This window comes from Lethenteron reissneri, unplaced genomic scaffold, assembly GCF_015708825.2.
Source record: "Lethenteron reissneri isolate LAM-NWPU_2019-01 unplaced genomic scaffold, ASM1570882v1 scaffold_1696, whole genome shotgun sequence".
In the NCBI taxonomy this organism is placed as follows: domain Eukaryota; kingdom Metazoa; phylum Chordata; class Hyperoartia; order Petromyzontiformes; family Petromyzontidae; genus Lethenteron; species Lethenteron reissneri.
In genome coordinates, this window is record NW_026891439.1 from 1 (window position 1) to 55,386 (window position 55,386).

The following is a 55,386-nucleotide window of genomic DNA, read 5'->3' on the forward strand; positions in this document are numbered from 1 at the left end:
AAGCTAAAAGGGCGACATTCAATACTTAAGCCTTACCTAAGTAATGGCGTTAAGTAAACGTCAACTAAATTTAAGTATTGTACTGTATTCCAAATAAATTATACAATTGAAATAAAGAAGACCGTATACAAAAAGTATTCCAAGACGAAAAATTGTATAGTATAAATCTATGAAGATAAAGCAGACTTTGCGCTTGTGTAGCTTTTTTGTGAACCAAATTGCGCCAACACACCCCAAACTTTCCACGCACACTCACGGGTGAGTTAGTGTGTTTTGGCACAATTTTTTGCTTACCTTCTCACCTTCAACACCTATACCACCTGCACACCCCCCCCCCCCCCACGGCTCCTCACCTCCCCCCCTCGCTTTCTCTTGCCATGTGTTAAAGTCCGGGGCATTCTCAATACTTTCGGTTTGCCACACATGCAAACTCATTTTGACATTTTATCTACTACAATTCCACGCACTCACCATAACATAAGTGTCTCCACTGCACTGCTATATTTGTTCTCACAGATCTCCTTGCATGTCTGACAATACTAGACAGGCCCACCAGCATTGCAACAATGTCATCAACACCAAGATGCAAACCCTGCAAGGTGATGATGGCTACCATTTCCTACTCCGCCAAACTGACCCAGCAACAGGCTTGCCAAAAAAACATAAGATTTCCGCCATGGAGGTCTTTGCCTTCAGGATCATGATATGAAACGGCGGCTTCAATATCTTCTTGAGATGCAAAGAGCTCTTTCACCAATTTGCTGTCGACATGTATGCCAACATTTAAGCTTCATTCAATTAAACCCATCAGATGGGAATACATCCAACAATGTCTATCCTGAAACTCTCCAAGGGCAACGATTTAAAAGCTGCTCTAATTATTAACAAACAAGCCCTGCGATTGTATAACACAACCGAAGAACCGTTACAAAAAACACATTTACCTACTTCATTGTCAGAAATCAATTATTCTAACAAAGCCAGCATGGCAAGACATTACTCATGTTTGATCAATATACTTTCAATGATGTTTGTGCGTGAGTGGGGAGCGGTAGTGCAACGCTTAGCATGCCGAGCTATAATCCCAGTGAGCCGATTTATATTTCCACACAGCCAAGCCACAGCATTTGGTTGTCGCCTGCTGAAGCTGGTTGTAATTACTGGCGAAACGTCGTACTCAGATTGTAAATGTTGTGGCTTGGCTCTCCAACACACAACCGGTGTAGTGCTGCACTAGTGACGAATTGGCCACGTGCTGTTTTGTGACAACCCCTTCCTAATTGGCTGTCGGGTTTACCAACACATTTCTATTTTTACGCGACCTAACCCAAACAAACCTGTATTAAGGACGTATATTTGGAGTTTGCGTGTCTCTCTCTCCCCGTGGTCGCGTGGATTTTCCTCCGGATCCTCAGGGTTTTCCCCTCCACATTTAGAGTCAACATCACCACGCGTTTAGAGTATTTGACCGACAGACATTTCCACACGTTGATAAGCCACTTTGTTGTGGGCTGGTCGCTTCAGAAAACAAGAGCGGTATAGCAGCTGAAGTGGGCTTGGCCTGGTAAGATAAAAAAAACTGTTGAAATATTTAAAAGAAACAAAGTTTCAAAGTAGTGAGCCAGATGAAGACAAATTAAACTTAAGCAGAGAATTATAGCAAATGCAATTAGGCGAGGGCAGGAGGCAAGGCCCCGCATGGCTAGGCCCCGCGTTGTAATGTTCCAACCTGGACATCGATTCCATCCTCGCTGCTACTCAATTGATATCCCTACGAGAGAGAGACGGAGCGAGGCTCTACCTGGGTAAACAACAACAACAACCACCACAACAACAACAACAACCACCACCACGATGTCAACTTCTCACCTCGGATCTCAGTGAGCGCGCGCGCGGTGCAGCAGCTTCCGGATATGTCGTGACGTCACGCAGCAGCAGGAGGTGACATGACGTCACTGGCGGGGTTCATCACACAATCCCTCCCCCAACGAGCAGCGGTGTAATTGAATAAATTATGTTAATAAGCCGGGCCCACGTGGGGTGATTGGGCTTGGCTGCTGAACCCGTCGCAATGAAATAGCGACGGTTTTTTATGAATAAATTATGTTAATGAACCGCCAATAAAACGCGCGGTGGAGGGGGTGGGATTGAATATCTTGGTGACATGACGTCACTAGCGGGGAACAGCTTTCCCTGGCGTCTCACGCCGACGAGTTAATGAGTGGTGACGTCACTGTGTGTGTACACTGTGCTTGTACACTGTGTGTATACACTGTGTGCGTGTACACTGTGTGTGTACACTGTGTGTATACACTGTGTGCGTGTACACTGTGTGTATACACTGTGTGTACAAACTGTGTACAAACTGTGTGTGTGTACTCTGTGCGTGTACACTGTGTGTATACACTGTGTGCGTGTACACTGTGTGTGTGTACACTGTGTGTACAAACTGTGTGTGTACACTGTGTGTACAAACTGTGTGTGTACCCTGTGCGTGTACACTGTGTGTGTGTACACTGTGCGTGTACACTGTGTGTACAAACTGTGTGTGTGTGTGTACACTGTGTTGGCACAGTCGGGGGTACAGATGGTGCATCGGCCAGTCAACTGAGTCAGTCGACCCATGGCACCTAGGTCTACCCCGTGCACATAGCCTGGCACAAGCGCCATGGTGACGTGACCGCCACTTAGTGGCGAATGGCGGTTGTTGTTATTGTTAATGTGTGTCCGGCAAAACAAGAAATGGCACCTCAGCCAGCCATCTCATTGAGTAGCCATTACCAGATCATCAGCAGATGCAACAGGGCTGACCAGCAGGGAAACAGGTCCCTGCGGCGTGGGCTGGTAGGAACGAACAAATGAATGGCTATAATAAAATGAAACGGCGGGGGTACGATACGAAGGGAGAGTTTGAGGCCTAGTTCTAGGCAGGCTTTAGGCCTAGCTGTAGGCTTTAGGCCGCTGTGAGTTAATTTTAAACTATCTCAGGTAATTATAAGGGAATGTTACACTTGTTTAGCCAGGAAAGCCTCACTGAGTCTAAAGGTTTTTGTAGGGTCCTGCCAAGTGTTTGCAGTAGGGGGCGATGTTGCTACACGTAATCGGACGGACGGACGATGTAATCTATTGTAGGCTGGTTCACTTCGTTCCTACCAGTATAATCCCTTAACTATAACCAGTCATCGATAAACATATTATTTTTAACCGCCGAATGCAATTTATTTATACGGCCATTGTGAGCTCCTCAAACTACATAATTATTGAACATGCTATGTAATGTGTAATAAACCCCGTTGAGACGTCGTCAATTGAGAATTCTTTATTCAGTTTCGTTCACAGCTTCCACCACATTCGTTCCTCCAGTTCCCTTGCTCCTTCACGCTGTTGGCTGACAGCGTGAGAGAGAGACTGCGGCGGCCCGCCACGTGGCAGGCTCCGGACCACGGCACCAGCGTGGCTTCTCCGCTCCTTTAAATCCCTGGCCCACGTGATGCCCCGCAGCCAATCCTCAGCCACACCCCTGGAACTTTCCCGAAGCTAATGTACGGCTCCAGGGCCACGCCCCTAACTCGACTCCCCATTGGTTGCAGGCTGAGGCCGGCAGAGCCCATCGTTATTATCCAGGTGTAACCTCACATTACAAATGTAATGCATTGGGCCAGAGTGAATTTCTGCCACAAGCCGAGTTGAACAGGAAATGGTTCCAACTCCTGGTCACGCACCTTTAGATGGGCCTGCCCAAAATCATAAAAATCCTCAACGAATGTGAGCAGAGGCAGAGACATCGAAATCAAGGAACCCAAAGCACCAAGCCTCTTTATGGTACCATAGGCCTTAATAACATCAAGAAAGCAGAGATCTAGTTTCTAGTAAAAATCCGTACTCCCTTGCTGTACTCGATCGACAGAAAATACAGCCGCCCCTTGAATATCGGAGGTTACGTTCTTGGAAAGTGCCACGCGACAGCTAAAAACGCGATATTCAATACTTAAGCCTTACCCAAGTAATGGCGTTAGGTAATCGTCAACTAAAATTTACATCACAATTGAAATAAGTACTGTATTCCAAATCAACTAAAAACTAAACAATTGAAATAAACATTGGGAAACCGTGTCTCATGCTTTTGGTTACAGGTCTACCCAACACTTATGGTCACACATTCTGTCTGCTTCTACTCTCTACATTGTCCGAAAAGTCCTCCAAAACCTCCACATCCACAAATGGCTGTGATTCGTCTCGGGCTCTATTAGCGGCCTGGAAGTCAAACCCTGGAGCCTTCACAGGTCACCTTCACTTATGGTGACGTTCCCAGCTGCCATCTTTATTGGGTCCTTGAATCACAAACGATGGCTTATGGAACTTCAAATTTCACACGTCAATCTCGACCCTGCTCCTTGTAGACCTCCTTACGCGTGTTTCTAGTTCAAGACAATTCAAAATGCCTTCGCAAGTGTACATAAGTGGTTTTTTAATGTGTGTTCCCTGGCAGTTGTGAAGATTTGATTACTGTGTAATGCATTCCAAGACAGTGCAGTCGGTAGATTTCCGTAGAGGCGAGTTCTGCTCTTGGTGACATCACAAGCCAGAGAAAGGGGGGAGGCCCTGGGACGTAACCCACTCGTTAATTTGAGGTGACGTCTTCAGAGGGAGCGTCTACATATTTAAGTAAACATGTGGTAAACAAGGTGGGATTATCAATGCAGACAGATATATCTAAGTTTATTAAATAGAAGTTAAGCTTCAATAAAACCTAGGCTAGAATACAAATCTGTAACGCAAAAATCCACGCTGCACTTCAAATGTGCTCTTTAAAGTACCTCCATTGCGAAAAAACAGATCGGCAGACATCTTTCATTGAACGTTCTCTACACGAAACAAAGGAATGTTTTACACAAACTATAAATACCACGGCCTTTTAGGAAAGCATGTGTAATGGGTTCCGGAGACACTTGTAGAGGTATCTTCTTTATTACATATAGAACACTCCAACAGTCCTGATACTCTGTTACCGCCTAGGTACACAGCCTAGATACACTACTCTGGCTACGCTCTGGGGTCCTCCGGCTGTAATTACCGTAGGGGAGGCTATTGACCCGACCCAGCCAAGGTGCGGGTCTGGGACTCTGGCTTCCTCGGAACTCGCCCTTACAAGGACGTAGAGCCGGGAGTCCCAGAGTCCCCACCACTGGCCCTCACAGTGTCCCGGCCCTTCCACGTGAAGTATTGGAAATGACGGCAGGAACTTCTTGACGGGTAACACACTTTTATTAAATCTTGACGTGTCACAATACAACGTGTGGTCTCTATTCTTCTCACTATACACTCCACTTAACTCGTGTAGACCCTATGCCTCTGGCTACACACACTTCACTTAACTCGTGTAGACCCTATGCCTCTGGCTACACACTGCATTCGACTCGTGTAGACCCTATGCCTATGGCTACACCCAATGCATTCGCCTCTGGGTTACACAGAGTCCCGGTCCCGTTAGGACAGCGGGACTAGGTACCGCAGGGCCCTATCTCTTCATCCCCGTCTTCATCTTCGCTGGTTACATACTGCTTACGCCTGTGTGCATCCCCTTTTATAGCCCCTGCTCACGGGAGACGGAGCTGATGCGGACGTCGACGTGAGCATCGCTCCTTAGTTAACCAATGACGACGCGCTATCTCTACGATCCGTTTTCCCCAGCGCGTGTTAATACTACTCACCAATCACACCGCGCTGCCACCCGATCACTCCCTCTCAGCGCGTCACCGGCACAGCCAATCAGCACCATAACCCACGACCCCGCGCTGACCCCTGATCCTCCACCGTCAGCGCGCGTCACCACATACACAGCCAATCACTACGCGCTGGCACGATCCCTACCCAGCGCGTATCACCACTACATCACCCCCTCCCACATAGCTTGCAGCCGGCCCGGCTGTAACCAACAACACAACCCAACGTCAACGCAATAATAAAAACCCCACCCCCCAGTGTGCCCCGTAACGCAACAACAACAACACAACAGCAACACTTAAATAAGAAGCAATGTACAGCCCGACGAACAACACAATAAAAGCGAACTCCAAAAAACGCGCCAAGTGTCCTGTGACTAAACGCAGTGACGAGGCGCTCCGGCTGCCTCGACTCCTCACGTGGTAGGTCATAAAAGTAGCGCGACCTAGCGCGAGTCCGTCTGGCCGGTCCGTCGTATGGGACGGGACGCTGACGACCATCTGGTGGCTCCGGCAGCTCTAGACGGCGCGGATCGGGCCTGGAAGGACCGGCCCCGCCGCGAAGATCCGGCCGCCGGTGGTCGGCAGCTGTCAGTTCCGAGACACCTGGGAGCGGATCAGGCGGAGACATGTGAGGATCAGGCAAAGACATTTCCCCCTTTGGGTCGTCGGTCACGTCACATGCTCGGCCCTCACGACACAAGGGGAGGCCATATGGAGGCGAGAACGGTTTCAGTCGGGAGGGGTGGACGTACCAACGGCGTTTCCCCATTTTATCTGAACGCACTGGGGGCGTGCAACCCGCACGACCTCCACGGGTCCCCGCCATGGCTTCAACAATTTAGGCGACGTAGCCAAAGGTGCCTGAGGGCAATGCAGCCAGGCCCTGTCACCTGGTTCCCAGTTGTGCACGGACACCTTCCGTGCACGCAACCGCTCGTTTGCAATTTGGCGAGCCCGCGAATTAAGCCGTGCGGCCTCCCTTGCCTCTGTCAGCTTATGAATATTAAATTTAATATGCTCTGCCAATTTCGAATTAGTTCGTGGTGCGGGCAGGCCCAGCTGCGTTTCCATGGGCGGGTCGGCTTCCCGACCGTACATCAGATAGAACGGGGAAAATCCCGTAGCTGCATGGGGGGCCATTCTATACGCGGCGAGGACCCCAGGGACCTGCAGGTCCCAATCAACATGTGCCTCACACACCTGCTGGCACAGCATAGAAGTCAATGTCCTGTGGAGTCTCTCCACCATCCCGTCCGTCTGCGGGTGGTACGGGGAGGTACGCACCTTCTTAGTACCCAACAGGTCGCACACCTCTTGCAGCAATTTACTCGAAAAATTTTTCCCTTGGTCGGTCAGCAAGCGTTCGGGAGCCCCCTTGTCCAGGACGTAGCCCTGGACAAAGGCGTCCGTCACAGCCGCCGCCGACTGGTTGGCGAGTGGCCACGCCATAGGCCACCGGGTAAAATATTCGACCCCCACCAACAGGTACTTATTACCCCTAGGCGTGACTGGAAAAGGCCCCAGAATATCGAGTGCAACGAGCTCGTTAGTGCGCGAGACCTGAATAGATTGCAGCGGTGGATTAGCTGCCACGGGCGGTGGTTTCCGTCTGGCGCACTCAACACAACCCTTCAGAATATTCACCACGTCACTCCCCATCCCGGCCAATAATAGTCACGCTGAAGCAGGGCAAGCGTTTTGTTACTCCCAAATGCAAGAGGCGTTCGTGTGCGGCCAAGACAACTTCCCCCTCACAGCAGAAGGCACCACAATCGCGTGCCGCCGGGACAAACTGTCCCATCTCATTAACAGGCCTTGCTTAAGCACGTAGGAGCCAGTCGTTCATGGTCCCTTCGGAACCCCCGTCCTGCGGCGCAATGCTAGCAGGGAGCTGTCCGCCATTTGGAGACGGCCCCACTCAATCAGCGACAGTGAGAGCAGCGAGTCCTGACCCCCTGGGGTAGCGGGAACATCCCCAATTGGTGTGCCCGCGGTCGCAACCAATGCCCCCTACCTTCCGTAACTGGCGGTTTACAGCGCGCCGATCCCGATAAGCACGCACATTTGTGACAAGGCAACAATCGCGACAGCATCGGCATTTGTGTGTCGCAACCCCTTACGGTATGTAGTCGTGAACTGATAGTCCTGGAGGACTTCCAACCACCGTGACAATTGGCCCGAGGGCTGGGCGACCCGCAATGAATACTGGAGCGCCGCGTGGTCCGTCCGGACCGTAAAGTGACGACCATAGAGATATGGTCTGAATTGTTGTACGAAAAAAACAATGGCAAGCAGCTCGCGACGGGTGACGCAGTAGCGCTGCTCTGCCGGCGACAACACCCTGCTACCATAGGCGACCACCCGTTCGACCCCCCCAATGCCCGTGTTGCTAGCATCCGTGTCTAGCAAGAAGGGACTCGCAAAGTCAGGATAGCGCAAGGGTGGGGCACCCACCAAGGCGTCCCGGAGGGAGCAGAATGCAGCCTCCTCCTCCGGTCCCCATCGGAACTTCACTCCTTTCGCCGTTAGAGCGTGCAAGGGTTTTGCAATGGTGGCGAAGTGCTCAACGAATCGGCGATAATAAGAAGCAAAACCGATGAAACTGCGCACGTCCGAAACTGACGTGGGCGTCGGCCATGAACTGACACAGTCCGTCTTCGCAGGATCGGTAGAAATCCCCGAAGAGTCGACAATGTGACCCAAGTATCTAACGGATTTACGAAAAGGTGGCATTTGGCCGGTTTAAACTTTAATTTAGCCGATCGCATTCGCAAGAACACCCCTCTCAATCGCTGGAGGTGTTCTCAAACGTTTTACTGAAAACAATGACATCGTCAAGGTAAATCAGCACGTATCCCATTGCAAGCCCGACAAAACCAACTCCATAAGGCGCTGAAACGTCGCAGGAGAGGAGTGAAGTCCCATGGGTAACCGGTTAAACTGAAACAGGCCCCCTGGAGTCCGAAATGCTGTCTTAGGTTAGACTCTTCGTCGAGTGGCAACTGCCAGAATCCGGATAATAAATCAAGAGTCGAAAAGTATCGCGCACCGACAATGCATCGAGGGACTCGTCCATCCTGGGGAGCGGATACGCGTCGGCCACAGAGATCTTATTCAGGCGACGGAAATCGACGCAAAATCGCAAGGACCCGTCCTGCTTTTTAACGAGCACAATAGGTGCTCCCCAAGGACTGGAAGAAGGCGAAATAATGTCGGCTTCCAGCATATCGTTAACGGCCGACTGAACATGTTCCTTCTCAGCAGGACTCAGTCGGAAGGGATTTAGCCTGACCGGTGCCGCATCGCCCGTTTCAATGTGGTGGCGTAACAGGTCCGTGCACCCAATGTCATACTTATGTTTACTGAACACATCCGAAAATTCATCAGCAACCCGCGCAGCGCACCCAACTGTACCGCTGACAAATCGTCAGAGTCCGCGCACAGCGAATCGACCCATTCGAGGTCCTCCTTTGATTAACGTTTTGCGTGGGGCTCGGATCAGGCCCGCGCAACCAGCCGCTCTTCTGCAGGGACCCGTGCCGCGTGAGCTAGCACGGTGCCCTGCTGAATGACGGCCGGCCCGCGACCCAGCGTTCAAAACCATCACAAACGGATCCCTGTCAGCCCCAACCAAAGTGTGAGCCACCGACAAATCGAGACCTCCAACAGCCCTATTAGAAGGACCCAAAAGCATGCCTTGATCCGAGGTCTCCCTCACCCATGGTTTTCCGCAACCGGAGGGGAATTAACATTTGTGAACCCGGGGCACGTGCACGGTCTGTGTTGCTAACGCTTGTATCGTAGCGCACGCCGTCCGAATTTCAGTAGGGCTCGTCAAAAATGAAATACGGCGACCCGATGGTAGTTCAATGCAACGCTGATCAATGAGAATTTTGATGGGCATTTTTGCCAAAAAATCAGTGCCCAATAGACAAGGAACCGCCAAGGAGGACGAAACGAAAACGGGTCCCGACAATTTGATATCTCCAATGCAAATGGACGCCCTAATCTGACCGATAATGCCCAACGATCCCCCATTAGCGGCGTAAAATGGCACATCCACTGGAAGCAGCGGGCGACATTGTACAGGGAGAATGTTGTAAATGAGGTCCGATATATAGTCGCCAGATGCCCCCGTGTCCACTAACACCCTGACCTCGACCCCATCAATAGATCCCGTAACGACGGATGAACCCGCTGAGGCAGCCACTATTCTGTGCCCCAACTCCGACCATTTAATGTCTCCCCGTCCCAGGCGAACCCCCCTCGCCGAACTGAATCCCCGAACCCTAACCGGCTCTCCTCCGCCGCAAAACGCGACGGCCCATGCGTGTCGAGTATGCGGGCCGAGCTGTGAGGTGCCGCGACTTGCCGGGTTTGTAGGGATGACTTGGGGCCTGTTCGTCGTCCAGCCGAGGTCCCATGGCGCGCTGACGTGGGGGCGCGGCAACCGGACGCCACGTGGCCCCGGAGGCCGCAGTTATAACACGTGATGAGGGTCGTCGGAGATCTCGGTTGCTCCAGCTTGCGGGCCGATCGCAGAGGCGAATGACCCCCCGACCTCCAGTCCCCGGTCGTCCCGCGGTGAACGCCTCCTCTCGTGGGCTGACGACTTGGGGTTCGGTGACTACCGGGCCCGGAGCTGAGGCCACGGCAGCGTTGCAGACGACCCCCTGTTTACGTTGAAGGACCTCGTGCGCTTGTATACTTGTAGCGACCCGCAAGGAAGAAATATCGATCTCGTCGGCCGTGTTGATGGGGACCCCCAGGTCCTGCGCCAACTTGAGCAGTTGCTCCAAAACCATCGCATCTTTGCCCTCCTCGTCCATACGAGGGAACGCGGCGTCGCCGAGAGCCAGCAACGCCGTGCGATATGCAAGCACGGTCTCCGCGTCCGCCTTCCGCCTTGCATAAAAATGATGGCGACACGCCGAGGGAGGACCGTAGACCTTTGCCATGAGAGCCAGCGCATCCTTGAGCGTGGAGCGGTCCGACCCGCGTGCGGACGTGAAGGCCGCGAGCGCGTTGTCGTCCAGCATGGCAGGCAGTGCCCGCAGCGCCGTAGCGTCGGACCAGGCGGACATCTCCTGATGCGCCAAAAACCTGCGCTGAAATTGGCCCCAGTCCCCGCCTTCCGCCTTGAAGGCTGACAATGTGGGAAGGCGTTGTTGAAAGATGAAGTCGTCCTCCGCCTCGTGGTTCCTCACCGCCCCCCCGTTGGTGTGTAAGATGGCGGCCCCAGTGGCGGGTGTCTGATGGCGGTCCGCAGCGCGCGTTGGTGACGTAAGCGGGCGCGCTTGGAGAACCGCTGCCACGTGGTGATGGCCGTTCCCGCCAAAAGTCGGCGCAGATGAAATGGCGGGAATCGCCAAATAATTTTGGCGGGAATCTGCGGGGCGACCCTGTAGAATGTCCGCCGCCGTCCCCGCTCCTCCCGACGAGCTGATCTCCGCCAGGATGGACGCGGCCGCGAGCAGCAGCTCCGCCAGACGGGAGTGCGCCTCGCGGAGCACGGCATCGGACCCCCGTCGCTCGTCCGGCGCCGTCGGCGGATCCTGCAGCGTGGGCAATTCTTCGTCCTCACCCCCCGATGCCAGCTGGCCCGAGTCGTCAAGGTTGTCCCCGCGGTCAATCCCGTGGGTCCGACGGGTCTTCCTTGTATCCATGCTTGGAAGACCGTTTCACTTCTGACGCCAGTTGAAGTATTGGAAATGACGGCAGGAACTTCTTGACGGGTAACACACTTTTATTAAATCTTGATGTGTCACAATACAACGTGTGGTCTCTATTCTTCTCACTATACACTCCACTTAACTCGTGTAGACTCTATACCTCTGGCTACACACACTTCACTTAACTCGTGTAGACCCTATGCCTCTGGCTACACACACTTCACTTAACTCGTGTAGACCCTATGCCTCTGGCTACACACCATGCATTCGACTCGTGTAGACCCTATGCCTATGGCTACACCCAATGCATTCGCCTCTGGGTTACACAGAGTCCCGGTCCCGTTAGGACAGCGGGACTAGGTACCGCAGGGCCCTATCTCTTCATCCCCGTCTTCAGTCTTCGCTGGTTACATACTGTCTTTACGCCTGTGTGCATCCCCTTTTATAGCCCCTGCTCACGGGAGACGGAGCTGATGCGGACGTCGACGTGAGCATCGCTCTTTAGTTAACCAATGACGACGCGCTATCTCTACGATCCGTTTTCCCCAGCGCGTGTTAATACTACTCAACCAATCACACCGCGCTGCCACCCGATCACTCCCTCTCAGCGCGTCACCGGCACACAGCCAATCAGCACCACGTAACCCACGACCCCGCGCTGACCCCTGATCCTCCACCATCAGCGCGCGTCACCACATACACAGCCAATCACTACGCGCTGGCACACGATCCCTACCCCAGCGCGTATCACCACTACACAAGGACAAGCGGGACGAGGGGGTCCAGGGTCCTAAGCTGGCTGGTCTTGAGCTGCAACTGGCCCCGATCAGCCAGGGAGCTGCCCTTTTATGCATCGTCCCCAACGAGGGGTGGGGTTGTGTGTGCCCCCAGATATCCCACAGAGCACGCACAGCCCCCCCGTTGGTGGCACCAAGGGGCTTAACTGTTTGGGGTGCCTGGGATCCTAGCGCCTGGCGCCGAGGGCTTATCTGCCTAGGATCCTAGAGCCCCCAGCAGCCCCTCCCCTCGTATGGCACTACACATGTGTTCAGTACAAGCCACCTGTGGACTGGTTTTGGTGTACAATGTCTCAACAACAGTCCGGCTTGCTTCAACTGATGTTCATCGGCAAGGTCCATTTCAAGTCTCAGTTCGACAAAATGTATACGTAATACAAAATGATAATTAGTGTGCTTGTGGAAAATGTATCTCCTATACGTAACTTGTAAGTGGCATACCTTAACTGATGAATGATCCGACTATGCTCCCGATTTCAAAGACAATGAGTTGCCCCAGTCAGATGCGTCCTGATTCACAAAAATACCCTTTGACCCGTATCACAAAAATAACAGCTCTCACGTGAGTTTTTGTACAGGTTACCACCAAAACAGATACTTTGTCCTGACATCACATATTCCATGTTTTACATTAATACACAAATGTTGTATGTACGTACAAAATCAGACAGGTATTCTTTCAATTATGATTCAAATAATCAAAGGGCACATTGGCAACATTTTATTACTATACTGAAATGTACTGCGTCACGTTGCAACGTATTTACAAGTTGATCTCTGCCGAGATGAGGCCTATATGTGCAGCACTCTCATAGAGGGAAGCCAAGTAGTAGTACATTCTCTATTTGTTGCAGAAGTTCAAGGTTCAAATCCGACTGGCATATCAATCATCGCCCCCGACTTACAAACTCATATCCACATGCAGGCCAGTGAACGGTCACCTTGTGGCACACAGGGGCAGATGCCCATTATGGACACCCATCGAGTGTCTAAGATGAGATATGATACTAAACACTTGAGTCACTCCTGGTTAGAGATCGCCCCAACCCACAGGTTCACAAATACTGGCCACTCTTACACTGCAGTTTGAACCTAGAAATTGAGTGTTCAACTTCACATTATATTCATTAGAAAGGCCTGTGACAAAGGTGCATCCATTGGAGCTTAATTGTCTGAAGCTTGCACATCTACCTGGTCTCCATTTGACTTTGTATTGTCTAAGAAGTCCACCCACACCTCCACATCCACAAACTCCTGGGAGTTGCCTCGCTCTGCCTCACAGTCAGAATTTAGTTCCTGCTTCACACTGCCTCCATCTATGTGAAGGTCCGATTTTGGAGTTGAATCTTCAATTTAACCTTCACTTCTACGCTCTTCAATGTTACTTCTTCACATTTCACTTTCGCCTTTTCATATTTCACCTTGATACCTTTCAAAGTGTCCAGGCTGGGATTGTCTTCTAGTTCTTGTTTCATAAACAATGGGGTCATTGCAGCACTTTGACTTTCACAAGCTGATTTCAGATTACACTTCTTGTGGATTTTCTGATGCGTGTGTGTTCTCTGGTGTTTTTTAAGATTTGATGACTTTGCAAACACCTTCTCACACACAGTACACTTGAAAGGTTTCTTTCCTGTGTGTGTTCTCTGGTGTTGTTTAAGAGTAGATGAATCTAAAAATGTCTTCCCACACACACTGCACTTGAAGGGTTTATCTCCTGTGTGTGTTCTCTGGTGTCGTCGAAGAGCAGATGAATCTGAAAACGCCTTCTCACACACACTGCACTTGAAGGGTTTATCTCCTGTGTGTATTCTCTGGTGGGTCTGAAGATATGACGACCATGAAAATGCCTTCTCACACACAGTGCACTTGAAGGGTTTCTCTCCTGTGTGTGTTCTCTGGTGTCTTTGAAGATGTGATGACTGTGCAAACGCCTTCTCACACACAGTGCACTTGAAAGGTTTCTTTCCTGTGTGTGTTCTCTGGTGTTGTTTAAGAGAAGATGAATCAAAAAATGCCTTCCCACACACACTGCACTTGAAGGGCTTATATCCTGTGTGTGTTCTCTGGTGGGTTTGAAGATATGATGACTTTGCAAACGCCTTCCCACACAGAGTGCACTTAAAATGTTTCTCTCCTGTGTGTGTTTTCTGGTGGGTCTTAAGATTTGATGACATTGCAAACGCCTTCCCACACAGAGTGCACTTAAAAGGTTTCTCTCCTGTGTGTGTTCTCTGGTGGATCTTAAGATTTGATGACTTTGCCAACGCCTTTCCACACAGAGTGCACTTAAAAGGTGTCTCTCCTGTGTGTGTTCTCTGGTGTGATTTAAGAATGGATGACCGTGCAAACGCCTCCTCACACACAGTGCACTTGAAAGGTTTTTCTCTTGTGTGTGTTCTCTGGTGTCTTTGAAGATTTGGTGACCGTGCAAACGCCTTCTCACACACAGTGCACTTGAAAGGTTTCTTTCCTGTGTGTGTTCTCTGGTGTTGTTTAAGAGTAGATGAATCTGAAAATGCCTTCTCACACACAGTGCACTTAAAAGGTTTCTCTCCTGTGTGTGTTCTCTGGTGTGATTTAAGAATGGATGACCGTGCAAACACCTTTTTACACACACTGCACTTAAAAGGTTTCTCTCCTGTGTGTGTTCTCTGGTGGGTCTGAAGAGTTGATGACTGTGCAAACGCCTTCCCACACACAGTGCACTTGAAGGGTTTCTCTCCTGTGTGTGTTCTCTGGTGCTGTGTCAAGTTTCCAGTACAATCCGTGCTGTTTGCATGCTGGTCGCATTGTTTCCTTCTTGTACCGAGCTGCGCTGAGTGCCTTTGCTCCATCAGACCAACTCTGCAAAGCGAGCATCAGCTGCAGACAGAAAAACATATCCACACCATCTCCGTGAGTATTGAGGCACAGAGGAATGCATATATACAGTCACACATGACTTACACATCTATACATATTCATATTTTCATGAAATAGTGAAAGAGATTCCCCAATTCATCACACAGGCTGTTAAGGCACACAATGCGAGGGCAAATGGTCATAAATATGCCTGGACACCCTAGTGTCTTCAAAATTAATGTTTACCAAAAACTCCAAGCACACAATTTCGGTTGTCTAGCTACGACAGGAATATTTAAAAAAAAATTTGTTAACCTAGCAAAGGCTTTTGAAAAGCATACTATTTGTATTATGCAGAAATGTATAAATTAATGTTCATTTGCAACTTAGAGGTGTGAAGCCAGGCTCAGATTAGCTTGAATGCGAGGATGAACAGATTTAACTTCAGCTGCATATGTGCTGTGTTAATTTCCATTCTTATGAAAATTTCCAAAGCAAAACTAAAATAAACTATATTTATGATTTAACCTCCATGTTCAATCGAGTCAATATACTTGACAGCAAATACAAACTTCACATGTTCATACACTTGCATGGTAAAAAGGTGGTTAAATTTTGACTTAAAACTTTCGTGACTGCAGGAATTAATATTCTTTGGTTATTTCGGTAAAGTCACGTAGATAGAAAATAATAATACAAATAAAGTGAATAGAAGAAAAAAAAACGACTAATGTAGACTGTAGCCTGGTTCTTAACCTCGGTGAGCGCAGAGGCGTAGCTAGGATATTTTGCGCCCAGGGACGAACTATAAAATTGGCGCCCCCCCCCCCCATTTAATCACATTTTCCTATTACATCGAATAAGGAATAACAATTTTAATGAAACATTGTATATAAAGAAGCAAATTTATAGAAATTATATTACATGGCTCACTCAGTCACTGTCGTAGACTGGTTGACATAGTCTACAAAAGATTATTTTTTCTTGATTTCACTGTCGCAAACTGGTCAATCACGTAATCAAAATATGTTTTTTTCCAATGTTTTTCTTTCAACGCTAAGAAGAGCAAGATCGCTGAGACGATCTTGTCCCATTGAAGCACGCAAATACGACAAAATAAGTTTCAATTTGCTGAATGACCGCTCACAGCTTGCAATTGAAACTGCTAGTGTTAATAAAATTTGCAGTGAAATTCGCAAATTCGGAAATATGTCGTCTCCATAAAACACAATAAAACCAAGAAGATCCAAAGGAGTTTCTGGTAGAACTTAATTCCGGTTACCGAGCAGCATTTTGCAATCTCCAAATTCTGTGAAAAGTTCGTGGCCATTGATGAAGGTGTCATAGAAATTTCCAAAATCTGTGCAATTTCGACGAATTGCATCGACATCTGTGCCAGTTCTCCCGGCATCTTCCGACGTCACCTAATTCTTCTGTCCACATCGATCCCCCAGGCTGTGCATCTTGTTTTGGCGTTTTTTACAGCAACTTGGCTCAAATCATCACGAAGCTGGACAAATTCATGCTTCAAAGATTCAAGATCAGTTGCTGCTTCCTTGAAATGCATAGTAGGACCCTGTAAGCGCTTCTGAACACGATACATTTTTCCAAGAATGACATTCCAGAAATGTAATAAAACTATGAAGTAAAAATTTAATACGCATGCCTGTAACTGTTATGCATCACTTCTGGTTTCAGGCGTCATAGTTACGTCCTCCGACAATTTGTCTAGCAGCCCTACTAGTTCATCCATTCCTTCATAGAGAGCTTTAACAGCTTCTGATCGTGCACTCCAGCGTATTTCAGACTCCCGCTTTACTGTGATGAGCACAGCTTTTTTTAACTCTTCCCAACGAATTGTTGAACGAGAGAAAAATATATACTTTCAACTGTTCCAAAAAACGTGACGACAAGTGGATCCTGTTTAGCTGAGTGTACTCCTGCTAAGTTTAAGCTGTGGTTGTCACAGTTGACAAACAATGCTCTGTGATTTTTGTCACATATTCGTTGTTGAAGGCCGGATATATGCCCAGTCATCACAGCAGCATTGTGATAACATTGTGCCTGACAGTCGGCTAGAGGTATGTTGTCAAATTTCAGTATCTCGAAGATGACTCTTTCTAGGCTTGCTGCATCTTTTGCATGTATCTCGATATAACCTAAAAATGATTTTTTGATAGTTACTTTTTTAGTTTGAAAATCCACATCCACAAATCTTATGACCTGAGAAAATGTAATTACATGCAATGTAGGCTATGTGTGGCGGGATATATAAACTTTTAGGTTGAGGTGTAGATTTGCGCAGTAGTTTCAGGCTGCCGCGCCCGCCGCAATAAGTGATAATGTAACGTTGTAAGCCTCTTTTAGGCGCCCCTTTACCTTGGCGCCCGGGGACATATGTACCCCCCTGCCCCCCCCAGCTACGCCTCTGGGTGAGCGTACTGGCAGTCTATAATGTAGACTGTAGCCTGGTTCTTAACCTCGGTGAGTGTATTGGCAGTCTATAATGTAGACTATTGCCTGTTTTTTGACGAGACCTTTGCAATGGACTAGACCTTGGTGATGGACACTCACAGCTTTGTACGTAAAAAAAGTCCAGGCAGCTTCCACATAGTGTTACAGAGCCTAATGAAAGAATGCTGCTAGACCAATTTGAAGTGAGACTTTGGATGCCAAACCAAAGCTGGTCGTGAACACATTAACCAGGTATAGGAGCTCCTCCACCACGTGTAGAACGACCTGATTATTCATGGAGAGCTGAGCAGGTGCAGTGCTGTATGACATTAAATTCCCAGGGAGGTGTTCTTTGGGTCTTTCGGTAAAGTCACGTCACTTAACCGAAAGACCCAAAGAATATGAATTCCTGCAGTTACGAAAGCTTTAAGTCAAGATTTTCACAGGGAGGTGATCTTTTTGTAGAACATATGCAAGGCCCCATTTCGTCATGGAATTCTCCAGGTACAGAACACGATTCTCCAACTCAATATCATTGAGTAGCCATGACCAGATCATCAACATGCGTAACATGGTTGACCAGCAGGGGATAATCCCTTGACTATAACCAGACATTGATTAGCGTATCATTGTTACTGTATCAAATGCATTTTTTATAGGGTCGTTGTGAGCTTCTCAAAACACAACTATTTGAAAATGCTACGTAATGTAATGCATGCGGCTAGAGGGAATTTCGGCCACAAGCCAAATTGAACAAGAAAGGGATCCGACTCCTGGTCACGCAACTTTAGATGGGCCAGCCAAAAATCATAAAAATCCTCAACGATTGTGAGAAGAGGCAGAGACATCGAAAACCAAAAACAAACCAAAACCCCAAGCCTCTTTATGGTACTATAGGCTGTAATTACACCAAGAAAGCAGATCTAGTTTCTGCTGAAAATCCGTACTCCTGTACTATAGCTGATGGACAAAAAATACAGCAGCCCCTTGAATAGCGTGGAGGTTACATTCTTGGAAAGTGCCGTGCGAAAGCTAAAATGCCGATATTTAACATTTAAGCCTGACCTAAATAATAAGTACTGTACTGTATTCCCAATAAACTAAATTACTGAAATAAATGTGGAGAAACCGTATACAAAACATTCCAAGATGAGTTTAAATGTATATAAAAAAAGCAGACTTTGTGTTTTTTGAGAACCAAATTGCGCCAACACTATGAAACAAACACACATCAAAAATTCCATGCGTACTCAAGGGTAAGTTATGTTTTTCACACAATTTTTAGCTTACCTGTTCACCATCAACACCTGTAACACCTGCACACTCCAACACCCCGCCGCTGCTATATTTTTTCTCATTTACCACATTATCCTTACATATTATCAGGCCTGCATTTTTGCCACAAAATTAATTAACTTCCAGGTCCTTATTGTCCTCTCTGCACACGCACGGCTCACCTATAATATACTGTAATATTTCATCATGGAACCTTTTCCAGTACTAAAATATGAGAATAGGTTTTTTCCGTTTTTCTGGCAACAAAACAGGTGTTAAGATGTTAAAACACCAAACTGAAACCTTTAACAAGGAATCATGTGTGCATTAACCACAATACTTGTGGTCAGAATGCAAACAAAAACACTCTGATAGAAAATGCATGGTCTGCTGCTGAGGCAGACTGTTTTAGAAGGTTTGAAATGGGTGTAGCCCAAGGGTCATAAAGAAGTGGCCGGGGCAAGTGATGTTAACGTAATAAATTAGCATGTTAATGTGAAATCGAAAAGTGGTGCAATCCAAAGCGGCCTCCCTACAAGACAGAGAAGGAGCGAGGCTCTACCTGGGTAAACAACAACTACCACCACGACAACGATGTGAACTTCTCACTTCGGATCTCAGTGAGCGCGCACGAAAATAAATCACGTTTGCTAACACAGAGCGCATGCCCGGGATACACTGCCGAGATCATCGATGACCTTGCCGCCGAGAAAGTTCAGCAGCATCTGACAAGCACAACGGGGTGTCAGCCAGATGCGAACTGCCCATATCCCCCATTTAACACCCTTGCCGAGCACGCGCACGTGTGTGTGTGAGAGATTTGCTCGCGAGCATGCGGAATTCCGACGGCTGGGACGGGATAGCACCATTGCAAGTATTCTTCCAGAGGAGGAGGTGAGGGGGGGGGGACGAGGGAGCCTCCGGGATCCCGTGAGACAACCCCAGGATGGGTGGCAGGGATACAGACCGGTATAGGAGATAACGCAGGCCATGCGACCCAAGTACGCGAGGAGGTAACCCAAGTACACCTGAATGTTACCAAGCTGCAGTCTACAGCGGAGATAGTCCAGTCCGAGGTGGGAGGGCTACGCTCCATGGTCGGGGGGCTAACCAGGCGAGTATCTCAATAAGAGGCAGAACTCGAAAAAATGCGCACTGGGAGGGTAAGGGGGAGTGGGAAAGGGGCCTCTTATGGAGCCACCGCCCTTCCCCGTGCGTGCTATCTATGCGACCAATGGGGGCATCTCGTGAGAGACAGTCCCCAGATCGCCCGCGCGAGAGAAGCACCAGGGTTAAACACCAAGGCCTCCCTAAAGAGGGGACCACAGAGGGGTGCAATCCACGTGGACCCAACACAAATAAACTGTCATGATAATGGTGACGAATGACCCCCACGCAAATATTGACAACAACACCCCAGAATGCGGCGACTGCGGGTGACTGGCTGCGGGAGCTGGTGGCAGGAATAATGGGGGCCACGTCGCTCGTGGAAGGGCAGGTGAACAGGCGGCAAACCCGGATTCTGCTGGACACGTGGGGCGGTAATGTCACTCGTGAGTGCAACACATTGCAACGTGGTCGGGGTTGAAGTGGGCCGCCGACAGGCCCCGGATCGTGCGCTGCACACTGCAAGTGGAAATGGGATGGGACTGCTGGGGAGGGTCACCCTTAACTCCTTAAGGGTCGCCTCGGACACCAGGTGTGTAACCAGGAGTTATATGTGTCGAGCGTGTTATGCCACGAGTGTATTGCTGGTACCGACCTCCTAGAAAAGTTGGGGCTCAGCGTGCAGCCCCGCCGGCGATGTGCCACCGTGGAGGGCAGCAGGGAGCAGATTCCTTTCTTGGGACAAGAGCCGGGTTGCCCTCGCTTCGAGCCCGTGGCCGCTATCCTGGCGTCGGCCGTCACCGTCGGCATTGGTGTTCCACTGGGTTTTCCGTTTGTCTCCCAAACCTAAACTCAAAATATAGTTGGAGGTGGTCAAACAGTGCAATGCAGGACCCTCCTGAAACATAATCTTTAACTGCTAAATAAGAAATTAAATTGGGAAACCCTCAAACACAATACACTTTTTTTATTTTACCAGGTGAGGCCATCTGAGCTGCATAGCTCTTTTTCAGAATCGACCTGGACACAAATGATAGCTCAGCTTAGTAGGTTATAATATGGAAATGTTTTGCAGAAAAATTCTTAAAATGCATGTTTCTAAATGTGGAGAAAAATCAATGCCACTACAGGGAGAGAGAGAAAAAATAAAAAATGTAAACTGCAATTATAAATGCGTCAGGGTTGGAATCGAACTCACGCACACAGAGTACGCTCACGGAGTACACTCACACAAATGAGTACACTCGCTCACTCGGATCATTTTTTCTCCGGGTCCTTCGATTTTCCCCTCCACATTTAGTAACATGCATTTAGATTATTTGGCTGCTATAATCTTCCACGTTTAAAGCCATTTCGTTGAGCTATCATCTATGGCCAGGTGGCTTCTGACAAAATATCTAACAGCTCTGTGAGCCTTGGTTGGTAATATAAAAATAGTTTACACCATTGGAACCTCATTTGCCAGTAAAAAATATAATTGTTTTTTTTACCCTTTAATCTGGCAACAAAACTGACACCTTCTTTACGAGGAGTCATGTTTGCATAGACCACAATACCTGCAGTCATAATGAAAAAAAACATAACTCTGATCATGTATGCACTGTCCTTGAAGTTGATTGGTCCACACCCGAGAAAGCTTACCTTAGAGCCTCGTCTCACATAGTGTTGGACCAGATTACGCCAAAAGGCGCACAACTCAAAGACAATGCACCATCAGAGAAACTAGGCTCTAAGGAAAGCTGTCTCAGGTGTGGACCAATCAACTTCAAGGACAGTGCATACATTATCAGTTATATTTTTTGTTTGCATTGACTGCAGGTATTGTGGTCTATGCAAACATGACTCCTCGTAAAAAAGGTGTCAGTTTTGTTGCCAGATAACAGGGTAAAAAAACAATAATCATAAAAATAGTTGTTCATCGGTCTAAAGGGTGCATCAGCAAAACCAACTCGGCAGAACGCTCCTGAATTAGAGTGCTGAGACTCATTGTGGTCATGTACTCGAGTGTGCACCATGGTGGCTGGGAGATGTTTACTGCCTCTCATGGATTACAGGAGGTGGTGGGTTCGATCCCGACCCCTCCTGTATATTTGGAGTTTGCGTGTCTCTCTCTCTCCCCGTGGTCGCGTGGATTTTCCTCCGGATCCTCAGGGTTTTCCCCTCCACATTTAGAGTCAACATCACCACGCGTTTAGAGTATTTGACCGACAGACATTTCCACACGTTGATAAGCCACTTTGTTCTGGGCTGGTCGCTTCAGAAAACAAGAGCGGTATAGCAGCTGAAGTGGGCTTGGCCTGGTAGGATAATAAAAAAACTGTAGAAATACTTAAAAGAAACAAAGTTTCAAAGTAGTGAGTCAGATGAAGACAAATTAAACTTAAGCAGAGAATTAAAGCAAATGCAATCAGGCGAGGGCAGGAGGCAAGGCCCCGCATGGCTAGGCCCCGCGTTGTAATGTTCCAACCTGGACATCGATTCCATACTCGCTGCTACTCAATTGATATCCCTACGAGAGACGGAGCGAGGCTCTGCCTGGGTAAACAACAACAACCACCACAACAACAACAACCACCACGATGTCAACTTCTCCCCTCGGATCTCAGTGAGCGCGCGCGCGGTGCAGCAGCTTCCGGATATATCGTGACGTCACGCGGCAGCAGGAGGTGACATGACGTCACTAGCGGGGTTCATCACACAATCCCCTCCCACAACAAGCAGCGGTGTAATTGAATAAATTATGTTAACAAGCCGGGCCCACGTGGGGTGATTGGGCTTGGTTGCTGAACCCGTCGCAATGAAATAAATTATGTTAATGAACCGCCAGTCAAACGCGCGGTGGAGGGGGGGGGATTGAATATCTTGGTGACATGACGTCACTAGCGGCGAACAGCTTTCCCTGGCGTCTCACGCCGACGAGTTAATGAGTGGTGACGTCACTGTGTGTGTATAAACTGTGTGTGTGCACTGTGTGTACAAACTGTGTGTGTACAAACTGTGTGTGTGTGTACACTGTGTGTGTACTCTGTGCGTGTACACTGTGTGCGTGTACGCTGTGCATACACTGTGTGCGTGTACACTGTGTGTGTACACTGTGTGTACAAACTGTGTGTGTGTACACTGTGTGTGTGTACACTGTGTGTGTGTACACTGTGTGTGTGTACACTGTGTGTACAAACTGTGTGTGTGTACACTGTGTGTACAAACTGTGTGCGTGTACCCTGTGCGTGTACACTGTGTGTACAAACTGTGTGTTTGTGTACACTGTGTGTACAAACTGTGTGTGTGTGTACACTGTGTGTACACTGTGTGTGTACAAACTGTGTGCGTGTGTGTACACTGTGTGTTGGCACAGTCGGGGGTACAGATGGTGCATCGGCCAGTCAACTGAGTCAGTCGACCCATGGCACCTGGGTCTACCCCGTGCACATAGCCTGGCACAAGCGCCATGGTGACGTGACCGCCACTTAGTGGCGAATGGCGGTTGTTGTTATTGTTACTGTGTGTCCGGCAAAACAAGAGATGGCACCTCAGCCAGCCATCTCATTGAGTAGCCATTACCAGATCATCAGCAGATGCAACAGGGCTGACCAGCAGGGAAACAGGTCCCTGCGGGGTGGGCTGGTAGGAACAAATGAATGGCTATAATAAAATGAAATGGCGGGGGTACGATACGAAGGGAGAGTTTGAGGCCTAGTTCTAGGCTTTAGGCCTAGCTGTAGGCTTTAGGCCGCTGTGAGTTAATTTTAAACTATCTCAGGTAATTATAAGGGAATGTTACACTTGTTTAGCCAGGAAAGCCTCACTGAGTCTAAAGGTTTTTGTAGGGTCCTGCCAAGTGTTTGCAGTAGGGGGCGATGTTGCTACACGTAATCGGACGGAGGGACGATATAATCTATTGTAGGCTGGTTCACTTCGTTCCTACCAGTATAATCCCTTAACTATAACCAGTCATCGATAAGCATATTATTTTTAACCGCGACGAATGCAATTTATTTATACGGCCATTGTGAGCTCCTCAAACTACATAATTATTGAACATGCTATGTAATGTGTAATAAACCCCGTTGAGACGTCGTCAATTGAGAATTCTTTATTCAGTTTCGTTCACAGCTTCCACCACATTCGTTCCTCCAGTTCCCTTGCTCCTTCACGCTGTTGGCTGACAGCGTGAGAGAGAGACTGCGGCGGCCCGCCACGTGGCAGGCTCCGGACCACGGCACCAGCCACGTGGCTTCTCCGCTCCTTTAAATCCCTGGCCCACGTGATGCCCCGCAGCCAATCCTCAGCCACACCCCTGGAACTTTCCCGAAGCTAATGTACGGCTCCAGGGCCACGCCCCTAACTCGACTCCCCATTAGTTGCGGGCTGAGGCCGGCAGAGCCCATCATTATTATCCAGGTGTAACCTCACATTACAAATGTAATGCATTGGGCCAGAGTGAATTTCTGTCACAAGCCGAGTTGAACAGGAAATGGTTCCAACTCCTGGTCACGCAGCTTTAGATGGGCCTGCCCAAAATCATAAAAATCCTCAACGAATGTGAGCAGAGGCAGAGACATCGAAATCAAGGAACCCAAAGCACCAAGCCTATTTAGGGTACCATAGGCCTGCTGTACTCGATCGACAGAAAATACAGCCGCCCCTTGAATATCGTAGGTTACGTTCTTGGAAAATGCCACGCGACAGCTAAAAACGCGATATTCAATACTTAACCCTTACCCAAGTAATGGCGTTAGGTAAACGTCAACTAAAATTTACATCACAATTGAAATACGTACTGTATTCCAAATCAACTAAAAATTAAACTATTGAAATAAACATTGGGAAACCGTGTCTCATGCTTTTGGTTACAGGCCTACCCAACACTTATGGTCACACATGCTGTCTGCTTCTACTCGACCTTGTCCGAAAAGTCCTCCCAAAACTCCACATCCACAAATGGATGTGATTTGTCTCGGGCTCCATTAGTGACCTGGAAGTCAAACCCTAGAGCCTTCACAGGTCACCTTCACGAATGGTGACGTTTCCCAGCTGCCCTCTTTATTGGGTCCTTGCATCACAAACGATCGGCTTATGGAACTTCAAATTTCACACGTCAATCTCAGACTCTGCTCCTTGAAGACCTCCTTACACGTTTTTCAGTTTCAAGACAATTCAAGAGGCCTTCCAATTGTACATTAAGTGGTTTTTAATGTGTGTTCCCTGGCAGTTGTGAAGATTTGATTACTGTGTAAATACATTCCAAGACAGTGCAGTCGTTAGATTCCGTGGAGACGAGTTCTGCTCTTGGTGACATCACAAGCCAGAGAGAGGGGGAGGCCCTGACGTAACCCACTCGTTAATTTGAGGTGACGTCTTCAGAGGGAGCGTCTACATATTTAGGTAAACATGTGGTAAACAAGGTGGGATATCAATGCAGACAGATATATCTAAAGTTTTATTTGAATAGAATTTAAAATTCAATAAAACCTAGGCTAGAATACAAATCTGTAACAAAAATCCACGATGCCTTCAAATGTGCTCTTTAAAGTACCTCCTTGAGAAAAAACAGATCGGCAAACATCTTTCATTCAACGTTCTCTACACGAAACAAAGGAATGTTTTACACAAACTATAAATACCACGGCCTTTTAGGAATGCATGTGTAATGGGTTCCGGAGACACTTGTAGAGGTATCTTCTTTATTACAATACAACACTCCAACAGTCCTGATACTCTGTTACAGCCTAGATACACTACTCTGGCTACGCTCTGGGGTCCTCCGGCTGCAATTACCCTAGGGGAGGCTAATTGACCCGACCCAGCCAAGGTGCGGGTCTGGACTCTGGCTTCCTCGGAACTCGCCCTTACAAGGACGTAGAGCCGGGAGTCCCAGAGTCCCACCACTGGCCCTCACAACGTCCCGGCCCATACAAGGACAAGTGGGACGAGGGGGTCCAGGGTACTAAGCTGGCTGATCTTGGGTCTTGAGCTGCAACTGGCCCCGATCGGCCAGGGAGCTGCCCTTTTATGCCTCGTCCCCAACGAACGAGGGGTGGGGTTGTGTGCGCCCCCAGATATCCCACAGAGCACGCACAGCCCCCCCCCCCGTTGGTGGCGCCAAAGGGCTCAACTGTTTGGGGTGCCTGGGATTCTAGCGCCTCGCGCCGAGGGCTTATCTGCCTAGGATCCTAGAGCCCCCAGCAGCCCCCCCTTTCTTATGGCACTACATATGTGTTCAGTACAAGCCACCTGTGGACTGGTTTTGGTGTACAATGTCTCAACAGTCCGGCTTGCTTCAACTGATGTTCATCGGCAAGGTCCATTTCAAGTCTCAGTTCGACAAAATGTATACGTAACACAAAATGATAATTAGTGTTCTTGTGGAGAATGTATCTCCTATACGTAACTTATAAGTGGCATACCTTAACTGATGAATGATCCGACTATGCTCCCGATTTCAAAGACAATGAGTTGCCCCAGTCAGATGCGTCCTGATTCACAAAAATACCCTTTGACTCGTATCACAAAAATAACAGCTCTCACGTGAGTTTTTGTACAGGTTACCACCAAAACAGATACTTTGTCCTGACAGCACATATTCCATGTTTGACATTAATACACAAAATGTTGTATGTACGTACAAAATCAGACAGGTATTCTTTCAATTATGATTCAAAATAATCAAAGGGCACATTGGCAACATTTTATTACTATACTGAAATGTACTGCGTCACGTTGCAACGTATTTACAAGTAGATCTCTGCCGAGATGAGGCCTATATGTGCAGCACTCTCAGAGGGAAGCCAAGTAGTAGTACATTCTCTATTTATTGCAGAGGTTCAAGGTTCAAATCCGACTGGCATATCAATCATCTCCCCCGACTTACAAACTCATATCCACGTGGCACACAGGGGCAGATGCCCATAATGGGCACCCATCGAGTGTCTAAGATGAGATATGATACAAAACACTTGAGTCACTCCTGGTTAGAGATCGCCCCAACCCACAGGTTCACAAATACTGGCCACGCTTACACTGCAGTTTGAACCTAGAAATTGAGTGTTCAACTTCACATTATATTCATTAGAAAGGCCTGTGACAAAGGTGCATCCATTGGAGCTTAATTGTCTGAAGCTTGCACATCTACCTGGTCTCCATTTGACTTTGTATTGTCTAAGAAGTCCACCCACACCTCCACATCCACAAACTCATGGGAGTTGCCTCGCTCTGCCTCACAGTCAGAATTTAGTTCCTGTTTCACACTGCCTCCATCTATGTGAAGGTCCGATTTTGGAGTTGAATAATCTTCAAATTTAACCTTCACTTCTACGCTCTTCACTGTTACTTCTTCACATTTCACTTTCGCCTCTTCATATTTCACCTTGATACCTTTCAAAGTGTCCAGGCTGGGATTGTCTTCTGGTTCTTGTTTCATGAACAATGGGGTCATTGCAGCACTTTGACTTTCACAAGCTGATTTCAGATTACACTTCTTGTGGATTTTCTGATGCTTGTGTGTTCTCTGGTGTTTTTTAAGATTTGATGACTGTGCAAACGCTTTCCCACAAACACTGCAATTGAAGAGTTTCTCTCCTGTGTGTGTTCTCTGGTGTTGTTTAAGAGTAGATGAATCTAAAAATGTCTTCCCACACACACTGCACTTGAAGGGTTTATCTCCTGTGTGTGTTCTCTGGTGTCGTCGAAGAGCAGATGAATCTGAAAACGCCTTCTCACACACACTGCACTTGAAGGGTTTATCTCCTGTGTGTGTTCTCTGGTGTCGTCGAAGAGCAGATGAATCTGAAAACGCCTTCTCACACACAATGCACTTGAAATGTTTCTCTCCTGTGTGTGTTCTCTGGTGTCTTTGAAGATGTGGTGACTGTGCAAACGCCTTCTAACACACAGTGCACTTGAAAGGTTTCTTTCCTGTGTGTGATCTCTGGTGTTGTTTAAGAGTAGATGAATAAAAAAATGCCTTCCCACACACACTGCACTTGAAGGGCTTATCTCCTGTGTGTGTTCTCTGGTGGGTCTTAAGATTTGATGACTGTGCAAACGCCTTCTCACACACAGTGCACTTAAAAGGTTTCTCTCCTGTGTGTGTTCTCTGGTGGATCTTAAGATTTGATGACAATGCAAACGCCTTCCCACACAGAGTGCACTTAAAAGATTTCTCTCTTGTGTGTGTTCTCTGGTGTGATTTAAGAATGGATGACCGTGCAAACACCTTTTTACACACACTGCACTTAAAAGGTTTCTCTCCTGTGTGTGTTCTCTGGTGGGTCTGAAGAGTTGATGACTGTGCAAACGCCTTCCCACACACAGTGCACTTGAAGGGTTTCTCTCCTGTGTGTGTTCTCTGGTGCTGTGTCAAGTTTCCAGTACGATCCATGCTGTTTGCATTCTGGTCGCATTGTTTCCTTCTTGTACCGAGCTGCGCTGAGTGCCTTTGCTCCATCAGACCAACTCTGCAGAGCGAGCATCAGCTGCAGACAGAAAAACATATCCACACCATCTCTGTGAGTATTGAGGCACAGAGGAATGCATATATACAGTCACACATGACTTACATATCTATGCATATTCATATTTTCATGAAATAGTGAAAGAGATTCCCTAATTCATCACACGGGCTGCTAAGGCACACAATGAGAGGGCAAATGGTCATAAATATGACTCGACACCCAAGTGTCTTCAAAATGAATATTTACCAAAAACTCCAAGCACACAATTTCGGTTGTCTAGCTATGACAGGAATATTTATTTAAGAAAAATTAGCTAACATAGCAAAGGCTGTTGATACTATTTGTATTATGCAGAAATGTATAAATTAATGTTCATTTGCAACTTAAAGGTCTGAAGCCAGGCTCAGATGAGCTTGAATGCGAGGATGAACAGATCTAACTTAAGCTGCATATGTGCATTGTTAATTTCCTGACTGTTTCCATTCCTATAAAATCTTGTTCTGTACCTGTTGAATTCCATGACGAAATGGGGCCTTGCATATGTTCTACAAAAAGATCACCTCCCTGGGAAAATCTTGACTTAAAACTTTTGTGATAGCAGGAATTCATATTCTTTGGTTATTTCGGTAAAGTCACGTAGATATAAAATAATAATACAAATAAAGTGAATAGAAGAAAAAAAACGACTAATGTAGACTGTAGCCTGGTTCTTAACCTCAGTGAGCATACTGGCAGTCTATAATGTAGAAAATGTAGCCTGGTTCTTAACCTCAGTGAGTGTATTGGCAGTCTATAATGTAGACTATTGCCTGTTTTATTGACAAGACCTTTGCAATGGACTAGACCTTGGCGATGGACACTCACAGCTTTGTATGCAAAAAAGTCCAGGCAGCTTCCACATAGTGTTACAGAGCTTAATGAAAAAATGCTGCTAGACTAATTTGAAGTGACACTTTGGATGCCAAATAAGGTCATGAACACATTAACCAGGTATAGGAGCTCCTCCACCACGTGTAGAACGACCTGATTATTCATGGAGAGCTGAGCAGGTGCAGTGTTGTATGACATTAAATTCCCAGGGAGGTATTCTTTGGGTCTTTCGGTAAAGTCACGTCACTTAACCGAAAGACCCAAAGAATATGAATTCCTGCAGTTACGAAAACTTTAAGTCAAGATTTTCCCAGGGAGGTGATCTTTTTGTAGAACATATGCAGAGCCCCATTTCGTCATGGAATTCTCCAGGTATAGAACACGATTCTCCAACTCAATATCATTGAGTAGCCATGACCAGATCATCAACATGCGTAACATGGTTGACCAGCAGGGGACGATCCCTTGACTATAACCAGGCATCGATTAGCGTATCATTGTTACTGTATGAAATGCAATTTTGTATAGGGCCATTGTGAGCTTCTCAAAATACATAATTATACTTAAGCATTACCTAAATAATGGGGTTAGGTAAACGGCAACTAAAATAAACATCACAATTGAAATAAGTACTGTACTGTATTCCAAATAAGGAATCATGTGTGCATTACCCACAATACTTGTGGTCAGAAAGCAAACAAAAACACTCTGCTAGAAAATGCATGGTCTGCTGCTGAGGCAGACCGTTGTAAAAGGTTTGAAATGGGTGTAGCCCAAGGATCATAAGGAAGTGGCCGGGGCTAGTGATGTTAATGTAATAAATTAGCATGTTAATGTGAAATCGAAGAGTAGTGCAATCCAAAGCGGCCTCCCTACAAGACAGAGAAGGAGCGAGGCTCTACCTGGGTAAACAACAACTACCACCACGACAACAATAACCACGATGTGAACTTCTCACTTCAGATCTCAGTGAGCGGACACTAAAATAAATCACGCTTGCTAACACAGAGCGAAAGCCTGGGATACACTGCCGAGATCATCGATGACCTCGCCGCCGAGAAAGTTCAGCAGTATCTGACAAGCACAACCTGGTGGCAGCCAGATGCGAACTGCCCATATCCCCCATGTAACACCCTTGCCGAGCACGCGCACGTGTGTGAGAGATTTGCTCGCGAGCGTGCGCAATTCTGACGGCTGGAACAGGAGCACACCATTGCAAGTCTTCTTCCAGAGGAGAAGCTCGCGAGAACGGTGAGGGGGGGGGGACGAGGGAGCCTCCAGGACCCCGTGAGACAATCCCAGGATGGGTGGCAGGGATACAGACCGGCATAAGAGATCACAGGCCATGTAACCCAAGTACGTGAGGAGGTAACCCAAGTATGTGGGGAGGTGACCCAAGTACACCTGAATGTTACCAAGCTGCAGTCTACAGCGGAGATAGTCCAGTCCGAGGTGGGAGGGCTACGCTCCATGGTCGGGGGGCTAACCAGGCGAGTATCTCAATAAGAGGCAGAACTCGAACAAATGCGCACTGGGAGGGTAAGGGGGAGTGGGCAAGGGGCCTCTTATGGAGCCACCGCCCTTCCCCGTACGTGCTATCTATGCGACCAATGGGGGCATCTCGTGAGAGACAGTCCCAAGATCGCCCGCGCGAGAGAAGCACCAGGGTTAAACACCAAGGCCTCCCTAAAGAGGGGACCACAGAGGGGTGCAATCCACGTGGTCCCAACACAAATAAACTGTCATGATAATGGTAACGAATGACCCCCACGCAGATATTGACAACAACACCCCAGAATGCGGCGACTGCGGGTGACTGGCTGCGGGAGCTGGTGGCAGGAATAATGGGGGCCACGTGGCTCGTGGAAGGGCAGGTGAACAGGCGGCAAACCCGGATTCTGCTGGACGCGTGGGGCGGTAATGTCACTCATGAGTGCAACACATTGCAGCGTGGTCGGGGTTGAAGTGGGCCGCCGACAGGCCCCGGATCGTGCGCTGCACACTGCAAGTGGAAGTGGGATGGGACTGCTGGGGAGGGTCACCCTTAAGGGTCGCCTCGGACACCAGGTGAGTAACCAGGAGTTATACGTGTCGAGCGTGTTATGTCACGAGTGTATTGCTGGTACCGACCGCCTGGAAAAGTTGGGGCTCAACGTGCAGCCCCGCCGGCGATGCGCCACCGTGGAGGGCAGCGGGGAGCGGATTCCTTTCTTGGGACAAGAGCCGGGTTGCCATCGCTTCGAGCCCGTGGCCGCTATCCTGGCGTCAGCCGTCACCGTCGGCATTGGTGTTCCACTGGGTTTTCCGTTTTTCTCCCAAACCTAAACTCAAAATATAGTTGGTGGTGGTCAAACAGTCCAATGCAGGACCCTCCTGAAACATAATCTTTAACTGCTAAGTAAGAAATTAAATTGGAAAACCCTCAAACACAGTACACTATTTTTATTTTACCAGGTGAGGCCATCTGAGCTGCATAGCTCTTTTTCAGAATCGACCTGGACACAAATGATAGCTCAACTTAGTGGGTTAAAATATGGAAATGTATTGCAGCAAAATTCTCAAAATGAATGTTTCTAAAATGTGGAGAAAAATCAATGCCACAACAGGGAGAGAGAGAAAAAATAAAACATGTAAACTGCAATTATAAATGCGTCAGGGTTGGAATCGAACCCACGACATTCTGCATACCATGTGAGGTAGTTGACATCTTGCCACCCTAGTACAATATATCACACACAAACACATTACAGAGAATTCTAGATTTGAAGCTTTCGTGACTGCAAGGATTCATATTCTTAGGTTTTTTTTTTTTAGGCAACACAAGTCACCGTCATCAGGTGGGACCGTCACAGCCGAATTAGCTGCATCAAGTGAGGCAATGATTCAAGATGTAATCCCTTATAAGCAAGTTGAAGGGGTGGGGGAGAGGGGGGGAGCTCATCAGAATGTGGTAGCCAATGAATGGAAACGTATCGAGAGGGAGGGGGGCGGGGCTCAAAGACAGCACGGAGTGCTCAACACATTGGGCAGAGAGGGGGAGGGGAGGCCTGATACACATGATAGACAAAAGAACGAAAATGCCCATGTTTATACCAATGCTGGCTGAACAATGAAGAGAGTACTGTTAAAAAATAACTGGGAATGTTAACACTCGGTAAAGTAAAGTAAAAGTGCCTGTCAGATAAGATGGTCCAAAAAGGTGTAATTAAGTCTTTTTTGCGTGGTTGATAACATCTTTCCAATGATTACTAAGTTTGTACCCATCATCACGGTTGAAATTATGTCTGTTTGTATATTTGTATGGCTTTGTGTACAAACCTTTGATGGTAGCCGGGAGGTTTGCAGAGAACCTTGGTCTCGGAAAAGACAATTTCATGAGAGCCCACCGAGTTGTAGCAATGATCGGCAACGGCAGAAGAATCAGTTCTGCCGTGTTTCAGATCTGACTTGTGCTTGCGGACACGATCAGAAACATGACGTTTCGTTTCTCCAATGTAGCAATCACCACAAATGCAACTCAATTTGTAGACTCCAGAATACTGTAAGTCAGGAACAACATCTTTCACAGATGGAATCAGATCACGGATTTTATGCACTGTACTGAATCGGACTTGGATCTTATGTTTGTTTAGAATTTTGGAGATCTTTTTGGTCACGCCTGCTATGTATGGTAACGTGATGGTTTTGGTCGGAGTTTCATGTGGCTGTTTCTGTGTGGTGGGAGAGACAGCTTGGCGGATAGTACGGTCAGAGTATCCGTTCATCCTGAGGGCCCGATGTACATGTCTTAATTCACCGGTCAGGTGGTGTTTGTCAGAAATGCCATGGGCTCTGTGGTATAGCGTTTTGATGAGAGAATTCTTTTGAGATGGGTGGTGGTGGGAATCCGGTTTCAAGTAGGAATCTGTGTGGGTGGCTTTCCTGTAGACAGAATGTCCCAAGGATCCGTCAGGCCTCCTCTCAAACAGAATATCCAAGAATGGTAGTTTACCGTCTTTCTCCACTTCCATGGTGAATCTGATGGATGGGTGTCTAGAATTGATGTGGTCCAAGAAGTGGTTCAATGCTGGGAGGCCATGTGGCCAGATGACAAAAGTGTAATCCACATACCTCTTCCACAGGGAAGGACGCAGGGTGGATGTCTGGATGGCGTCTGATTCAAACTTTTCCATGAACATGTTAGCTATAACTGGTGACAAAGGGGAGCCCATAGGGGTACCCTCATTCTGTTTGTAGAAGGTGCCATTCCAGGTAAAATAGGTGTTGGTGAGGCAATGTCTAACCAGCGCAGGTGCATCAGAATTCAATCCATGTTGGACCAAGTCCTCAATTATTGTTAGGGTGTCCGGTACTGGGACTTTGGTAAACAAAGATACTACATCAAAGCTGACGAGGATGTCATCAGGTGATAGTACCATGTCCTTAACCATAGAGACTAATTGGGTTGAGTTGAGTACTGCCGAAGAGGTCTTGCCTGTGAAGGGGAGCAGAGTATCTGATAGAAAACGGGCTAGTTTGTACGTAGGAGAGTTATCGTCGACACAATGGGTCGTAGCGGGGTGCCTTCCTTATGGACCATAGAGTCTGGGAGGTCTTGCCGCCAATGGTTTTAGAGAGGGACGTTTGCTTGGTTCGATTAGGGAAGTCGAACTCGTGATGATACTGTTGGTTTTCGTCGTTAGGCTTTTAGTGGGATCGTTTTTAATTTTGGAGTAACTCCCATCATTAAGAAGGTCCAGGATTTTGTTGTTGTATGAATCTTTATCCATGATGACCGTGGCATTGCCCTTGTCTGCCGAGAGGATGACTATATCATCTCTCTTTTTTAGGTCCGCGAGTTCAGAGCGTTCATTTTTGCTGATGTTACTAGTGGGTTTCTTAGCATTCTTAAGAATAGTAGCTATTTCAGCTCTTGCTACATCCACATGGATGTGTCCTATGCCTCTGAGGGCTACATCAATCTGAGAAATCATATCCTCTACTGGTATATATTTAGGGGTGACGGCGAAATTTAGTCCTTTGGCCAATACCGTTTTTAGAGTGTCAGAAATTGGGATGTTACTCTGATTAATCACGGTCTTGTTAACATCCAGCTTTGCGATGTGTGGCTCTAATTTCTTCTTAGATAGGTTGAATTTAGAAATCAGCTAACCTGATTTGGGAGTTACTCCAAAATAAAAAACGATCCCACTAAAAGCCTAACGACAAAAACCAACAGTATCATCACGAGTTCGACTTCCCTAATCGAACCAAGCAAACGTCCCTCTCTAAAACCATCGGCGGCAAAACCTCCCAGACTCTATGGTCTTCCCAAAATCTATAAGGAAGGCACCCCGCTACGACCCATTGTGTCGACGATAAACTCTCCTACGTACAAACTAGCCCGTTTTCTATCAGATACTCTGCTCCCCTTCACAGGCAAGACCTCTTCGACAGTACTCAACTCAACCCAATTAGTCTCTATGGTTAAGGACATGGTACTATCTCCTGATGACATCCTCGTCAGCTTTGATGTAGTATCTTTGTTTACCAAAGTCCCAGTACCGGACACCCTAACAATAATTGAGGACTTAGTCCAACATGGATTGAATTCTGATGCACCTGCGCTGGTTAGGCATTGCCTCACCAACACCTATTTTACCTGGAATGGCACCTTCTACAAACAGAATGAGGGTACCCCTATGGGCTCCCCTTTGTCACCAGTTATAGCCAACATGTTCATGGAAAAGTTTGAATCAGACGCCATCCAGACATCCACCCTGCGTCCTTCCATGTGGAAGAGGTATGTGGATGACACTTTTGTCATCTGGCCACATGGCCTCCCAGCATTGAACCACTTCTTGGACCACATCAATTCTAGACACCCATCCATCAGATTCACCATGGAAGTGGAGAAAGACGGTAAACTACCATTCTTGGATATTCTGTTTGAGAGGAGGCCTGACAGATCCTTGGGACATTCTGTCTACAGGAAAGCCACCCACACAGATTCCTACTTGAAACCGGATTCCCATCACCACCCATCTCAAAAGAATTCTCTCATCAAAACGCTATACCACAGAGCCCATGGCATTTCTGACAAACACCACCTGACCGGTGAATTAAGACATGTACATCGGGCCCTCAGGATGAACGGATACTCTGACCGTACTATCCGCCAAGCTGTCTCTCCCACCACACAGAAACAGCCACATGAAACTCCGACCAAAACCATCACGTTACCATACATAGCAGGCGTGACCAAAAAGATCTCCAAAATTCTAAACAAACATAAGATCCAAGTCCGATTCAGTACAGTGCATAAAATCCGTGATCTGATTCCATCTGTGAAGGATGTCGTTCCTGACTTACAGTATTCTGGAGTCTACAAATTGAGTTGCATTTGTGGTGATTGCTACATTGGAGAAACGAAACGTCATGTTTCTGATCGTGTCCGCAAGCACAAGTCAGATCTGAAACACGGCAGAACTGATTCTTCTGCCGTTGCCGATCATTGCTACAACTCGGTGGGCTCTCATGAAATTGTCTTTTCCGAGACCAAGGTTCTCTGCAAACCTCCCGGCTACCATCAAAGGTTTGTACACGAAGCCATACAAATATACAAACAGACAATTTCAACCGTGATGATGGGTACAAACTTAGTAATCATTGGAAAGATGTTATCAACCACGCAAAAAAGACTTAATTACACCTTTTTGGACCATCTTATCTGACAGGCACTATTTTACTTTACTTTACCGAGTGTTAACATTCCCAGTTATTTTTTAACAGTACTCTCTTCATTGTTCAGCCAGCATTGGTATAAACATGGGCATTTTCGTTCTTTTGTCTATCATGTGTAACAGGCCTCCCCTCCCCCTCTCTGCCCAATGTGTTGAGCACTCCGTGCTGTCTTTGAGCCCCGCCCCCCTCCCTCCCGATACGTTTCCATTCATTGGCTACCACATTCTGATGAGCTCCCCCCCTCTTCAACTTGCTTATAAGGGATTACATCTTGAATCATTGCCTCACTTGATGTAGCTAATTCGGCTGTGACAGTCCCACCTGATGACGGAGACTTGTGTTGCCTCCGAAACGTCGTGATTTTTGTTTTATTTTCATTAATTTTGATGTTTTACCTACGTGACTTTACCGAAAAAACCTAAGAATATAAATTACAGTGAAACCTTGGATAAGCCACTTTTTTGTGAGCTGGTCGCTTCTGAAAACAAGTGCGGTATAGCAGCTGAAGTGGGCTTGACCTGGTAGGATAAAACAAATAAACTGTAGAAATAATTAAAAGAAACAAAGTTTCAAAGTAGTGAGCCAGATGAAGACAAATTAAACTTAAGCAGAGAATTAAAGCAAATGCAATTAGGCGAGGGCAGGAGGCAAGGCCCCGCATGGCTAGGCCCCGCGTTGTAATGTTCCAACCTGGACATCGATTCCATACTCGCTGCTACTCAATTGATATCCCTACGAGAGACGGAGCGAGGCTCTACCTGGGTAAACAACAACAACAACCACGACAACAACAACCACAACAACAACCACCACGATGTGAACTTCTCACCTCGGATCTCAGTGAGCGCGCGTGTGGACTGGCAGCTTCCTGGTGTCTCGTGACGTCACGCGGCAGCAGGAGTGACATGACGTCATTTGCGGGGTTCATTACACAATCCCCTCCCTTCAACGAGCAGCGGTGTAATTGAATAAATTATGTTAATGAGCCGGGCCCACGTGGGGTGATTGGGCTTGGCTACTGAACCTGTCGCAATGAAATAGCGACGGTTTTTATGAATAAATTATGTTAATGAACCGCCGGTCAAAATCGCGGTGGAGGGGGTGGGATTGATTATCTTGGTGACATGACGTCACTAGCGGGGAACAGCTTTCCCTGGCGTCTCACGCCGACGAGTTAATGAGTGGTGACGTCACTGTTGTGTGTACACTGTGTGTACAAACTGTGTGTGTGTGTACACTGTGTGTACAAACTGTGTGTGTGTGTACACTGTGTGTGTGTACTCTGTGCGTGTACACTGTGTGTACAAACTGTGTGTGTGTACACTGTGTGTGTGTACACACTGTGTGTACAAACTGTGTGTGTGTACACTGTGTGTGTACAAACTGTGTGTGTGTACACTGTGTGTACAAACTGTGTGTGTGTACACTGTGTGTACAAACTGTGTGTGTGTACAGTGTGTGTACTCTGTGCGTGTACACTGTGTGTGTGTACCCTGTGCGTGTACACTGTGTGTGTGTACACTGTGTGTACAAACTGTGTGTGTGTACACTGTGTGTGTACAAACTGTGTGTGTGTACAGTGTGTGTACTCTGTGCGTGTACACTGTGTGTGTGTACCCTGTGCGTGTACACTGTGTGTGTGTACACTGTGTGTGTGTACACTGTGTGTACAAACTGTGTGTGTGTACAGTGTGTGTACTCTGTGCGTGTACACTGTGTGTGTGTACCCTGTGCGTGTACACTGTGTGTGTGTGTACACTGTGTGTGTGTACACTGTGTGTACAAACTGTGTGTGTGTACCCTGTGCGTGTACACTCTGTGTACACTGTGTGTGTGTACACTGTGTGTGTGTACACTGTGTGTACAAACTGTGTGTGTGTACCCTGTGCGTGTACACTCTGTGTGTGTACACTGTGTGTACAAACTGTGTGTGTGTACACTGTGTGTGTGTACAGTGTGTACAAACTGTGTGTACCCTGTGCGTGTACACTGTGTGTGTGTACACTGTGTGTGTGTACCCTGTGCGTGTACACTGTGCGTGTACATTGTGTGTGTACAAACTGTGTGTGTACACTGTGTGTGTGTACACTGTGTGTACAAACTGTGTGTGTGTACACTGTGTGTGTGTACCCTGTGCGTGTACACACTGTGCGTGTACATTGTGTGTGTACAAACTGTGTGTGTACACTGTGTGTGTGTACACTGTGTGTTGGCACAGTCGGGGGTACAGATGGTGCATCGGCCAGTCAACTGAGTCAGTCGACCCATGGCACCTGGGGGTCTACCCCGTGCACATAGCCTGGCACAAGCGCCATGGTGACGTGACCGCCACTTAGTGGCGAATGGCGGTTGTTGTTCTTGTTACTGTGTGTCCGGCAAAACAAGAGATGGCACCTCAGCCAGCCATCTCATTGAGTAGCCATTACCAGATCATCAGCAGATGCAACAGGGCTGACCAGCAGGGAAACAGGTCTCTGCGGGGTGGGCTGGTAGGAACGAACAAATGAATGGCTATAATAAAATGAAATGGCGGGGGTACGATACGAAGGGAGAGTTTGAGGCCTAGTTCTAGGTTTTAGGCCTAGCTGTAGGCTTTAGGCCGCTGTGAGTTAATTTTAAACTATCTCAGGTAATTATAAGGGAATGTTACACTTGTTTAGCCAGGAAAGCCTCACTGAGTCTAAAGGTTTTTGTAGGGTCCTGCCAAGTGTTTGCAGTAGGGGGCGATGTTGCTACACGTAATCGGACGGAGGGACGATATAATCTATTGTAGGCTGGTTCACTTCGTTCCTACCAGTATAATCCCTTAACTATAACCAGTCATCGATAAGCATATTATTTTTAACCGCGACGAATGCAATTTATTTATACGGCCATTGTGAGCTCCTCAAACTACATAATTATTGAACATGCTATGTAATGTGTAATAAACCCCGTTGAGACGTCGTCAATTGAGAATTCTTTATTCAGTTTCGTTCACAGCTTCCACCACATTCGTTCCTCCAGTTCCCTTGCTCCTTCACGCTGTTGGCTGACAGCGTGAGAGACTGCGGCGGCCCGCCACGTGGCAGGCTCCGGACCACGGCACCAGCCACGTGGCTTCTCCGCTCCTTTAAATCCCTGGCCCACGTGATGCCCCGCAGCCAATCCTCAGCCACACCCCTGGAACTTTCCCGAAGCTAATGTACGGCTCCAGGGCCACGCCCCTAACTCGACTCCCCATTAGTTGCGGGCTGAGGCCGGCAGAGCCCATCATTATTATCCAGGTGTAACCTCACATTACAAATGTAATGCATTGGGCCAGAGTGAATTTCTGTCACAAGCCGAGTTGAACAGGAAATGGTTCCAACTCCTGGTCACGCAGCTTTAGATGGGCCTGCACCAAAATCATAAAAATCTTCAACGAATGTGAGCAGAGGCAGAGACATCGAAATCAAGGAACCCAAAGCACCAAGCCTATTTAGGGTACCATAGGCCTGCTGTACTCGATCGACAGAAAATACAGCCGCCCCTTGAATATCGTAGGTTACGTTCTTGGAAAATGCCACGCGACAGCTAAAAACGCGATATTCAATACTTAACCCTTACCCAAGTAATGGCGTTAGGTAAACGTCAACTAAAATTTACATCACAATTGAAATACGTACTGTATTCCAAATCAACTAAAAATTAAACTATTGAAATAAACATTGGGAAACCGTGTCTCATGCTTTTGGTTACAGGCCTACCCAACACTTATGGTCACACATGCTGTCTGCTTCTACTCGACCTTGTCCGAAAAGTCCTCCCAAAACTCCACATCCACAAATGGATGTGATTTGTCTCGGGCTCCATTAGTGACCTGGAAGTCAAACCCTAGAGCCTTCACAGGTCACCTTCACGAATGGTGACGTTTCCCAGCTGCCCTCTTTATTGGGTCCTTGCATCACAAACGATCGGCTTATGGAACTTCAAATTTCACACGTCAATCTCAGACCCTGCTCCTTGAAGACCTCCTTACACGTGTTTCAGTTTCAAGACAATTCAAAAGGCCTTCCAATTGTACATTAAGTGGTTTTTAATGTGTGTTCCCTGGCAGTTGTGAAGATTTGATTACTGTGTAAATGCATTCCAAGACAGTGCAGTCGTTAGATTCCGTGGAGACGAGTTCTGCTCTTGGTGACATCACAAGCCAGAGAGAGGGGGAGGCCCTGACGTAACCCACTCGTTAATTTGAGGTGACGTCTTCAGAGGGAGCGTCTACATATTTAGGTAAACATGTGGTAAACAAGGTGGGATATCAATGCAGACAGATATATCTAAAGTTTTATTTGAATAGAATTTAAAATTCAATAAAACCTAGGCTAGAATACAAATCTGTAACAAAAATCCACGATGCCTTCAAATGTGCTCTTTAAAGTACCTCCTTGAGAAAAAACAGATCGGCAAACATCTTTCATTCAACGTTCTCTACACGAAACAAAGGAATGTTTTACACAAACTATAAATACCACGGCCTTTTAGGAATGCATGTGTAATGGGTTCCGGAGACATTTGTAGAGGTATCTTCTTTATTACAATACAACACTCCAACAGTCCTGATACTCTGTTACAGCCTAGATACACTACTCTGGCTACGCTCTGGGGTCCTCCGGCTGCAATTACCCTAGGGGAGGCTAATTGACCCGACCCAGCCAAGGTGCGGGTCTGGAATCTGGCTTCCTCGGAACTCGCCCTTACAAGGACGTAGAGCCGGGAGTCCCAGAGTCCCACCACTGGCCCTCACAGCGTCCCGGCCCTTACAAGGACAAGCGGGATGGAGAGGGTCCACGGTCCTAAGCTGGCTGGTCTTGGGTCTTGAGCTGCAACTGGCCCCGATCGTCCAGGGAGCTGCACTTTTATGCCTCGTCCCCAACGAGGGGTGGGGTTGTGTGCGACCCCAGATACCCCAGAGCACGCACAGTCCCCCCGTTGGTGGCGCCAAGGGGCTTAACTGTTTGGGGTGCCTGGGATCCTAGCGTCTGGCGCCGAGGGTTTATCTGCCTAGGATCCCAGAGCCCCCAGCAGCCCCTCCCCTCTTATGGCACTACACATGTGTTCAGTACAAGCCACCTGTGGACTGGTTTGGTGTACAATGTCTCAACAACAGTCCGGCTTGCTTCAACTGATGTTCATCGGCAAGGTCCATTTCAAGTCTCAGTTCGACAAAATGTATACGTAATACAAAATGATAATTAGTGTTCTTGAGGAGAATGTATCTCCTATACGTAACTTGTAAGTGGCATACCTTAACTGTTGAATGATCTGACTATGCTCCCGATTTCAAAGACAATGAGTTGCCCCAGTCAGATGCGTCCGGATTCACAAAAATACCCGTTGACCCGTATCACAAAAATAACAGCTCTCACGTGAGTTTTTGTACAGGTTACCACCAAAACAGATACTTTGTCCTGACATCACATATTCCATATTTTACATTAATACACAAAATGTTGTATGTACGTACAAAATCAGACAGGTATTCTTTCAATAATGATTCAAAATAATCAAAGGGCACATTGGCAACATTTTATTACTATACCTGAATGTACTGCGTCACGTTGCAATGTATTTACAAGTTGATCTCTGACTCGATGAGGCCTATACGTGCAGCACTCTCGTAGAGGGAAGCCAAGTAGTAGTACATTCTATATTTGTTGCAGAGGTTCAAGGTTCAAATCCGACTGGCATATCAATCATCGCCCCCGACTTACAAACTCCTATCCACATGCAGGCCAGTGAACGGTCACCTTGTGGCACACAGGGGCAGATGCCCATTATGGGCACCCATCGAGTGTCTAAGATGAAATATGATACAAAACACTTGAGTCACTCCTGGTTAGAGATCGCCCCAACCCACAGGTTCACAAATACTGGCCACTCTTACACTGCAGTTTGAACCTAGAAATTGAGTGTTCAACTTCACATTATATTCATTAGAAAGGCCTGTGACAAAGGTGCATCCATTGGAGCTTAATTGTCTCAAGCTTGCACATCTACCTGGTCTCCATTTGACTTTGTATTGTCTAGGAAGTCCACCCACACCTCCACATCCACAAACTCCTGGGAGTTGCCTCGCTCTGCCTCACAGTCAGAATTTAGTTCCTGCTTCACACTGCCTCCATCTATGTGAAGGTCCGATTTTGGAGTTGAATCTTCAAATTTAACCTTCACTTCTACGCTCTTCAATGTTACTTCTTCACATTTCACTTTCGCCTCTTCATATTTCACCTTGATACCTTTCAAAGTGTCCAGGCTGGGATTGTCTTCTGGTTCTTGTTTCATGAACAATGGGGTCATTGCAGCACTTTGACTTTCACAAGCTGATTTCAGATTACACTTCTTGTGGATTTTCTGATGCGTGTGTGTTCTCTGGTGTTTTTTAAGATTTGATGACTGTGCAAACGCTTTCCCACAAACACTGCACTTGAAGAGTTTCTCTACTGTGTGTGTTGTCTGATGTCTTCTAAGATTAGATGAATCTGAAAATGCCTTCTCACACACACTGCACTTGAAGGGTTTATCTCCTGTGTGTATTCTCTGGTGGGACTGAAGATTTGATGACTTTGCATACGCCTTCACACACAGAATGCACTTAAAAGGTTTCTCTCCTGTGTGTGTTCTCTGGTGTTGTTTAAGAGTAGATGAATACAAAAATGCCTTCCCACACACACTGCACTTGAAGGGTTTATCTCCTGTGTGTGTTCTCTGGTGGGTCTGAAGATATGATGACAATGAAAATGCCTTCTCACACACAGTGCAGTTGAAAGGTTTCTTTCCAGTGTGTGTTCTCTGGTGTTGTTTAAGAGTAGATGAATACAAAAATGCCTTCCCACACACACTGCACTTGAAGGGTTTATCTCCTGTGTGTGTTCTCTGGTGGGTCTGAAGATATGATGACAATGAAAATGCCTTCTCACACACAGTGCAGTTGAAAGGTTTCTTTCCAGTGTGTGTTCTCTGGTGTTGTTTAAGAGTAGATGAATACAAAAATGCCTTCCCACACACAGTGCACTTGAAGGGTTTCTCTCCTGTGTGTGTTCTCTGGTGTGATTTAAGAATGCATGACCGTGCAAACGCCTTCTCACACACAGTGCACTTGAAAGGTTTCTCTCCTGTGTGTGTTGTCTGGTGTGATTTAAGAATGGATGACCGTGAAAACGCCTTCTCACACACAGTGCACTTGAAAGGTTTCTTTCCTGTGTGTGTTCTCTGGTGTTGTTTAAGAGTAGATGAATCTAAAAATGCCTTTCCACACACACTGCACTTGAAGGGTTGATCTCCTGTGTGTGTTCTCTGGTGGGTCTGAAGATTTGATGACTTTGCAAACACCTTCCCACACAGAGTGCACTTGAAAGGTTTCTCTCCTGTGTGTGTTCTCTGGTGTGATTTAAGAATGGATGACTGTGCAAACGCCTTCTCACACACAGTGCACTTGAAAGGTTTCTCTCCTGTGTGTGTTCTCTGGTGTGATTTAAGAAGGCATGACCATGCAAACGCCTTCTCACACACAGTGCACTTGAAAGGTTTCTCTCCTGTGTGTGTTCTCTGGTGGTTCTTAAGATGTGATGACTGTGCAAACGCCTTCCCACACAGAGTGCACTTAAAAGGTTTCTCTCCTGTGTGTGTTCTCTGGTGTTGTTTAAGAGAAGATGAATCTGAAAATGCCTTCTCACACACACTGCACTTGCAGAGTTTCTCTCCTGTGTGTGTTCTCTGATGTATTCTAAGAGTAGATGAATTTGAAAATGCCTTCTCACACACACTGCACTTGAAGGGTTTATCTCCCGTGTGTATTCTCTGGTGGTTCTTAAGATGTGATGACTGTGCAAACGCCTTCCCACACAGAGTGCACTTAAAAGGTTTCTCTCCTGTGTGTGTTCTCTGGTGTTGTTTAAGAGAAGATGAATCTGAAAATGCCTTCTCACACACACTGCACTTGCAGAGTTTCTCTCCTGTGTGTGTTCTCTGATGTATTCTAAGAGTAGATGAATTTGAAAATGCCTTCTCACACACACTGCACTTGAAGGGTTTATCTCCCGTGTGTATTCTCTGGTGGTTCTTAAGATGTGATGACTGTGCAAACGCCTTCCCACACAGAGTCCACTTAAAAGGTTTCTCTCCTGTGTGTGTTCTATGGTGTTGTTTAAGAGAAGATGAATCTGAAAATGCCTTCTCACACACACTGCACTTGAAGGGCATCTCTCCTTTGTGTGTTCTCTGGTGCTGTGTCAATTTTCCAGTACGATCCGTGATGTTTACATGCTGGTCGCATTGTTTCCTTCTTGTACTGAGCTGCGCTGAGTGCCTTTGCTCCATCAGGCCAATTCTGCAGAGCGAGGGTCAGCTGCAGACAGAAAAGCATGTCCACACCATCTATGTGAGTATTGAGGCACAGAGGAATGCATATAAACAGTCACACATGACTTACACATCTATACATATTCATATTTTAATGATATAGTGAAAGAGATTCCCCAATTCATCACAAGGGCTGCTAAGGCACACAATGAGAGGGCAAATGGTCATAAATATGCCTGGACACCCTAGTGTCTTTAAAATGAATGTTTACCAAAAACTCCAAACACACAATTTTGGTTGACTCGCTACGACAGGAATATTTATTTAAGAAAAATTAGCTAACATAGCAAAGGCTGTTGAAAAGAATATTTGTATTATGTAGAAATGTATAAAATAATGTTCATTTGCAACTTAGAGGTGTGAAGCCAGACTCAGATGAGCTTGAATGCGAGGATGAACAGATCTAACTTCAGCTGCATATGTGGAGTGTTAATTTCCTGACTGTTTCCATTCTTATAAAATCTTGTTCTGTACCTGTTGAATTCCATGACGAAATGGGGCCTTGCATATGTTCTACAAAAAGATCACCTCCCTGGGATGATCTTGACTTAAAACTTTGTAATAGCGGGAATTCATATTCTTTGGTTATTTCGGTAAAGTCATGTAGATAGAAAATAATACAAATAAAGTGAATAGAAGAAAAAAAACGACTAATGTAGAGTGTAGCCTGGTTTTTAGCCTTGGTGAGCGTACTGGCAGTCTATAATGTAGACTGTAGCTTGGTTCTTAACCTCGGTGAGTGTATTGGCAGTCTATAATGTAGACTATTGCCTGTTTTTTTTAGGAGACCTTTGCAATGGACTAGACCTTGGCGATGGACACTCACAGCTTTGTATCAAAAAAAGTCCAGGCAGCTTCCACATAGTGTTACAGAGCCTAATAAAAGAATGCTGCTAGACCAATTTGAAGTGAGACTTTGGATGCCAAACCAAAGCTGGTCGTGAACACATTAACCAGGTATAGGAGCTCCTCCACCACGTGTAGAACGACCTGATTATTCATGGAGAGCTGAGTAGGTGCAGTGTTGAATGACATTAAATTCCCAGGGAGGTGTTCTTTGGGTCTTTCGGTAAAGTCACATCACTTAACCGAAAGACCCAAAGAATATGAATTCCTGCAGTTATGAAAGCTTTAGGTCAAAATTTTCCCAGGGAGGTGATATTTTTGTAGAACATATGCAAGGCCCCATTTCGTCATGGAATTCTCCAGGTACAAAACACGATTCTCCAATTCAATATCATTGAGTAGCCATGACCAGATCATCAACATGCGTAACATGGTTGACCAACAGGGGACAATCCCTTGACTATAACCAGGCATCGATTATGGTATCATTGTTACTCTATGAAATGCATTTTTTATAGGGCTATTGCGAGCTTCTTAAAACACAATTATTTGAAAATGCTACGTAATGTAATGCATGGGGCCAGAGGGAATTTCGGCCAGATGCCAAATTTAACAGGAAAAGGATCCGACTCCTGGTCACGCAGCTTTAGATGGGCCATCCAAAAATCATAAAAATCCTCAACGAATGTGAGCAGAGGCAGAGATATCTAAAACGAAAAACAATCCAAAACCCCAAGCCTTTTTATGGTACTATAGGCCGTAATTACACCAAGAAAGCAGAAATATAGTTTCTGCTGAAATCCGTACTCCTGTGCTATAGCTGATGGATAGAAAATACAGCAGCCCCTTGAATAGCGCGGAGGTTACATTCTTGGAAAGTGCCGTGCGAAAGCAAAAATGCCGATATTAAATATTTAATCCTTACCTAAATAATGGAGTTAGGTAAACGGCATATAAAATATACATCACAATTTAAATAAGTACTGTACTGTATTCCCAATAAACTAAATTACTGAAATAAACGTCGAGAAACCGTATACAAAACATTCCAAGATGAGTATCTAACCTATAAACGTCACTTTTTGTCTGTCCATCTGTCCCTCTGCGTACGCTCGCTTGCGAGGGATTTGGCGCTCGAGCCGTGGGGTTTAGGACGAAAAAAATTTGCAGGTGGGCATGCCCCCGGCCCCGCGGTAAACTTAGGCATTTCCGATTTTTCGTCTCTAAACTTTAAATCGGACCGATTATCGATTTAGTGCGATTTCTCTTTATTTAGTTATCTAACGCTTTATTTATTTATTTACTACTAGCGGAAGTACCCGGCTTTGCCCGGGTGAAAAATATCTTTCTTAAAAACCTTACATATATATACACAGATACTAAGGTATTGTCAAAGCCCGGTGGGCTGTTTGTACATTTTTCCACCAACAAATATATAAGAGGCTTTCACAAGTCCAAAAAGTTGTAGAAAGTGTGGGGTAAATAGTTGATGTCAAAATGTTTCCGAAAATTGTGGTCTCCCCCCCCCCTCAAAAAATATCTTTACACCTCGTAGGTATATATACTAACAACACCTTACATACAACAGAGGAAGTGGTATCTATTGACTCTGTAGTAGTATCTACTGACTGTACCGTAGTATCTACTGAGCCAGTAGTAGCTACTGACTGTGTAGTAGTATTTAGTGACTGTAATAACTACTGACCATAGTAGTATTTACTGGGCCTACAGTAGTATCTACCGACTATATACTCGTAACGACTAACTGTATAGTATCTGCTGACTCTATAGTTGTATCCACTGACTATAGTAGTAACTACAAAATCTATAGCAGTATCTACTCACTCTATAATAGTATCTACTGACTCTAGTAGCTACTCACCGTAGCAATATGTACTGACTGTATAGTAGTATATACTGACTGTAGCAGTATTGACTGACTGTAGTGGTATATACTGACTGTTTTAGTATTTACTATAGCGGTATCTACCAACTCGATAGCAGTATCTACTATCGCTACAGCAGTGTATACCGACTGAGGTCGTACCTGCTATCACTACAGCAGTGCATACTGCTGTGTTGGTACCTGTTATGATGACAGCAGTGCATATTGTGGTGGTACCTGCTATGATTACATCAGTGCATACTGCTGTGGTGGTATCTGCTATGATGAGAGGAGTACATATTGTGGTGGTGGTACCTGGTATGATAATAGCAGTGCATATTGACTGTACTCATCATTCACCCTCACCATTCACCACTCACAACTCACCCTTACCACTCATCCTCACCACTCACCACTCCCACTCACTATTCACCATTCACCCTCACAACTCACCACTCACCAACCTCCCTCACCAATCTCCCTCACCACTCACCCTCACCACTCACCCTCACCACTCACCCTCACCACTCACCAATCACCACTCACCCTCACCACTCACTCTCACCACTCACTCTCACCACTCACCCTCACCACTCACCCTCACCACTCACTCTCACCACTAACCCTCACCACAAACCCTCACCACTCTCACTCACCCACTCTCCCTCACCACTCACTCTCACCATTCACCCTCACCATTCAGCCTCACCACTCACCCTCACCACTCACCCTCACCACTCACCGTCACAACCACCACTCACCCTCACCACTCAACTTCACCCTCACTACTCACCATTCATCCTCACCAATCACCACTGACCAATCACCACTCACCACTCTTCACTAACCCTCACCACTCAACCTCACCACTCACCCTCAAAACTAACCACTCTCACCACTCACCCTCACCACTCAGCACTCACCCTCACCACTCACCCTCACCACTCACCCTTCACCGCTCACCACTCACCCATCACCACTCACAACCGCCACTCACCCTCACCACTCATCCTCACCACTCACCCTCACAACAACCACTCACCCTCACCACTCACCCTGACCACTCATCCTCACCAATCACACCCTCACCAATCACCACTCACCCGCACTGCTCACCCTCACCACTCACGCTCACCCTCACCACTCACCCTCACTAATCACCACTCATAACCGCCACTCACCCTCACCACTCACCCTCACCACTCACCCTCAACACTCACCGTCACCACTCACCCTCACTACTCACCACTCATCCTCACCAGTCACACCCTCAACAATCACCGCTCACCCTCACCACTCACCCTCACCGCTCACCCTCACCACTCACCCCTCACTAATCACCACTCACAACCGCCACTCACCCTCACCACTAACCCTCACCACTCACCCTCACCACTCACTAATCACCTCTCACAACCGTCACTCACCGTCACCACTCACTCTTACCACTCACCCTCACCACGCACCCTCACAACAACCACTCACCCTCACAACAACCACTCACCCTCACTACTCACCCTCACCACTCACACCCTCACCAATCACCACTCACCCTCACTGCTCACCACTCAACCTCACCACTCACGCTCACCCTCACCATTCATCCCTCACCATTCATCCCTCACTAATCACCACTAACAACCGCCACTCACCCTCCCCACTCACCCTCACCACTCACCCTCACCAATCACCACTCACTACTCACCCCCACCACTCTCCCTCACCACTCTCCCTCACCACTCTCCCTCACCACTCTCCCTCACCACTCTCCCTCACCAGTCACGCTCACCACTCACCACTCACGCTCACCACTCACCCTCACCACTCACCCTCACCACTCACCGCTCACCACTCACCCTCACCACTCACCCTCACCACTCACCCTGACCACTCACCACTCATCCTCACCAACCACCAATCACCACTCACCCTCACTGCTCACCCTCACCGCTCACCATTCACCCTCACCACTCACCCTCACCACTCACGTTCACCCTCACCACTCACCCCTCACTAATCACCACTCACAACCGCCACTCACCCTCACCACTCACCCACTCACCCTCACCACTCACCCTCCCTACTCACCACTCATCCTCACCAATCACACCCTCAACAATCACCACTCACCCTCACCACTCACGCTCAACACTCACCCTCACCACTCATGCTCACCACTAACCCTCACCACTCACCCCTCACTAATCACCACAATAAACCGCCACTCACCCTCACCACTCCCACCCACACCACCCACCACTCACCCACACCACCACCACTCACCCCACCACCACCACTCACCCACACCACCACCACTCACCACTCACCCACCACCACCACTCACCCACACCACCACCACTCACACACCACCACCACTCACCCACACCACCACCACTCTCCCCTCACCACCACTCTCCCCCTCACCACCACTCTCCCCCTCACCACCACTCTCCCCCTCACCACCACTCTCCCCCTCACCACCACTCTCCCCCTCACCACCACTCTCCCCCTCACCACCACTCTCCCCCTCACCACCACTCTCCCCCTCACCACCACTCTCCCCCTCCCCCCCCCCCCCCCACTCTCCCCCTCACCACCACTCTCCCCCTCACCACCACTCTCCCCCCTCACCACCACTCTCCCCCTCCCCCCCTCACCCCACTCTCCCCCCCTCACCACCACTCTCCCCCTCACCACCACTCTCCCCCTCACCACCACTCTCCCCCCACCACCACTCTCCCCCTCACCACCACTCTCCCCTCCCCCTCACCACCACTCTCCCCCTCACCACCACTCTCCCCTCACCACTCTCCCCCTCACCACTCTCCCCCTCACCACTCTCCCCCTCACCACTCTCTCCCTCACCACATGTTAAGCGCGATCCTAAAGGAATCTACAACCTTCGATGATTCCTTTGCGCGATTCAAAGAATCGATTCCTGGCGCATAGGAGGTTTCCATTTTTAATTACAGAGTTTTATTTTCATTGTTATGTATGTTTTAAAGTTTTCAGGAGTTTTTAATTATATTTTAGCCCCAGTCAACGCCGGATATTTCCCATTCGTAGCAGTTTATATCAACTCTATAACCAACTTTATTAAATGGAAATAAGGCGATTCTAAATGAATCTACAACCTTCGATTCCTTTTCGCGATTCAGAGAATCGATTCTTGGCGCGGTCGGGTTTATAATTTTAATTACACAGTTGTATTTTTCATTGGTATGTTACAATAATACTGTCTAATCGCTATAATTTTATTATCTACCGACCCTATAATAGTAATTGCACACATTGGGGTGGAAGGGGAGTGAAGAGGATGTGAAACTTTGATGAATTTACCTCAGAATCGCGTGTTAATGCGTGCGCATATTTGTAACGGGAATAAAAAATGGCGTCCACCCCGTAGCGAAGTTGTTGCTACCCGTTGCCAGGGGCAACCGCCGTGGGCCGCGCCGGCCGGCAATATTAAATAAATAAATAACTATATAAAGAGCAATCGCACTAAATCGATAATCGGTCCGATTTAAAGTTTAGAGACGAAAAAATCGGAAATGCCTAAGTTTACCGCGGGCCGGGGGCGTGCCCACCTGCAAAATTTAATCTCGGCGAACCCCACGGTCCGAGAGCTAAATCCCCCGGAAAGGAGCGTACGCAGACGAACAAACAGACAGACAGATAGACAGACAGACAGACAAAAATGAATTATATAGGTTAGATTGCCGACCGGCGGCGGACCACGGCGGTTGCCCCTGGCAACGGCCCAGCGACGCCTTCGCTGCGGGGGTGGACGCCATTTTTAATTCCCGTTAAAAATATGCGCACGCATTAACACGCGACTCTGAGGTAAATTCATCAAAGTTTCACGTCCTCTTCACTCCCCCCCCACCCCAATGTGTGCAATTACTATTATAGGGTCTGCAGATAATAAAATTATAGCGATTAGACAGTATTATTGTAGCGCGGGGGGGGGGGGGGTAACGGCCCCAGTACCCAGTCTCAGCCGGGTGGGCAATCTAGGCGAGGCCGGAGGCTCTGCACGGTACTAGGCCTCGACACCCCACCCGTGTCAAGCGACGACTTTGTGGTATAAACTCGATATACCCAGCGTTGCCCGGGGGGAAAATACATTTAAAATCTTCTGAAAACTTTAAAACATTACATACCAATGAAAATACAACTGTGTAATTACTTTTAAACCCGACGCGCCAAGAATCGATTCTCTGAATCGCGCAAAGGAATCGAAGGTTGTAGATTCCTTTATAATCGGACGATTCCCGTTTACTATAAGTTGGGTATAGTCGATATAAACTGCTACGAACGGGAAATATCCGGCGTTGACCGGGACAAAAATGTAATTAAAAACTCCTGAAAACATTAAAACATAACATACAAATGAAAATAAAACTCTGTCATTCAAAATGTAAACCCCCAACAGGCCAGGAATCGATTCTTTGAATCGCACAAAGGACTAATCGAAGGTTGTAGATTACTTTAGGATGGCGCTGTTCCCGTTTAATATAAGTTGGTTATAGAGTTGATATAAACTGCTACGAATGGGAAAATCCGGCGTTGACTGGGGCAAAAATATAATGGTGAGGGTGTGATTGGTGAGGATGAGTAGTGAGGGTGAGTGGTGAGGGTGAGTGGTGAGGGTGAGTGGCGGTTGTGAGTGGCGATTGTGAGTGGTGATTAGTGAGTGGTGAGGGTGAGTGGTGAGGGGGTGAGAGATTGGTTAGTGGAGAGGGTGAGTGGTGAGGGTGAGTGGTAAGGTTGAGTGGTCATGTTGAGTGGTGAGGGTTAGTGGAGAGTGGTGAGGTGAGTGGTGAGTGGTGATTGGGTCAGTGGTGATTGGTGAGGATGAGTGGTGAGTAGTGCGGGTGAGTGATGAGGGTGAGTGATGAGGGTGAGTGGTGGTTGTGAGTGATGAGTGGTGAGGCTGAATGGTGAGTTGAATGGTGAGAGGTGAGTGGTGAGGAAGAGTGGGAGTGGTGAGGGTGAGTCGTGAGGGTGAGTGGTGAGGCTGAATGGTGAGGGTGAATGGTGAGAGTGAGTGGTGAGGGAGAGTGGTGAGGGTGAGGGGTGAGTGGTGAGGGTGAGTGGTGACGAGAGTGGTGAGGTTGAGTGGTGAGTAGTAAGGGTGAGTGGTGATGGTGAGGGTTAGTGGTGAGGGTGAGTGGTGAGCGGTGAGGGTGAGTGGTTGTTGTGAGGGTGAGTGGCAGTTGTGATTGGTGATGGGTGAGTGGTGAGTGGTGAGCGTGAGTGGTGAGGGTGAGTGGTGAGGGTGAGTGCTGAGTGGTGAGAGTGAGTGGGTGAGGGCGAGTGGTGAGGCTGAATGGTGAGGGGTGAATGGTGAGAGTGAGTGGTGAGGGTGAGTGGTGAGGGTGAGTGGTGAGGGTGAGTGGTGAGAGAGTTGTTAGTTTTGAGGGTGAGTGGTGAGGTTGAGTGGTGAGGGTTAGTGGAGAGTGGTGAGTGGTGATTGGTCAGTGGTGATTGGTCAGGATTGAATGGTGAGTAGTGAGGGTGAGGTTGAGTGGTGAGGTTGAGTGGTGAGGTTGAGTGGTGAGGGTGAGTGGCAGTTGTGAGTGGTGATGGGTGAGTGGTGAGTGGTGAGGGTGAGTGGTGAGGGTGAGTGCTGAGTGGTGAGGGTGAGTGGTGAGAGATTCGTTAGTTTGAGGGTGAGTGGTGAGGTTGAGTGGTGAGGGTTAGTGGAGAGTGTGAGTGGTGATTGGTCAGTGGTGATTGGTCAGGATGAATGGCGAGTAGTGAGGTGTGAGGTTGAGTGGTGAGGTTGAGTGGTGAGGGTGAGTGGTGAGGGTGAATGTGAGAGTGAGGGTGAGTGGTGAGGGAGAGTGTGAGGGTGAGCGGTGATGGTGAGGGGTGAGTGGTGAGGGGTGAGTGGTGAGGGTGAGTGGTGAGTGGTCATTGTGAGGGGTCAGGGTTAGTGGTGAGGGTGAGTGGTGATGGTGAGGGGTGAGTGGTGAGGGTGAGTGGTGAGTGGTGACGGTGAGTGGGGAGGGAGAGTGGTGAGGAGAGGGGTTAGGGTGAGTGTTGAGGGTGAATGGTGAGGGTGAGTGGTGAGGTTGAGTGTTGAGTAGTAAGGGTTGAGTGGTGATGGTGAGGGTTAGTGGTGAGGGTGAGTGGGTGATGGTTAGTGGTGAGGGTGACTGGTCAGGGTGAGTGGCGAGGGTGAGTGGCGAGGGTGAGTGGTGAGTGGTGAGGGTGAGTGGTTGTGGTGAGGGTGAGTGGCAGTTGTGAGTGGTGATGGGTGAGTGGTGAGTGGTGAGCGTGAGTGGTGAGGTGAGTGCTGAGTGGTGAGGGTGAGTGGTGAGAGATTCGTTAGTTTTGAGGGTGAGTAGTGAGGTTGAGTGGTGAGGGTTAGTGGAGAGTGGTGAGTGGTGATTGGTCAGTGGTGATTGGTCAGGATGAATGGTGAGTAGTGAGGGTGAGGTTTGAGTGTGAGGTTGAGTGGTGAGGGTGAGTGGTGAGGGTGAATGGTGAGAGTGAGTGGTGAGTGGTGAGGGAGAGTGGTGAGGGTGAGTGTGATGGTGAGGGGTGAGTGGTGAGGGGTGAGGGTGAGTGGTGAGTGGTCAGTGGTGAGGGGTCAGAGTTAGTGGTGAGGGTGAGTGGTGATGGCGAGGGGTGAGTGGTGAGGGTGAGTTGGATGACGTGTGAGTGGTAATGGTGAGGGTTTAGTGGTGAGGGTGAGTGGTAACGGTGAGTGGTCAGGGTGAGTGGTGAGGGTGAGTGGTGAGTGGTGAGCAGTGAGGGTGAGTGGTTGTTGTGAGGGTGAGTGGCAGTGTGAGTGCTTGATGGGTGAGTGGTGAGCGTGAGTGGTGAGGGTTGAGTGCTGAGTGGTGAGGGTGAGTGGTGAGAGAGTCGTTAGTTTTGAGGGTCAGTGGTGAGGTTGAGTGAGGGTGAGTGCTGAGTGGTGAGGGTGAGTGGTGAGAGGGTCGTTAGTTTTTAGGGTGAGTGGTGAGGTTGAGGGTTAGTGGAGAGTGGTGAGTGGTGATTGGTCAGTGGTGATTGGTCAGGATGAATGGTGAGTAGTGAGGGTGAGGTTGAGTGGTGAGGTTGAGTGGTGAGGATGAGTGGTGAGGGTGAGTGGTGGTTGTGACGGTGAGTGGTGAGGGTGAGTGGTGAGGCTGAATGGTGAGGGTGAATGGTGAGAGTGAGTGGTGAGTGGTGAGGGAGAGTGGTGAGGGTGAGTGTGATGGTGAGGGTGAGTAGTGAGGGTGAGTGGTGAGGTGAGGGGTGAATGGTGAGGGTGAGTGGTGAGGGTGAGTGGTGACGAAGAGTGGAGAGGTTGAGTGGTGAGTAGTAAGGGTGAGTGGTGATGGTGAGGGTTAGTGGTGAAGGTGAGTGGTAAGGGTGAGTGGTGAGGGTTAGTGGTGAGGCGAGTGGTGAGGGTGAGTGGTGAGGGTGAGTGGTGAGCGGTGAGGGTTGAGTGGTTGTTGTGAGGGTGAGTGGCAGTTGTGAGTGGTGATGGGTAAGTGGTGAGTGGTGAGCGTGAGTGGTGAGGGTGAGTGGTGAGGGTGAGTGCTGAGTGGTGAGGGTGAGTGGTGAGAGATTCGTTAGTTTTGAGGGTGAGTGGTGAGGGTTAGTGGAGAGTGGTGAGTGGTGATTGGTCAGTGGTGATTGGTCAGGATGAATGGTGAGTAGTGAGGGTGAGGTTGAGTGGTGAGGTTGAGTGGTGAGGGTGAGTGGTGGTTTGTGACGTTGAGTGGTGAGGTTGAGTGGTGAGGTTGAGTGGTGAGGGTGAGTAGTGAAGGGGTGAATTGGTGAGTGAATGGTGAGTGGTGAGGGAGAGTGTGAGGGTGAGTGGTGATGGTGAGGGGTGAGTGGTGAGGGGTGAGGGTGAGTGGTGAGTGGTCAGTGGTGAGGGGTCAGGGTTAGTGGTGAGGGTGAGTGGTGATGGCGAGGGGTGAGTGGTGAGGGTGAGTGGTGACGGTGAGTGGTGAGGGGTTAGGGTGAGTGTTGAGGGTGAATGGTGAGGTTAGTGTTGAGTAGTAAGGGTGAGTGTGATGGTGAGGGTTAGTGGTGAGGGTGAGTGGTGAGGGTTAGTGGTGATGGTGACTGGTCAGGGTGAGTGGTGAGGGTGAGTGGCGAGGGTGAGTGGTGAGCAGTGAGGTGAGTGGTTGTGGTGAGGGGAGGTGAGTGGCAGTTGTGAGTGGTGATGGGTGAGTGGTGAGCGTGAGTGGTGAGGGTGAGTGGTGAGGGTGAGTGCTGAGTGGTGAGTGAGTGGTGAGAGATTCGTTAGTTTTGAGGGTGAGTAGTGAGGTTAAGTGGTGAGGGTTAGTGGAGAGTGGTGAGTGGTGATTGGTCAGTGGTGATTGGTCAGGATGAATGGTGAGTAGT

At 47.9% G+C, this 55,386-nt stretch overlaps 3 protein-coding genes across 4 annotated transcripts; all 3 read right to left on the reverse strand.

Moving 5' to 3' along the window:
- Positions 1–13,511: 13,511 nt before the first annotated feature.
- On the reverse strand, positions 13,512–22,418 carry LOC133339242 (zinc finger protein 501-like). The gene is made up of 3 exons (XM_061547387.1): positions 22,343–22,418; positions 20,531–20,721; positions 13,512–15,060 (listed from the first exon to the last, which is right to left on the reverse strand). The coding sequence occupies exon 3, from the start codon at positions 15,030–15,032 to the stop codon at positions 13,512–13,514; it is 1,521 nt and encodes a 506-aa protein (XP_061403371.1). The 5' UTR covers positions 15,033–15,060; positions 20,531–20,721; positions 22,343–22,418.
- Positions 22,419–27,669: 5,251 nt separating this feature from the next.
- On the reverse strand, positions 27,670–36,802 carry LOC133339241 (zinc finger protein 3-like). 2 transcript variants are annotated; one of them, XM_061547385.1, is made up of 3 exons: positions 36,751–36,802; positions 31,329–31,519; positions 27,674–28,349 (listed from the first exon to the last, which is right to left on the reverse strand). In XM_061547385.1, exon 3 carries the CDS (start codon positions 28,319–28,321, stop codon positions 27,758–27,760), a length of 564 nt encoding a protein of 187 aa, XP_061403369.1. In that variant the 5' UTR covers positions 28,322–28,349; positions 31,329–31,519; positions 36,751–36,802; the 3' UTR covers positions 27,674–27,757. The 2 variants fall into 2 exon arrangements, with proteins under 2 accessions (XP_061403370.1, XP_061403369.1); XM_061547386.1 differs by lacking the exon at positions 31,329–31,519 and having other exon boundaries at positions 27,670–28,349; positions 36,751–36,795.
- Positions 36,803–39,325: 2,523 nt separating this feature from the next.
- LOC133339240 (oocyte zinc finger protein XlCOF6-like) lies at positions 39,326–44,771 on the reverse strand. Its single transcript, XM_061547384.1, has one exon. The coding sequence runs from the start codon at positions 44,256–44,258 to the stop codon at positions 41,922–41,924; it is 2,337 nt and encodes a 778-aa protein (XP_061403368.1). The 5' UTR covers positions 44,259–44,771; the 3' UTR covers positions 39,326–41,921.
- Between the last annotated feature and the right edge of the window lie 10,615 nt (positions 44,772–55,386).

Excerpts from the sequence above, each read along its gene's own strand:
- LOC133339242 (XM_061547387.1), bottom strand. The coding sequence starts at position 15,032 with ATGGAGCAAAGGCACTCAGCGCAGCTCGGTACAAGAAGGAAACAATGC.
- LOC133339241 (XM_061547386.1), bottom strand. The coding sequence starts at position 28,321 with ATGGAGCAAAGGCACTCAGCGCAGCTCGGTACAAGAAGGAAACAATGC.
- LOC133339240 (XM_061547384.1), bottom strand. The coding sequence starts at position 44,258 with ATGGAGCAAAGGCACTCAGCGCAGCTCAGTACAAGAAGGAAACAATGC.